This window comes from Babylonia areolata, chromosome 35, assembly GCF_041734735.1.
Source record: "Babylonia areolata isolate BAREFJ2019XMU chromosome 35, ASM4173473v1, whole genome shotgun sequence".
NCBI classification, from domain to species: domain Eukaryota; kingdom Metazoa; phylum Mollusca; class Gastropoda; order Neogastropoda; family Buccinidae; genus Babylonia; species Babylonia areolata.
In genome coordinates, this window is record NC_134910.1 from 11,765,550 (window position 1) to 11,837,638 (window position 72,089).

At 43.6% G+C, this 72,089-nt stretch overlaps 2 protein-coding genes across 2 annotated transcripts in view; both read right to left on the reverse strand.

The window, feature by feature from the left end:
* Positions 1–1,532: 1,532 nt before the first annotated feature.
* Positions 1,533–30,466, reverse strand: LOC143277882 (uncharacterized). The gene is made up of 11 exons (XM_076582832.1): positions 30,409–30,466; positions 28,814–28,950; positions 27,924–27,974; positions 27,071–27,177; positions 20,551–20,958; positions 18,625–18,714; positions 16,064–16,660; positions 13,416–13,642; positions 11,227–12,052; positions 8,394–9,281; positions 1,533–7,216 (listed from the first exon to the last, which is right to left on the reverse strand). The coding sequence occupies exons 1-11, from the start codon at positions 30,441–30,443 to the stop codon at positions 6,677–6,679; spliced, it is 3,906 nt and encodes a 1,301-aa protein (XP_076438947.1). The 5' UTR covers positions 30,444–30,466; the 3' UTR covers positions 1,533–6,676.
* Positions 30,467–68,606: 38,140 nt separating this feature from the next.
* The window catches only part of LOC143277801 (protogenin-like), a 105,994-nt gene continuing 102,511 nt past the window's right edge, over positions 68,607–72,089 (reverse strand). The window contains exons 16-18 of the mRNA XM_076582703.1: positions 71,204–71,371; positions 69,736–69,891; positions 68,607–68,787 (exon numbers count right to left, since the gene is read on the reverse strand). Coding sequence (XP_076438818.1) covers positions 68,669–68,787; positions 69,736–69,891; positions 71,204–71,371 — 443 coding nt within the window. The 3' untranslated portion in view covers positions 68,607–68,668. The remainder of the gene's footprint in view (positions 68,788–69,735; positions 69,892–71,203; positions 71,372–72,089) is intronic.

The following is a 72,089-nucleotide window of genomic DNA, read 5'->3' on the forward strand; positions in this document are numbered from 1 at the left end:
TAGGCTAATTTCCAGGCATTTTATAATTCATTATCAATGTACAAATGATGATTAGTTTAGAGTATTCGGATGACTATTTCAGAGTATTGGTATACATAGGCCAATTCCCAGGCATTTTATAATGCACAAAAACTCTGCATTCACTGTGTAACTTTTAATGTATTTTTAAAATGCCTTGTTTGAAAAAAAAAAAAGAAGGGAATAATCTAGACTTTGGAGATGTGTAGAGAGAGATAGAAGTGGAGGAAAAGGAAGTAAAGAGACTCAAAATGTGAATGACTGAACACATTTTCATCTACTGAACACACACACTCCCCCTCCCCCCCCCCCCCCCCCCCTCACACTGGTGAAAAAAATCTCTGCTGTGCACAGAAACCCAGTTGCATTCACTCACAATAATTGCACCTGTCTTTGGTACACTCCGCACTGTGTTCAAATCAAAATACATGTATATTCCATGCAAACACACATGAGACAAATTTATACAGTGGCAGACACATTCAAGTGATTGTACAGTATTTGTACTTGCATTTGTATTTCTTTTTATCACAACAGATTTCTCTGTGTGAAATTCGGGCTGCTCTCCCCAGGGAGAGCGCGTCGCTACACTACAGTGCCACCCTTTTTTTTTTTTTGTATTTTTTCCTGCATGCAGTTTTATTTGTTTTTCCTATCGCAGTGGGTTTTTCTCCAGAATTTTGCCAGGAACAACCCTTTTGTTGCCGTGGGTTCTTTTACGTGCGCTAAGTGCATGCTGCACACGGGACCTCGGTTTATCGTCTCATCCGAATGACTAGCGTCCAGACCACCACTCAAGGTCTAGTGGAAGGGGAGAAAATATTGGCGGCTGAGCCGTGATTCGAACCAGCACGCTCTGATTCTCTCGCTTCCTAGGCGGACGCGTTACCTCCAGGCCATCACTCCACAGTATGTACTTATGGATAATGAAGAAGATTTTTTTTCATTGATGCAATAAATATTTTGTGTGTTTAGGACGTAACAAACTGGACATTTATCTTCTCTCTCATAATTATGCAGTCCATGTATTTATGGCATATGAATCTGAAATGAATTATCTCAGTGAAAGCATTCAAGCAAGCATGTCAAGCATTTGTGTCTACTCGTGAAAATGAATGTGTTTTTATTTTTGTGGGTGATGTGAAATTCCCATGGCTATTCACAGGGTGAAAGCACGTCACCACAGTACAAAAGCACCTCCCTTTTTTCCTACATGCAGTAAAGAAAGCACTAGCAGTGCATCTGTACTTAATGTGCCAGTCTGCTGGTGCACCTGTACCTAATGTACCAGTCCTCATTGGAAGAGAGAGAGAAAAAAAAAAAAAAAAAAAGACCCACATGGGCGGCCGACAGGAGAGACGGAAAAGAAAGGAAGAGAAAGAAAAACAGACAATGGGAACACTTCAGGCAAAGGATTACCAGGTGCAAATACTGCTGATAAAACGGACTGTGCCAAGCACTAGGAACTTTGAACACAAAGGTACAGAGAACACGGATACAATGCAATACAATTTGCGAGTCTGTGTCCATGTCAGAGAGAAAAACTATGAACATTAATTACTCCTGACAGTCATTTTATTTTTCCTGAATTTATTACAAAAAAGCATTCGCATTCTTGTCACACTATCTTTTAACACCATCTATTTTTACACAAACTCACGTAAAACAATCAAATTCACCATTTCCAGAACTGCAATAACAAAAACAGGATGATGATCAACAAAAAAAACCCCTTATGAAACCAAAGATTAAACGAGGACATGACAATGACCTGGAATGTTCTACACGTCAGGCAGTCGACAACAATGAACGACGACGACGACGACAAAATACAGCAGCTGTAATGAAAGACACCCTCTGAAACCATTCCTCAGAGCCAAAGAAAGGCAGACATAAAATGAGAAATGCTGTGATGGCAAGCTAACTCCTGTTCCATTCGTTGTGTGACCCAAATGGCATGTGCCCTTTGATCTATGTTTCGTGAATCTCTCCCTCTTCTTTGTGGGTCCGTCATCAGCACTCGGGCAATGACAACCATTCAGTTTTGATTGTTCAACACACACTTTCAACATGTCAGCTATGGCACACAACTTAGGGTGGCCTTGAGTTTTGATGAGTGCAAACAATACTTTGTGTGGATCACATTATTAATTTTAAAAGACTACTATAAATTAACTCAATAAAAGTAAAGGTGCAATCGATACAAAGACAACTTTAAAAAAACAGAAATGATCATAATAATCAAATATTCATTTGTTTATGAGGTAACTCTGAATCACAATTCCTATTTTGTAACTAGAAACAGTAAAAAATTAAAATTAAAAAAGCACTTCAACAGATTACAATTAATGAAACATGACAAGTGCAAATTTTCAACAAGACTGTTTTGTCCAGGTACAAAGATTTAAAAAAAAAAAGATTTTGATATGCTGATGGTCCTGTCCAACCCAAGAAAAATAAAATGATCACATTAGTTTGCTTATAAATCTTTGTACTATCATATTGCAACTCTTTGTATACAAGTTTTTAAAAAAGACAAAAATTGCAGGAAAGGTGTGCCCAATTTCCTGCTGTCAAACTTTGTGAGAAATTTGCAAATCCTACCTTTTATTCTGTTTTGCAAGAAATATACATACACACACACAAGAGCACATTTCTGTTGTCTGTCAATCAGCAGTTTCGAGAAAAAAATGGTCTGAGATGCAGTTCTATTTTTCTTTGTTAGGTAAATCAGATCAAAGCTGGAAACAGAATGATGTCACACACTGACATACACACTTCAATAAACACAAACCCAAAAACTGGAGGAGACCAAAAAAATATACATATAAAATAAAAATAAAAAAATCGCCCACATCACTATTAGTGAAAATGCTGCCTAAGAAGGTGGAAGCGTTACTAAGCTGTGCTAAACAATGGCTCCTGTCCACACTGTATACAGATTTAAAAGGTCCATACCAGAAGGAAAAAAAATGTCTTCAGAAGGTAACCTGAATCACACCTATTGCTTTGTAACGACCCACTCCTGACGACAAGTAGAAAATGCATCAAATGACTCGTGCAGCCCACCCTCCCAACAACAACAAAAACCCTAAACCTAACAACCAAATCTTTCTCATCACAACCAAATCCAGAACCCCCCCCAAAAAAATAATGTCGGGTTAAGTCCAGTGATAAGAAACTCCAGGGAGACCTGGACAGTACAAGGTCTTCAGAGATTTTAAAATGATCTTTTCTTTTTATGTCTTATTAAAAATTTTATTTTTTTTAAAACCATAAAAATCTCTGAAATGATCAGTTAATACTTCAGTTCAGCAATTATTTCATTTCACTTTGTTGACCTGTTAATCTGCTTACACACGCACACACACACACACACACAAAGCCAAAAAATTCATGGACAATGAAAAATCAAATTAATATATGGAGATACTATAAGCGCAGTGTAAAACTTTTTGCGTGATAAAAATATTCAAATATATGCATGTTGATTTATTGCATGGGAGGACCTCCCTGGAATATTAATTTTTTTTTTATTATTCACAAGCAAACATTCCCCACCTCCTTCCCCCTTCACACAAACACTTCTAACATTTTTACCAATACCCTGTTGGTCTCACTTGTGTACAAGCATACAGCACACATAACATTTAACAAGAAACAAAACAAGACAAATCTTCAGCAGCCTCTGTAAACCAACAGTGAAAGAAAATGAAAAATCAACAAAACAATCTTAATAATCAAAACATATCTCTCACTCATCCTGAACCAAATGCATCTTCAACTGCTGACCTAAAACTGAAAGATTTGAAAGAAAATGACATTCAACAAAATAATCTCAATGATAAAAAAATATCTATCACTCTTCCTAAATCAGATGTATTCTTCAACAGCCGACCTCAAAATGAGAGATACTCAAAAGTCGTGGCAATTCTGAAGACAGTGTGTTAAATGCTGGAACATTCTCATTGTGCTGTCATGAACACCATTTACTCCATAAAATGTCAAAAGTAACGAAGCCACTGTATTCCATGCAAGCGTTTAACTCTCTCCATACGAACGGCGAAAGAGACGATGTTAACAGCGTTTCACCCCAATTACCACCATCAAAATATTGCAAGCGGAAGGCTCTTGTACTGAAGAGATGAATGTTGACAAAGAATACCACAATTCTGACGACGGAAACTAAAGGTTGGGTCATTCAGACACCCACTGGACATCCGAGGGGTCTGTGTAGAGGAGAAGAGAGGACTGGCCGTACTGTGAGTTAACCAAAACAGAAAATGACACCATTCTGGAGCCACAGTCAATAATCAGAAAGACCTTGTAAACTGCAGAACATGATAAAGTCTGTAGCTGTAGCCAGAGACCGCAGTGAGGGAGGGGTAAAAGCAGTGACAGATTCCAGGCCTCTGATCTTCATCCCCATTCAATGGGCTGCAAACTCCTATCATTGTTCTACAGGTGGGATTTTAGTTTCACACAAATGACTGCCAAATACCATATTCAGAGTCAGCACATTACATAACCTGCTGTTGGATACTAACAAATGATCACTGAGACGATTTTGCACAAATGACATTTTAACCAAGCTGTTTAAGCAGCCATATACTCCTATCATTGTTCTACAGGTGGGATTTTAGTTTCACACAAATGACTGCCAAATACCATATTCAGAGTCAGAACATTACATAACCTGCTGTTGGATACTAACAAATGATCACTGAGAAGATTTTGCACAAAGGACATTTTAACCAAGCTGTTTAAGCAGCCATACACCATATTCAGAGCTGGCACATCACATAATCTACTGTATACTGACAGCTGGTAACTAGATCTTTAATGGAGTGGAGTGACCTTTTGGACACGTAGACACACAATGTGGAATGACATAGGACATGTATATCCAATCCCTTGTCAGGTTTGGATTCAGCATTCTGTCATGAGAGGGAAGGTCTGGCTTGGATATCCTACTAACGCCTGGTTTTGCTGGTTTTTGACTGAATCATTTATTGCTGTTTCCCTTGCATAAGATAAAGCTGTGTGTGTGAAACGTGTATATATATATATATACATTCTTTCTGTGGGTGTATCAAAAACTGTAAAGTTTGATTATACAGGGTAAACTGCTTATAAAACATGGGGGGAAAAAACATACATGACATATATCGAGTTACAACTTACATGACACAGCTGCAATTATTATTATCAAAACAAACCAAGCAAAATGATCCAAACAGAATAATACTAATACAAATAGTTACAGGAAACCAAACTTCAAAATAATCAAAACTCGGGTATGGGATTACCCTGAACATGACGAAGATGAAACTGAAATAACACAAACGAGCTATCACCAAACAAACAAAACCCCCAAAAAACTGAAAAAGTTACATTTTTAACACAAACAAAGGAATCATTTGACTCTGCATCGCTAAAAAGACCGTCAGATTTTCTTTCCACTGTTGTTATCACTGCTCTTTTGTTCCTTCATCTCTTCTCCTTGGTGCAAAAAGCGGTGGTGCAAGAATTATCATGACAGCAGTTGGTACTGTAATTATTGCCAAAATCAAGAGAGCAAAAGAAATTGATGATGCACCAGTTCAAACACACACACTCTCTCTCTCTCTCTTTCACTGCTCCTTTTAATCTTCATACATATATATAAAAAACCCACAAAATGTAAAAAATACCAAAAAAAAGTACAAGCAACAACAAGAATCTGTCGCTCCATACCTTCAACATGTTTTCTGTACGCTTTAAACCTGGGCATCTTGTCCAGCAGTTTGTCCAGTGTAGCAATGTTTCCATTCAACCACAAACAGCACTCCATTGACACTTTGTCTCAAGCAGGACACACAGCCAGCCCCCCCGCATGGCCCCCCCTCCCCCCACACCACCAATCACACCCACCTACTAAACATTTTGGGTTTTTTTTCCCCTTAGAATATAAATTTTTATATATGTTCATGTAGAATTTGAACTATTTTACTGCCACATAGTCTGTCTAACCAAACAGGCATAACGTATCTACTGTTCATCACAACCTGATTTCTTTTGTATTATATATATATAAAAAAAATTTTTTTTTTTAAATCATCCTGTACAGTAAAGCACATTACCTCCACATACATACTCTTATATAATATATAATAAGTCTTATGTTATCTTATTATGCCCAAGCACTCGCAATGAACTCTAAAAAAAGTGTTTTTCTCTTTCTCAATGCTACACGTAAATACACACACACATGCACACACGAATCCTTTTTTCTTGTTTCATAGCTGTGTCTGTAGTGTCCATTAAATCACTGGGATTTTCTTCTTTAACCTTGAACATAAACTCTGGTTTATCAACTACCTCCTCTTCTGAACTTCCTCCTCTTTCTCATCCACACTATAACAACTGAGAAAGCTTTGGAGACTTTGCGTCCACTCCTCCACACTTATCTTGTGCACTCACACTCTCACACAGACACGCGCACAGTGGAAGTATGTGAATCGTTATTCCCCTGCATTCACACACACTCACACAGACAAACATACACTGGAAGTATGTGAATCATTATTCCACTGCACACACACACACACACACACACACACAGAGGCAGATGCAGAGACTGAACTTATAAAGTTGGGGAGGGAAACAGCATGCATCGCTACTTCTGCTGCTGCACCTGCTGCTGATGTCTGTGAAGTTGCTGCAACTGCCGCTGCTCAAACTGCTCCTGCAGCTTTTGCTGGGCCAACAGAATCCTCTCTGCTGACTGCTTGCTGTACTGGAACAGCTCGTAGTCTGTGAACGTCGGCACGTTTGGCATCACACCCACCGACTCTGGCGCTGCCACGGCAGGAGCGGTGGAGGAAGAGGAGGTAGTGGTGGGGGTGGAGGAGGAGGGCGTGGAGGGATTGTTTTTGACGAGGAGAAGCTCGTCGGTGGTGTGGCAGGCCATGTGACGCACCAGACGGTTGTGCACGCGGAAGCCCTTCCCGCACTCCTCGCAGATGAAGCGCTTCTCGCCCGTGTGCGTGGTGCGGTGGAGCTTGAGGCTGGATGCCGTCAGGAAGCCCGTGCCGCATTCGTCGCACAGGAAGGACTTGACGCCCGTGTGAATGCGCTCATGGCGCTTCAGCTGGCTGCTCTTCTTGAAGGGTCTCTGGCACTCCTTGCAGACAAAGGGCCGCTCCCCTGAATGGATCTGTGACAAGGACCAAGGGTCTGATCATCTATTTTGTGCTTGTAACTGTTTGACGGTCAGTTGCGTCCCACTAAGACCATCAGAACAGCAGGGAGGAGGCAACTGCTGTCCCCCCTATCTTGGCTAGGATCTGATTCTTGTGGATAGCGTCTTGCCTAAGTACCCCACTCTCTCAGTCAGGAGGGCTTTATAACACTAACAGTCCACAATGGGATGGTCCCCAAAGAACACTGGCTGCAGCACGCAGCACTAAGAACCAGTGCAATCTTGCTTCCTAGTTCGTGTCCCAGTCCTCCACAAGACTAAGCTGTAAATGAACTGCAGTGGGAAAACCATTGATCACATGGCTCTCACTTTGCTGTTTGGCCCATGTGTAAGCTTTAGTCAATCTGTGATGAACACTGAGAGTAAGTATATATATATATATATATATATATATATATATATATATATATATATATATATATATATATATATATATATATATATTTACACCAGTATATCCATGGATAACCCTTCCATGCATAAATGAGGTATCAACGAACTGACAAATAGGTAAACATGCACACACAGACAAGGAAACACACACACACACACACACACACACACACACAAAGAGGATTCCTGTCAGTCCCTTAACTCACTCTGGATGAACAGTTTTCCCCCTTGCTTACCCTTACAGATGACCCATGTGTTTGGGTTTGGAAAAAAAAAAAAAATCACAAAAAATACAAAAGTAACTGAATGAAACTCCCTGTACTTGACCCACTGACCCCTCTCCTCACGTCGTGTGTATGCCCACCCCTGTCCTTCTCTTCACAGCCCTCAGAAGCTGAGTCACTCTCGGTACCTTCTTGCTGGTAGCTTTCTTCACTGCAGATACTTTATTGAACGTCTTCATCATTCAACAAAGCAACTAAAATCAACAGCTGTAGGATATAATCATACTTGTACAAATATCAGGACTGGACTTTGTGTAAAATTTTCTTCTTGACCTGTTTATCTGTAACTGTCATGTGTAGTGACATGCTCCAAATAAAATACCGTTCACACAAAGACCATCAACCGCCTTACCTGTAAGTGCAGGCTGAACTTTTGGAAACTGGGAATGGTAATGGAATTCAAAAATTTGGGGGCAAAAGAACAATGGGAACTAAACCTCAACAGCCTGCCTCACCTGTAAGTGCAGGTTGAACTTCTTCTGCTGAATGAAGGTCTGGTCACAGTGGGGGCAGCGGTACTTGTCCGAGTCGTTGTGGAGAACCATGTGCTTCTTGAGATCGGCGTTCCACTTGAAGTCGGCCCCGCACTCCTTGCACACGTAGGGCCGCTCCCCGGTGTGGATCCTCATGTGCACGCGCAGGCGGTTGGCCCGGGGGAAGGTGGCCCCGCAGTCCTTGCACACGTGGGGCTTGTAGCCCGTGTGGGTGCGCTTGTGGATGAGGAGGGTGGAGTGCTGGGTGTAGGAGGCCCCGCAGGTGTCGCACACGTAGGGCCGCTCGTCCCCGTGCGTGCGGCTGTGGTCGCGGAGGTCACGGGCCTTGCGGAAGGCCGCTCCGCAGTCAGGGCAGTGGTGCCGGCGCTCGGGGTCGTGGACCAGCGTGTGCAGCCGCAGCTTGGAGAGCTGGGCGAAGGCTGCGCCGCAGTCCTTGCACACGTGGCGCTTCACGTCCCCCATCCCGTTCCTCCGGTACTGGGGCTCCCCCCCAGCCCCTCCCCCCGCCACATTCCCCTCCTCCCCCTCTTTGAGGGGCGGGGGGCGGTGCCCGACACAGCCTGTCAGGTGCTCCTTCAGCTGTTCCGCGTCGGCAAAGTCGTCCCCGCAGCGAATGCAGATGCAGCTGCGGAAAGCGACGTGCTTGGCCTTGTGCATCTTGAGGGCGAAGAAGGAGTTGAAGACAGCGTTGCACACTTTGCAGGCGAACAGCACCAGGCACCGGTCCTCGTCTGCCTCTTTCGTCGGGGTCGACTGGGTCAAGGTCGTTTCTGCGGTGAAGTCCGTGGCAGAGTGCGACGCGTCATCCACCCCCACGCTGCCCGTGGGGCCGCCACTGGTGAAGGGCATCTGAAACCGGTCACTGTGTTGCTCAAGTACTACACCATGTACTGATGTAGGTATGATCCCTGCCTGTACTGCCCATTTACTACACCATATACAGGTATGAAAACTGTATCCCTGTGTTGCTCAATTACTACACCATGTAGGTATGATCCCTGCCTGTACCGCTCATTTACTACACCATATACAGGTATGATAACTGTATCCCTGTGTTGCTCAATTACTACACCATGTAGGTATGATCCCTGCCTGTACTGCCCATTTACTACACCATATACAGGTTTGATCCCTGTGTCGCTCAATTACTACACCATGTAGGTATGATCCCTGTATTGCTTGATTACTATACTATGCAGTAATGATTTTGCTCAATTACTACACCATATAGTTATGGTCCCTGTGTTGCTCAATACTACACCATGTCAAAATGATCTTGCTCTCAATTACTGCACCATGTACAAATGATCCCTGTTTGTATTGCATGATCCCTGTTTGTATTGCTCAATTACTACACCAAATAGATATGATCCATGTCTGTACTGCTCGGTTACTACATCATGTAGATATGAACTGGTCAACTGAAAATTTAAAAAAAAGTCAAGGATGTAAATTTAGTGAATAACAAAGGCCTCCAACACTTACTTTACCCAAGCTTCACTGCCCTCAACTTAAGATGAGAATCAAACTAAACTAAACTGAAAGCTGTTCATTCAATGTTGAACATTGCTCAATGCAACAGTAAGAGTTGCAGTCCATGAACACACAAGTCAACAAGACAGCTGCAGTCCAGGAACACACAAGTCAACAAGAGAGCTGCAGTCTATGAACACACAAGTCAACAAGAGAGTTGCAGTCCAGGAACACACAAGTCAACAAGACAGCTGCAGTCCATGAACACTCAAGTCAACAAGACAGCTGCAGTCCATGAACACACAAGTCAACAAGACAGCTGCAGTCCATGAACACACAAGTCAACAAGACAGCTGCAGTCCATGAACACACAAGTCAACAACAGAGTTGTAGTCCATGAACACAGAAGTCAACAAGACAGCTGCAGTCCAGGAACACACAAGTCAACAAGACAGCTGCAGTCCATGAACACACAAGTCAACAAGAGAGTTGTAGTCCATGAACACAGAAGTCAACAAGACAGCTGCAGTCCAGGAACACACAAGTCAACAAGACAGCTGCAGTCCATGAACACACAAGTCAACAAGACAGCTGCAGTCCATGAACACACAAGTCAACAAGACAGCTGCAGTCCATGAACACACAAGTCAACAAGACAGCTGCAGTCCATGAACACACAAGTCAACAAGACAGTTGCAGTCCATGAACACTGAAGTCAACAAGAGAGTTGCAGTCCATGAACACACAAGTCAACAAGACAGCTGCAGTCCATGAACACACAAGTCAACAAGACAGCTGCAGTCCATGAACACACAAGTCAACAAGACAGCTGCAGTCCATGAACACACAAGTCAACAAGACAGCTGCAGTCCATGAACACACAAGTCAACAAGAGAGTTGTAGTCCATGAACACAGAAGTCAACAAGACAGCTGCAGTCCATGAACACACAAGTCAACCAGAGAGTTGCAGTCCATGAACACACAAGTCAACCAGAGAGTTGCAGTCCATGAACACACAAGTCAACAAGACAGTTGCAGTCCATGAACACACAAGTCAACAAGACAGCTGCAGTCCAGGAACACACAAGTCAACAAGACAGCTGCAGTCCAGGAACACACAAGTCAACAAGACAATTGCAGTCCAGGAACACACTTCTTCTTCTGCGTTCGTGGGCTGCAACTCCCACGTTCACTCGTATGCACATGAGTGGGCTTTTACGTGTATGACCGTTTTTACCCCGCCATGTAGGCAGCCATACTCCGTTTACGGGGGTGACAACACACAAGACAACGAAGAAGAATAAGCAGCAGCACACTCACCAGGCTGCTGGCAGCAGACGAAGAATGCACACTGACAGGCAAGCTCATCACTTCAGCGCCACTGCCCCTGGTATCATCCGCCCCGGTTCTGGTGTTTGACTCCTTCTCAGGTTCCGTGCCAGTCTGTTCCACCCTGGGGCCTTGTGGCAAAGCTGGCCCTGGTCCATCCTCCTCCTCCTCCTCCACCACTTCCGTCTTTATTTCCCGTTTCAGGTCCAGAACGGACGTGGGCCCAGGGTCAGAGACAGGGTAAGGGGACGCTATCTCCATGAAGATTTCTGGCTCCCTCGACTTCTCTTTTGGTGGGTGGGGTTCTCCGTCTTCATCCGTTAATTCAATCTCTGTGTCTCCTTCATAGTCTTCTTCCTCTTCATAGTCTTCTTCATCGTCATCAAAGTCCAGCACATCCTTTTCTTCTTCTAAGCCATCATCATCAATCTCTTCTTCTTGATCTACCCTCACTTTACCTTCTGTCTCGTTCTGTTCTTCTTCACCTGCTTCTTCTTTTTCTTCCTTTAGTCTAGCTTTTCTCATCCTCTTCTTCATCTTTCCCTTGTAAGGTTTCTGCTTCGGGCTCTCACTGTCATCATCACGCACTTCTCCTTTCCGTTTCTTCAGACTAGCCCGCACGCTGATGATGTCCGGCTTCTTCTCGCTGGCCTCCTCCTCCCGGTGGACCTTGCGGTGGTTGGTCAGGTGGCGGGGGATGCTGAAGCGTGCCCCGCACTCCTCGCACACCACGGCCCGGTCAGACTCATCGTTGTGGACGCGCATGTGGCGCCGGAGTTTGTCCGCTTCCAAGAAGGAGGCGCCGCACTCTGTGCACCTGGGAAACGTCAACAACAGCTGTTGGGAGATCGCGGGGGAATGTCTACAACAGCTGTTAGGAGATCATGAGGAATGTCAACAACAGCTGTTGGGAGATTGTAGGGAACATCAACAACAGCTGTTGGGAGATTGTGGGGAATGTCAACAACAACTGTTGGGAGATTGTGAGGAATGTCAACAACAGCTGTTGGGAGATTGTGGGGAACATGAACAACAGCTGTTGGAATCTTGGGAACATCAACAGCAGCTGTTGGAAGATTCTGGGAAACATGAAAGATTCTTGGGAACATCAACAACAGCTGTTGGAAGATTCTGGGAAACATGAAAGATTCTTGGGAACATCAACAACAGCTGTTGGAAGATTCTGGGAAACATGGAAGATTCTTGGGAACATCAACAACAGCTGGTGGAAGATTCTGGGAAACATGAAAGATTCTTGGGAACATCAACAACAGCTGTTGGAAGATTCTGGGAAACATGGAAGATTCTTGGGAACATCAACAACAGCTGGTGGAAGATTCTGGGAAACATGAAAGATTCTTGGGAACATCAACAACAGCTGTTGGAAGATTCTGGGGAACGTCAACATCACCTGTTGGGTGATTGTCAACTCAGCCTTCTTTAACTCCTTCACTGACATAGGACACTTTGGTCAACTACACAGTTCACACTGATGGGCACAATAGCACAATGGTTCAAGCATTGGACTTTAATCTGAGGTTCCCTGGTTCGAATCTCGGTAACGATGCCTGGTGGGTAAAAGGTGGGGATTTTTAAAATCTCCCAGGTCAACATATGTGCACACCTGCAAGTGCGTGTATGCCCTTCGTGTGTATACACACCCACAAGATCAAAATACGCACGTTAAAAATCCTGTAATCCATGTCAGCATTCAGTGGGTTATGAAAACAAGAAAATACCCAGAATGTACACCCCTGCCGACAGAGTATGGTTGCCTCCATGGCGAAGAATAAACAAAATGGTCAAAAACATAGAATGTTACATGTCTGAATGTGCATACATGCGGGGCTTAAAACTGACTGAATGACACAGAAAACAAATGATGAGCGCCCAACGGCAGCCGTCAGCTGGCTCTACCCAGGTAGGCAGCCTGTTGTGAAAATGACCCAGTGTTTGTAAAGCGCCTAGAGCTTGGTCTTCGACCAAGGATAGGCGCTACACAAGTGTCCATTTCATCTGTTCATCATTCATTCACTCTGGTGGTGTTCAATGGAATACTCTGTACACCAAAATCAAACAAACAAACAAAAAAGCACAAAAAAAAATAGAAACCCTCAAAAACGAGTAAAAACCAATACAAGATTTCACAAACCAGATACCCCCAGCTCTCTCTTTCTTACCTGTGCGGTTTTTCACCTGCGTGGCGCTGCATGTGGGCCCGCAGGTGGTAGATCTGGGTGAAGGTGGCCGAGCAGAAGGTGCAGGGGAAGGGTCGCTCCCCGGAGTGCAACAGAATGTGACGCTTCAGCTTGCAGGGGCGGTTAAAGCTCGCCCCGCACTCGTCACACTTGTTGCGCTTCTCGTCATCCACCGCCTCCTCCCCGTTCGCCTCCGCTATGTGTTTCGCCTGACACGAAAATAACGGAAGAATAATTCCCACCCACCCGTCCAACGAAAATAACGGAAGAATAATCCCCCACCCCACCCCTGAAAATAATGAAAGAATAATTCCACACCCACCACCCCACCCCCAACGAAAATAATGTAAGTATAATTCTGCACCCCCACCCCCTTCCACTTAAATTTAATTTTTATCTTACATAATTAGCGTGACCCACGATGACTATGGTGAAATGAGAAGTACTTGCGAAGTTGAGGACTATATTCTGCCTAAAGATCTAAGGTAGAACCTGGCCTGATAATCAAAGTGGGGTTAAGGTTTGACTTCAGTATGACAAATTTTGTCTTGCCTGATTGAGTGCTAAAGAACATTCCAAACAACTCCTAAGATTATGTACTTTCGTTTTTTGTCTGATCAAAATGAACTGTATCATACCTTGAGAATCCTTGATCAAATTCTAGTCCAGTGAGTTATCAACTGAACAAAAAGCATTTAACCGCAGTTTAAGATTAAAGGCATATTGCACAAAAGACTTCAAAATCTACAACATACAAGCTTCATCAGTCATTAATCTCATTCATGTTCTCGTGTTTTAAAACTTTATACTGTTCTAACGTTGTTCACAAATACTTCACAGTCCAAACACAGTCTTCACATTCTTCAAGCCAAGCATTTCAATGCATGATAATCTGCACTGCACACTTCACTGTTAAAAGTGTTATTTTACACATTTCACCAGTGTTCTATCGCATTCCATGTGTCATCAAAATGTAATCCTTCTTTCACATTACCTACCCAACTTACTGAAAATTTTCATATAATATATATATATATATATATATATATATATACACATATATATATTCCCTTTCACTAAAGGTTACTTGTACACACTTGGAACATTATGAACAAAAAAGAAATCAAATGTATTTCATTTACAATAAGCAGCCATGGAAAGAACCAGCATTAGGAAACCGTTAAATTTCAAAAAACGTTCAAACAACTGAACCCTGAAATTTTGGACACAATCTTCCTTGTTCACAGACATTTCAATACACGATATGAATGCTTTCAACAGCTAGTTTCAGTTTCAGTTTCAATTTCTCAAGGAGGCGTCACTGCGTTCGGACAAATCCATACACGCTACACCACATCTGTTGAGAAGATGCCTGACCAGCAGCATAACCCAACGCGCTTAGTCAGGCCTTGAGTGCATGCTTACATATTTGTGTACCTATGAAAGTGGAGTTCATTTTACGTAATTTCGCCAGAGGACAACACTCTCGTTGCCATGGGTTCTTTTTCAGTGCGCCAAGTGCGTGCTGCACACGGGACCTTGGTTTATCGTCTCATCCGAAAGACTAGACGCTCAGTTCGATTTTCCAGTCAAACTTGGGAGAAAGGGCGAGAGCGGGATTCGAACCCACACCCTCACGGACTCTCTGTATTGGCAGCTGAGCGTCTTAACCATTCTGCCACCTTCCTCCCACCTTCAACAGCTAAAAGATGAAATGTACAATAATCAGTCGTGTGCGATTTTGACCACCGGAGCAGCAGGGGAGGCAAACAGCTGTCCTGACCAACTATCTGTTGGGTGGAATGGTGTGTGTGTGTGTGTGTGTGTGTGTGTGTGTGTGTGTGTTGTTTTTTGTTTTGTTTCTTTCTTTCTTTCTTTTTGGGGTTGTTTTTGTTTTTGGTGGTGGTGTTTTTTTTTGGATAATATATTGAAATGATCTATTTACTTGAATTGAAGTACCTATTCTCACAATATAATAGTATGTACATCGTCATGTGTTTCTTCACCTTTTTATGTTCCATCTATTATGTGCTCTTTCTTATCCTATTTATATATTTAAGTACTTATGCTAAATATATATGTGTAATCAAAACTGACATTCTTTTTAAGTTAAAAAAACAACAAAACAACCTATCTGTGGGGTTAAGAAACTCATTACAGTGGAGCGTGCCTTTCCCACGTGTGGAAAACTACATGTGGATGATGAACAAACTAAATTCTTCTTCTTTGTTCGTGGGCTGCAACTCCCACATTCACTTGCATGTACACGAAAGGGCTTTTACGTGCGTGACATTTTTAACCTTGCCATGTATGCAGCCTTACTCCATTTTCAGGGATGTGCATGCTGGGTATGTTCATGTTTCCATAACCCACCGAATGCGGACATGGACTACAGGATCTTTAACATATGTGTTTGATCTTCTACTTGCATATACACCCCGAAGGGGGTCAGGCACAAGCAGGTTTGCACATATGTCGACCTGGGAGATCGGAAAAGTCTCCACCCTTTACCCACCTGGCGCCATTACCGAGATTCGAACCCTGGACCCTCAGATTGAAAGTCCAACGGTTTAACCACTCGGCTATTGCACCTGTTGAAACAAACAGCTCCAGCAGCGGGCGGCACTCACCCTGTGTCGCTTGTAGGCGCTCCACCAGCCAAACACCTTGCTGCAGTCCTTGCACCTGTACGGCCGGCCCCCCGTGTGGCCTTTCATGTGCTTGCGCAGGTGGTGCGCGTTGTTGAAGGTGGCCTCGCACTCGTCGCACTTGAACACGTTCTCGCCCCGGTGCGTCATGGTGTGGTCGCGCAGGTACGTCTGCCGGCTGAAGGCCGCCCCGCACTCGTCACAGATGAAGAGCCGCTTGCCACTGTGCGTGCGCATGTGGCGCTTGAGGTTGCAGGCCTCCAGGAAGGTGGCGCCGCACTCCGTGCACAGGTGCGGCCGGTCCTGCTTGTGCGTCACCATGTGGCGCCGCAGGTTCCGCGGCTCCACGAAGGAGGCGTCGCACTGGTCGCATGTGAAGGGCTTGTCCCCCTTGTGCCTCTGCAGGTGGAGCTTCAGGTTGTGCTCGCGGAGGAAGGTGGCGCCGCACTCCGAGCAGACGTAGGGTTCCCGGTCCTGCTTTGGCTTCTTCTCCGGCTTCTCCTTGCGGGGGCGGTCCTTCCTGGGGGTGCTCTCCTTTCTGGTGCTGGTCTTCTGCTTTTTTGACGTCTCCCCCAGTGCCTGAAAAGTCCCCAGGTAAAAAAAACCCTGAGGGGGTCTTCCTCCTTCCTTTCACTCTGCTTTCCTTTTCATGTGTTATACCATACACCCATCATTTTCAGGTGTTATACCATACACCCATCATTTTCAGGTGTTATACCATACATCCGTCATTTTCAGGTGTCATACCATACATCCACAGGTGTTATACCATACACCCATCATTTTCAGGTGTCATACCATTCACCCATCATTTTCAGGTGTCATACCATGCACCATTTTCAGGTGTTATACCATACATCCATCATTTTCAGGTGTTATACCATACATCCATCATTTTCAGGTGTTATACCATACATCCATCATTTTCAGGTGTTGTACCATACACCCATCATTTTCAGGTGTTGTACCATACACCCATCATTTTCAGGTGTCATACCATTCACCCATCATTTTCAGGTGTCATACCATGCACCATTTTCAGGTGTTATACCATACATCCATCATTTTCAGGTGTTATACCATTCATCCATCATTTTCAGGTGTTCCACCATACATCCATCATTTTCAGGTGTCATACCACACATCCATCATTTTCAGGTGTTGTACCATGCACCATTTTCAGGTGTTCCACCATACATCCATCATTTTCAGGTGTCATACCACACATCCATCATTTTCAGGTGTTGTACCATACACCCATCATTTTCAGGTGTCATACCATACATCCATCATTTTCAGGTGTTGTACCATACTTCCATCATTTTCAGGTGTCATACCATACATCCATCATTTTCAGGTGTTATACCATACATCCATCATTTTCAGGTGTTTTACCATACTTCCATCATTTTCAGGTGTTATACTATTCATCCATCATTTTCAGGTGTTTTCAGGTGTTATACCATACATCCATCATTTTCAGATGTAACATACATCCATCATTTTCATGAGTAATAACACTCATCCATCATTTTCATGTGTTGTAACAAACACTCATCATTTTCAGTTGTTATACATCCATCATTTTCATGAGTTATAACACACCCATCATTTTCAGGCGTTATACCATACATCCATAATTTTATTCAGGTATTGTACCACATATCCATCATTTCCAGGCGTTATTATGCACACACGTCATTTTCATGTGTAATAACATGCATCCATCATTTTCAGGTGTTATACATCCATCATTTCTAGGTGTTATACCATACATCCATCTTTTTTTTCAGGTGTTATAACATACATCCATCATTGGTGTTATAACATGCATCCATCATTTTCAGGTGTTGTACCATACACCCATTATTTTCATGAATTACAACACACATCTATCATTTTCAGGTGTTACACATCAATCAAAGACAGAAACTCGTTCCCACATTTTCTCTGTCTCCCCCCCCCCCCTTCCCTTCAGAATCGTAACCCTCCAAACTTTGAAACAACCTTAGGCTGGAATTACAAACAACATATTTCTCTAACCATTTTTATCATATATATATATATATATATATATATATATATATATATATATATATATATATATATATATCCTCCATGCTAGACTTGACAGGCAAAGGATGACTCCAGCAACCTACGATACCCTTGGGTCATTCCAGGGACTGAATCGTAGCAGCATCTGGTATTTGGATTTGATCAGGGGTACCGGGTACTTGTGCATTCGAAAAGGCAACCGCCATGCATTTCTTTCTTCTGTTAAGTTATGCCAGAGCACCCAACGATGTTGCCGCCCTGCAAAGGTTTTCTTCTTTTTAACTTGCAAAAATTCAAAAATGAAACATTTCATTTCATATCTCATGTAAAACAACAACAAAAAAGAACCTGCCCCAGACAGAAAAAAAAAACCAACAAAAAAGCAAATACTTTACCCACTCAATAAACCAAGCGAATAAAAAATATCAATCAACAAAATCCAATAAAAACCAATAAAATCAAACAGAAGATGTACTCCCGTGGCTTACCTTTTCTTTACTTGCCTCGTCGGGAAACTGCTTTACGGGGTTGTCCTGGAACTGCTCCCCTTGATACTGCTTGAGTGGCTCCATCTGGAACTGTTTCAAAAATTGTTGAGAACTGCTAGCACATAGAAAAATATGTATCACTTCTGTACGTCATTCAATCCTAATACTGAAGTCTTACTCTTAGTATTCTATTTCTGAACATCAGTCCTTGCATAGTCATCTTAGTATTCTACTTTTGAACATCATTCAGTCCTTGTAGTCTTGGTATTCAACTTCTGTACACCATTCAGTCCTTGTAGTCTTGGTATTCTACTTATGTATGCCATTCAGTCCTTGTATTGTAGTCGTAGTCTTGGTATTCAACTTCTGTACACCATTCAGTCCTTGTAGTCTTGGTATTCTACTTATGTATGCCATTCAGTCCTTGTATTGTAGTCGTAGTATTCTACTTCTGTATGCCATTCAGTCCTTGTATCATAGGTTTAAATGTTTACTTCTATACGTCATTCAGTCCTAGTACTGCAGTCTTAAAATTCTACTTCTGTACATCATTCAGTCCTTGTATCATAGTCTTAGTATTCTACTTCTGTAGGTCATTCAGTCCTAGTACTGCAGTCTTAGATTTCTACTTCTGCATACCATTCAGTCCTAGTATTGCAGTCTCAGTATTCTCCTTGTGCACATCATTCAGTCCTAGTATTGTCTTAAAATTCTACTTCTGAACATCACTCAGTCCTAGTATTGTCTTTACATTCTACTTCCGTACGTCATTCAGTACTAGTATTTTAGTCTTAAAATTCTACTTGTGTGCATCATTCAGGCTTAGTATCAAGGTTATCACTATTATATTTCTGTATATCATTCAGTCCCAGTATCATCATCTTAAATCTCTACTTGTGGATGTCATGCAGTCATGGTATTGTAGTCTTAAGTTTCTACTTGTGTGCATCATTCGGTCTTAGTATTGTGGTCTCAGTATTCTACTCCTGCACATAATTCAGTCCCAGTATTTAGTCGTAAATTTCTTCTTGTGTATGTCATGCAGTCACAGTATCGCAGTCTTAAGTTTCTATTTGTGTTCATCATTTGGTCTTAGCACTGCTGTCCTAGTGTCTGGAAGGCGCACAACCTGGACAACGGATTTCTGCGGTTCAAATGTGGGTGGTTGTCCTGAAAAAGAGCCTGTCACCCCAGTGCAACCTCAGTACCTATATTTCTCCCAGTTTGTGTGTGTGTGTGTGTGTGTGTGTGTGTGTTTGTGTCTTGTGTGTGTGTGTCTGTGTGTGTGTCTGTGTTTGTGTGTGTGTTTGTGTCTTGTGTGTGTGTGTGTGTGTGTGTGTGTGTGTGTGTGTGTGTGTGTGTGTGTGTGTGTGTGTGTATGTGTGTAGTGTGTGTGTTGGTGTATGTCTGTGTGTGTATACATACTGAGGCCGTGAGGGGTTCACGTGTGTGCCAGAGACAAAGAAAGAGTGAGCATGTGTGTGCACATAAGTGTGAATAAGCGTGCGTGTTTGTGCATGAACATGTGCATGTGTACACACAAGCATACTTGTGCATGATTGCACCAAACACATCCAGGCGCATGCATGAAATCAGAAATGGTGCAGACGAATCTGCTCAACAACAATCCTCACTTCCCCAAATACTCTAGTTTCAAATTATACATACCTTTATTAACTGCTAGACCAAGGAAAATGTTTAACTAACATCTCATACATCCCCACCCCACCCACCACAAAGACACATCACACATACACACACGTACCCTACAAAACATCACACCCCACACATACATACACTTTCCCCACAACACACACACACACCACCACACACACACACACACACACACCACACCCCTCCCACACCACCCCTTCCCCACACACCCCTCCCCACAAGCACACACCCATTCCCCACCCCCCCACCCACCTTCAAGTGCTGGCTGCCAGTGTGTGGGTCCTTCACCGCCTCCACCACAGGCACCTTCCCCAGGGTCTGATTCACGTAATCAAACATCACCCAGCGCTGTGGGGGTGGGGGCGGCAGCGCAGTCGCGGCCTTGGACGTGGAAGCAGCCGCCACAGAGACGGACGGCTGGGGGTGGCCACCGGAAAACATCTCCGGTGGGAAGCACTGCTGCTGCTGCTGGTGTTGTTGTTGCTGTTGCTGCTGTTGTTGTTGTTGCTGTTGCTGTTGCTGGGTGCTGGGTCGGTGGGGGAGCATCATGTGGGTGTGGGGGTGTGGGTGTGGGTGTGGGTGCGGGTCCTCGTGCATATGCACGCTGGAGACAGTGGCGGAGGATGAACGGGGCTGGTGATGTTGGTCCGACATCTGGGCCTGTGGGCACACACACACACCATGTGTACAGTGACATATATATGATACACATATATACATAATGATATACATCAAAAGAGGAAGGTGGTAAAATGGTTATGGTGGAGTGATGGCCTAGAGGTAACGCGTCCGCCTAGGAAGCGAGAGAATCTGAGCGGGCTGGTTCGAATCACGGTTCAGCCGCCGATATTTTCTCCCCCTCCACTAGACCTTGAGTTGTGGTCTGGACGCTAGTCATTCGGATGAGACGATAAACCGAGGTCCCGTGTGCAGCATGCAATTAGCGCACGTAAAAGAACCCACGGCAACAGAAAGGTTGTTCCTGGCAAAATTCTGTAGAAAAATCCACATCGATAGGAAAAACAAATAAAACTGCATGCAGGAAAAATTTTTTAAAAATGGGTGGCGCTGTAGAGTAGCGATGCGCTCTCCCTGGGGAGAGCAGCCCGAATTTCACACAGAGAAAACTGTTGTGATAAAAAGGAATACAAATACAAATACAAGACGCTCATCTGCCAATACAGAGAGTCCATGACGGTCTGGCTTTGAACATAATATACGTGATATACATGACAGGAGGAAGGTGGCAGAGTGGTTAAGACATCTGCTCGTCTGCCGATAACAGAGACTCAGTGAGGGTCTGGCTTCGAACCCCCACTCTCGCCCTTCCCTCCCAAGCTTAAAGCCTGAACCAGACTATAAATGGCGGGCGATTTGAATCAAGCCAGTTTCTCACCAGAGTCTGACACTGTGACGTCGGTGAAGGTTTATTCAAAATAAAAGCCTAATAAAGCTACGGTTTGGCTTCATTTATGGCAGAGAGCGAGACTTGCCTAGCAGCTTCCAATCTAGACCTGAATTGACTTTGGAAAGTACAAAATGTGTCAGCTACACGTAATACAAAATTTGAATGCAGAGAAAAGGGGCGGAGCTAGAGCCGTTTGTGTTTGCGCTAGACGTGTCTGTCAGATAAAAATAGCACCAGCACGTGGTACTGTCCGGTGAGAATTGGAAAGCATGCAGACAGCCCCTCAACGTTGGCAACCGTAAACGACCACATTGTGTGGCAGGAGTACACAGGTATCTTTCTCCGCTAACAGTGAGTCGGTCTTTGTTTTGCTTTCACCTCCCACATGTTTACATTTCTACCGGACACGTGCTCGCGCTTTTTATAGATAAACTCCGCCCCTTTCCCTTTTATGGATAGGCTCTAGTGCGCATGCGCAACCGAAACCTTGCTCTCGGGAGTTAAGACTTTAACTGGAAAATCACACTGAGCATCTTGTCACTGGGAGAGGATAAACCGAGGTCCCATGTGCAGCACGCACTTGGCACAATGAAAAAGGAGTTTGTATTATACTCCATGTTTGGTGATACATATACTTACCATGTCAAACTGATGCAAACTAGGCCTATCGGTCTGCTCTGCTTGGCACAATTTTGCGCGGCTAACAGTGAAAAGACGCCCCTTCTTAGCCAATCAAACACCTCTAAAAGCTATAAGCGCTGAATCATTCCTTTGGCCAAGGCTCTCCACGCCATCTTGTCAGGTTTTCGCTCTGTCTCGTCTTATGCTTTTTTTGGCTATTAAGTGTGTTCATTTGGCCTTATTTTGCTGCATGCGGCTTGTCTGTATAACCCATGGCAACAAGTGTTGTCCTCTGGCAAAATTCTGTAGAAGAAATCCATATATAGTAGTAGTAGTCTTCATTTTAACGTCTTCCACTTTAAGTGATATTAGACGAGAAAAAAAAAAAAAAAGGAGGGGGGGGAGGTGCGGGGGGTGGAGGGCAGGGCGTGGTGGAGGGAACGGTATTGGGCAGAGGGTGAAAAATGGTGTGTGTGTATGTGTGTGTGCGCATGTGTGTGTGTGTGTGGTGGGGAAAGATACAGAGCACTGGAAAAAAAATTAAGCATTAAAATGGGAGACATAGGCACAATATTGAAGGAAACGCTAACATCAAACAACTGTAACAACTATAGCAAATGTCCAATTGGACTATGCAGCAACCTTCTGCAATAGCAGATAGCATCCTGAAATTGTCAAAAATACATTCAAAAGAATTTTCCGAGAAGTTTGGTAAAAACGATCTCAGACTCTGACATTCAAAGAGTATGTGTTTTCTAGAAACAGATTCTCCACATATGCATTTAACATCTCTGCTGAACTTTGTTATAAATCAATATATATATATATATATATATACGCATATATGCATGCACTCTAGGCTTGACAAAGCACGTTGGGTTATGCTGCTGATAGATATCTGCCTACCAGATGTGGTGTAGCGTATAAGGCTTTGCCCAAATGCTGTAAACACCTTGAGAAACTGAATCTGAAACTGAAACTGAGTGTCTGCTGTGTCTGACTTTGACCACCAGAACAGCAAAGGAGGCAAATGCTGTCCCGATTACCTGGGCTGGAATTTTATTACAGTGAAGAGTGTCTTTCCCCAAGTTACATCCTCTACACACTCTTGGCCAAGAGGGTTTCAGGACAGTCGGCGTTGGGATGGTTACCCCAATGCCATCTACTCCCCAAGGCTGCAGCACTAAGAGTCAGTGCAGTCTTGCCTCCTTGTTTAAGAGTCATAGTTCTTCACAAAAGACTAAAGCTGTACATGATTTCGCATTGCAATCGAGGAACCAAGGATCATACAAGTCTCATTTTGCTGTTGACCGACGGGCGCAATAGCCGAGTGGTTAAAGCGTTGGACTTTCAATCTGAGGGTCCCTGGTTCAAATCTCGGTAACGGCGCCTGGTGGGTAAAGGGTGGAGATTTTTCCGATCTCCCAGGTCAACAATGTGCAGACCTGCTAGTGCCTCAACGCCCTTCGTGTGTATCCACAAGCAGAAGATCAAATACGCACGTTAAAGATCCTGTAATCCATGTGAACGTGGGAGTTGAAGCCCACGAACGCAGAAGAAGAAGAAGAGAAGAAGCTGTTGACCCATTTGTAAGCTTATGCATATATCTCTGAAACAGTACTTGGCACTTACCTTACATGTATCAAATAATAATAATCAATACAAGACCTGAAAAGGTATAGACATAAACCTGGAGCAGTGGCCTAGTGGTGCGTATGTATTATCATTATCACCACTCGTGTAGTAATAATACAACAGATATCTAAACAAAACAGAAAAGCTGGCCTAGCAGTGTCATGTCCTCCTAGGAAGCAAGAGAATGTGAGGACACAGGATCGAACCCCACACTCACCAGTATTTTGTCCTCCTCCACTAGACCCTGAGTGGTGGTCAGGATGCAAGTCATTTGGATGAGACGGTAAACCAGTGTCCCTTGTGTAGCATGCACTTTGCCCACATAAAAGAACCCATGGCAACAAAAGAAGAAGAAAAAAATCCACTCTGATGCAATGACAGGAAACTAAATACATCTGCAGGCAGGAAAAGAGAAAAAAAAGAAGGAAAAATGGGGGTGGGGGTGGGGTGGCATCTTAGTTGCTTATAATGTTACAACCATGTGTTTTTACCATCATTATTATTATCATCACCATTATTATCATCTTAGTTGCTTATATTAACGTTATAACCCTGTGTTATTATCATAATAACACATATCATCATTATCATTACCATTATTATCATCTTGGTTGCTTATATTAACGTTATAACCCTGTGTTATTATCATAATAACACATATCATCATTATCATTACCATTATTATCATCTTGGTTGCTTATATTAACGTTATAACCCTGTGTTATTATCATATCATCATTATCATTACCATTATTATCATCTTGGTTGCTTATAACACACGATCATATCAGAACTGAAAACAACATCAGTATAAAAACCCATATTACCCGACACGCATGTGTACAAAGTTCTACACCTGTGTATTCATATATGTGAGACCGAGACACATGCAACACATGTTGTTAAACCAATGACCAACCAACTGAATGTGCGAACGAACATACATACATACATGCACACATCGATGCGCACGCATATCCGTGTACACACACACACACACACATACACACACACTAGTATCACTCAAAGTGAAAAGATGTTAAATCAAAGAAAAGAACACACACGCCCACTACTGAAGTATAAACATGCCTGTTGCTCACAACACTTCTCTCCTTTGTCATTCTTTTCTTTATTTTTGACTCACTTGTGTAAACAGAGTGAGTCTATGTTTTAACCCTGTGTTCGGTTGTCTGTGTGTGTGTGTGTGTGTGTGTGTCTGCGTGTCCGTGGCGGAAACTTGGGTTTTTTTACTCACTTGTGTAAACAGAGTGAGTCTATGTTTTAACCCGGTGTTCGGTTGTCTGTGTGTGTGTGTGTGTGTGTGTGTCTGCGTGTCCGTGGCGGAAACTTGGGTTTTTTTACTCACTTGTGTAAACAGAGTGAGTCTATGTTTTAACCCGGTGTTCGGTTGTCTGTGTGTGTGTGTGTGTGTGTGTGTCTGCGTGTCCGTGGCGGAAACTTGGGTTTTTTTACTCACTTGTGTAAACAGAGTGAGTCTATGTTTTAACCCGGTGTTCGGTTGTCTGTGTGTGTGTGTGTGTGTGTGTGTCTGCGTGTCCGTGGCGGAAACTTGGGTTTTTTTACTCACTTGTGTAAACAAAGTGAGTCTATGTTTTAACCCGGTGTTCGGTTGTCTGTGTGTGTGTGTGTGTGTGTGTGTCTGCGTGTCCGTGGCGGAAACTTGGGTTTTTTTACTCACTTGTGTAAACAAAGTGAGTCTATGTTTTAACCCGGTGTTCGGTTGTCTGTGTGTGTGTGTGTGTGTCTGCGTGTCCGTGGTAAACTTTAACATTGACATCTTCTCTGCAAATACTTTGTCAGTTGACACCAAATTAGGCATAAAAAATAGGAAAAATTCAGTTCTTTCCAGTCATCTTGTTTAAAATAATATTGCACCTCTGGGATGGGCACAAAAAAGTTTAAAAAAAAAAGAAGCCTAATTATATGCAAACTGCATTTACTGTTATATTTATATTTTTTGTATTCTCTAAACTTGGCACTTTGACCTCTTATTCTGACACAACAACAAGAGGAGTCATTATTATCATTTTTTGTTCAAACAGGAACTTCTTTTGCTAAGCATGGAATTTTTATTTATTTTGCAAACGTTTTGGTGCAGATAGTAAAAAAGGGAAGTTACTCTGTAATTAATGCTAGGGGACTTAATTTATCACAAGTGAGTCTTGAAGGCCTTGCCTGTCTTGTTATTGTTGCTGTTGACCTGCATCATACGTGTATGATGGTCAGCCGTGTTTGACTATGACCATCAAAACAGCCGAGGAGGTAACTGCCGTCCCCACGATCCCGGCTAGAATTTGATTTCAGTTGAGAGCGTCTTTCCAAAGTTACATCCCCACTCTCTTGGCCAAGAGGGTTTTAGAACAGTCAGTGTTGGAAGAGTTCCCAAAGGCCAACTAGCCCCCCCAAGGCTGCAGCACTGAAAGCCAGGGCAATTTTGCCTCCTAGTTTGAGAGTCATAGTCCTTCACAAAAAGACTAAACTGTAAATGATTTCCCATGGCAGTGGAGAAACCACAGCTCTCACTTTGCTGTTGGCCCAACTGTAACAGGTCAGTCTGTGATAGAAGCTGAGTGTTGGGCATTTGCTGCACAAATTGTAACTGTCAGGTAAACTGAAAACGCACAAACACTGAAATTGAAAATACAAATGGAAAAAAACATTAAACTTTATGCCAAACACTCAACATGCACAAACTGAAAAAAAAACAAAAAAAAAACAAAACCGAATGAAAAAAAAGCATCTAGAGAAAAAAAGACCAGTGGCACAGATAAAGTGAAACTAACCAGACAATGCTAAGTAAAACGTATGACCAGAAACATAGACCAGAGAGAGACAGACTGACCAAAAGAGAAAGAGAGGAAGGGAGGAGGGGAAAGAAAAAGGGAGACATCAGCAGTTCATTCCAACTCCAACAGTTACTACCTTAACTTCCTTTTACTACAGACACTTCAATTAGCAGACATACAAGCACCACATATTTTACTGTGCAAACACACAAACACCTTGTACTCAGCATGGATGTTGCCAGATCTGTTCATTTTCTATCTCCAACAAACATGAGGAAAGCACAAAAAGCCATACACCTACCGCAGAGGTCTGAGGCTGGGCATACTGATACTGGTCAAGGTGCATGAGGTCAGAAGGTCGTTCTGATACCGGTACCGGCATGTGAGCAGCTTGGTGATGTGCCACACCTGGCGGGAAGAGAAACATTGATCTCCGCATGAGACAGCTGTGCCTTCCTTACTTCCTACATCATCTTTATGACATCCGCGACAGGATGCAAAACCTCAACCTTTATCACTTTTTATGCAAACTTATGCTTTCTTTCTTTCTTTTGTTTCTTCTTCCACCTCTCTCTCTCTCTCTCACTCAGTCACTGTCTCTGACATGCATTCCTCCTATTTTTGTGTATGTCCTCCCAAGCATACACATTTGACATGCAGGCTATGACATGTACAGCAAATTCACCCCCACGTGGCACCCTCCCCAAAACCATGAAAGCAGCCACAATGTTCTTTCATGAGTGGTATTTGCATGGAACTTTCAATGTCCCATTTGATGGTTTTGTCCCAACCTATTATCTCTGGGCGAGTCAGGACACATACATGTCCTATTGTTGTCTCAGTGGATGTGACCACATCACAAGAAATTCCTGCTGTTTTATTACTTGGCAATGCACTGTGTATATAATCTGCATTTTATGCTTGTGGATATATATATACGACAGAGGTGAGTCTATGGATTTGCAAAGTAGATCAGAAAAAAATCTCCACTTTAGTTAAACCCACCAGGTTCAAGTACAACCTGGACTCGAACCATGGATGGTAAGAATGGCAGGCTGACACTCTACATACACAGGCACACACTCTGACACACAATACACACACACTCATCACACACACACTCAAACACAGAGTGACATGCACGCTATACATACCTGGGGTGTGATATCCTCTGTTGCCAAGAACTTGCACCACATAGTTATTGTCTGCAAAGTTAACAGAAATCATGAGAAAGGTTATGCACACACACACACACACACACATACAGTGATACACACTCTCTCTCTCTCTCTTTCTCACCGTAATATACACGGAGAATCTCCACCACCCCTCACCTTTTCTTTCTCTCTTCCAACACCTCCCAACCACAACCCACCTTGGCTGAACTGTACATGTATATGATGCACATATAGTTGTTCACACACACACACACACACACACACACACTTTTTGTGTGTGATACATGTATACATGTAACTTTGCATGCCTGTCTAATAAACCTTGTTAAGGTTTAACTGACATCAAAACTGATTCTGATTTTGATTCACACACACACACACACACACACACACATACGCACAGTCACACACATACTCCCCCCCCCTCCCCCCACAGACCCCCACCCCCAACACACACACCCTTCTTACCTTGGTTGATCTGGTAGATGTTCATGCAGTCCCCGTTGTGCTTCACACACACACACACACACACACACACACACACTTCCCTCCCTCCTCCCCACAAACCCACCACCACCCGTCTCACCTTGGTTGATCTGGTAGATGTTCATGCGGTACCCGTTGTGCTGCACACATACACACACACACACACAAACACACACACACAGAGACACACACACACACACAAACACACACTCCCCACCCCACCACCACCCCACACATCCCTTCTCTCACCTTTGTTTATCTGGTAGATGTCCATGCAGTCCCCATTATGCTGCACACACACACACACGCACACATACTCCCTTCAGCCCCCTCCCCCACAGACACCCACCCGCACCACCCCACACACACATCCTTCTCACCTTGGTTGATCTGGTAGATGTTCATGCGGTCCCCATTGTGCTGGGTGTGGGGCATAGGGATGGTCATCTGACGGCCGTCCACCAGTACGTTGATGGGCATGAACGGCGGCATATGGCTGTCCGTGTACGGAGGCATCCTGTGCAGCACACACAAGACATGACACACACACACACACACAGAGACATGGCATACACACAGATATATGATACACACATACAAACATATGACACACACATGAAAACAGACATGATACACATAGACAGACATACACCACACACACACAATACACACAGACATGATACACACACACACACACACACACACACACACACACACACACACACACACACATGATACACACACAACAGACATATGATACACACACACACATGATACACACACAACAGAAACATGACACACACACACACATTACACACACACACACACATGATACACACTCACATAGACATAAGATAAGCACACCACACACACACACACACACACACACACACACACACATCACTCTAATATCACTTCAAGTGGAAAGACGTTAAACTGAAGACACACACACAAACACACACACACACACACACACATCACTCTTCCTTTTACCTCTTTTTTTATTTTGGTTTTTTATCATTTTCTATTGCTTACCTTTTTCAACAGGGGAAAGCTATTCCCTATCAACCTAGAGCAGTCAATTTAAAAATCAATTGCACTTGATAATGCCAAAACAAGAAAATAAACAAGTGGAAATCTGCAGCAGTAATGCCCCTTTCTCCATCCCAATCACCAATATCTTTTCAAGAAGCTCAACAAATGAAAATGAATAGAATGTGAAACCAAGTTAAGACTTGAGGGGCAACACAAGGTTCAAACCATGCTGAAACATTTGTTTGTTTTGTTTGTTATGTCCTGTCCACTGGTGCTACACTGATTGCAAATAAAAGCATCAAAATATCCATATCAATCAATCAAAAAGCAAAGCATCCTATGCACTCATAGAATGCCTGTGGACTTCTGAGGAAAAAAAAACGCTGTTGTATCACAGTATTAGAGATCCAGGATAATTATTTAACTAATAACGCACACACACACACACACACACACACACATGCACCAATTTTCTGCTTTGCCCAAACCACACGAAGTTCAACAGTTTCAAACCGGTCATGAAACAGTTCCTGTTTGGATCGTAAAATGTTGCGTTCTGTTTACGATTCTTTGTGTCCGAGGCCCAAGTTCGAAATTCTTGCAAATACAGATCCCATCCAAAGTTGAACGATGTTCACATTTTATCTTTGAATGAACTTCGAATGCACCATATATTTTGTCGATTCTTTTATTCATCTGAGACTCGTTTTACGCATAAAAAATTGAAGAAAGTGCTGTTCACATAAATTTTGCAAATGGGTCCACACCACTGAAGACGAACATGCGGTGGAGGAGTGGTCGAGATCTTCCCCAGGCGTATAATTCAAGTAAATCAAATAACAAATTTCCCTGATTGGAAAAAGTCTTAAACAACTATTTGCGCAATCTTAATCGCTTTTCATGCAACTAAAACAAAAGAAAAAGAGAATCAAAAGCTTACATCTGTGTCGCCATGATCGACTCGTTGGACGCCATTTTGGGGCTTCAATGGACGATCAATGTTCTGGTGTAGGTCCATGCCAGTTTGGGAACCCATGCCAGTTTGGGAATCGCTGTTTACAGTTTGACGTCATTGCCGTGATGATGAAGGCAACAGTCGCAATGCGAATAACGTGTGTGAAGAAGGCAAGGGGCTGCAGAAATATCTCTTAAATATTTGTTGTTAATATATCAAGTATTACTCTATACATAAAACGGTAAGTAAGTGTCGAAATTTAGATGCCATCGCGAAGTTATTTAGAAGTCATTACTTTTTCACAAATGGAATTTGGAGGAGAAAGCAAAAAACTAGTCTAATTGCGAATGAACACAGGAAGAGTAAATTATACTCTGGTGAAAAGACAGCTGAGAATGCTTAGAACACACACACACACACACCCACACACACACACACACAAAGTTTATTTCAAAGACGCATCAAAGTGTGAGGACAGATTCGAATTCAGTTAACTCCTACTGCGATACCACATCAACTTAAAAAAAATAAATAAATAATGATAATTTCAACTCGTCTCTTACAAATTACACTGCAGTGACAAATACAGTCAAATAAGTCAGGTTAGGCTGGGTTGGATTGTCTCAGACACTGCCACGGGAAAATACAGCACCCCTCCCAGTACAAATGGCGAAAATGAATCAACATGTAGAATGTGGCGACTCATCTTGAAGAAGAAGACAATTATTTCTTAATTTATTCATTCTTTATTCAACGGAGTCTAAAATCACCATTCTATGTGATCATGATTTCAATACGTTCACCTGTTAAGCAGTCCTGTTACACACGTCAAATTTTCAGCATTTCTATGGTGAACATTAAGATAAAAAGTTTTGTTGTTTTTGTTTTTTTAAGAAAAATTAAATCTGCTTCCGAGTCACTGTACAAGGGAGGCAATAAATGAGTTCCCTTTTCTTGAACAAAGCCTCTGTTCGTCTCATGAACAGTTTCGTCCCTTTGATCAAGTCAAGATTTTGATGACATTTAATGAAAGAAAGAAATGGAAAAAAATAAAGAAACAAAAGAAAGTTTTATTTTTGCCTTTGTCAAAATACAATATTGTTTAACAGTCCAAGGGAAAGCAATTATTATGTTTGTTCCCTTTCTTTGAACAAAGCCGCAGTTTCGTCCCTTTGATCACGTCTGACAGAAAGACAACACCAAACAAGACTGTCTTTATGCTTTTGCATGAATACTACGTGAGGATTTTAACTGTGACTAACTGGATAGAAAATGGAAAAGTACCACATAGTCAAGAGTAATCAAATTTCATCTACTAAATCAATGTTTTAAAGCGAATACGTTAAATCCTTTTATTTGATTTTTTTTTTTTTTAATGTTTATAGCTCTTGTTCAATCAGATCATGTTCTGTGTCATTTGTGTGTGTGTGTGTGTGTGTAATGGCGCATTGCCTAGTTTTCTTTTGCCGCACCTGATGCAGGGATTTTCTTCATGAGCTAAGAAAACAATTCTGGTCTTATTTGTTGAAATAACTACATAGCCAAGTGTCGTTTACTTTATGGAGGTGTCGAATAATTTGTGTAGAAGAACGGACTGACTGAATAAATAAATGAATGAATAGATAAATTAATAAATAAACAAGCAAACACACACACACACACACACACACACACACACACACACACACACTGGCACACAACAAAAACAAAAACACGATATTCCGAAGTGGATTCGTGTTGTTTTCATCACCTTTTTGTCAATTGCAGCGCATCAGTTCCATCCGAAAATATCTGTCCATTGATGCAACATCTAGACATGTTTCTCTCATTCTCTCTCACCCTTACTACTGTAACTCTCTATTGTCTGGTTTGCCTGAGTCCATTCAGTCCCTTCAGCGCATACAAAACTCCGCTGCCCGTCGTCCTCAGAAAGAAAAGATCTGAGCACATCACTCCTCTTTTGCAACATCTCCACTAGCTCCCTGTCTCACACAGAATAAAGTACAAGATCAGCACTCTATGTTATAAATGTCTTCACAAATCTGCCCATTCCTATCTCTGCAACTGCCTTCACCTGTACACTCCATCTCGCCGGCTCACTACGATTGGCTTCGGATCCACTCTGTTTACGCATACCCAGATTCAAACACTCGACTGTTGGCCACCGTTCTTTCTCTGTCTCTGGACCTTGCAAATGGAATGAACTCTTTCGCTTCGTCAGGTCTCCACACTCAGCTCTTTCAAGTCTGGCCTTAAAACCCACCTCCTCCCTTCCCTACCCCTTCCTTGTCTTCAGTTTCTTCAGTTTTAGAGTTATGCATGCGTGTGAATGACTGGTGCGAAAGAAAGCGCTTTGATTTGTGTCTGCACAAGATTCAGCGCTAAATAAATGCTATTACTTTGTTTTATTTTTATTTTATTTTATTTTTCTTTCTCATATATCAGCTGCTTTACAACCTGATATGCAATGCAGATGAGGATCGAGGACTCTGACATTCCTGTGACATTTTCGGGTTTTTTTTGTTGTTTTTTGTGTGTGTGTATGTGTTGTTGTTTTTGTTTTTTGTTGTTTTTTTGTTTTGCAAAAAGAAAAAGAAAAGAAGCAAATACAAGAATAAATAAAGAGAGAGAATAGAGAATACGAATGATTTATTCAGCAAAGGCCTTTCTTTACCCCCCGTGAAGAAGGGGTGTGCACAGACTTCTTTTTTCTTCCCAAAACATATCATGTCAGTACGGTTTCTCTTTCTTGAAACCCTTCATACAAATAAAGGCACAGACTGGATTTTGGACAGTATCAGCATTTGTGTAAAGAGAGAGAGAGAGAGAGAGATACAGGTGAACAGTTCAGTTCAGTTTAGTTACTCAAGGAGGCGTCACAGTGTTCGGACAAACCCATATATGCTACACCACATCTGGTAAGTCAGGCCAACGCGCTTATTCAGACCTTGGAAAGGGTGTGTTGTGGGGGGGGGGGGGGGGGGGGGGGGCGTGGGGGGGGGGGGAGGGGGGTTGAAGAGGACAAGTGGGAAGGGAGGTTTTGAGTCCGGGCATTAGGCAAAACAACTCCCCGCCTTTATGCTGGAAACGTTTTGTTGAAGAGGGTGAGTTGCAGCATCAGGCCAATCTTTTTTTTTTTTCTTTTTCCAGTTTTCACCTGTACCCTTTTATTGACTCACTTGTGTAAACAAAGTGAGTCTATGTTTTAACCCGGTGTTCGGTTGTCTGTGTGTGTGTGTGTGTGTGTCCGTGGTAAATTTTAACATTGACATTTTCTCTGCAAATACTTGGTCAGTTGACACCAAATTAGGCATAAAAATAGGAAAAATGCAGTTCTTTCCAGTCATCTTGTTTAAAACAATATTGTACCTCTGGGATGGGCACAAAAAAAAAAAAAAAAAAAAAAGAAGCCTAATTATATGCAAACTGCATTTACTGTTATATTTATATTTTTTGTATTCTCTAAACTTGGCACTTTGACCTCTTATTCTGACACAACAAGAGGAGTCATTATTATCATTTTTTGTTCAAACAGGAACTTCTTTTGCTAAGCATGGAATTTTTATTTATTTTGCAAACGTTTTGGTGCAGATAGTAAAAAAGGGAAATTACTCTGTAATTAATGCTGGGGGACTTAATTTATCACAAGTGAGTCTTGAAGGCCTTGCCTCTCTTGTTATTCTTATTATTGATGTTTTATTATTGCCTTTCTCTCTCTGTGAGTATTAGACAGACAGAGGTGAGTGCATTAGCTCTGTGGTGGTCTTGATATTGTGTTTTATAATTTTTATGTAGAAGGTATTTGTGTGCGTGTATATTAGTGTGTGTGTGCGTGTGTGTGCGTGAGGGTGGGGAGCGAGAGAGTATGCGTGAGCTGCCATTGTTGTTGTTTGTTTTTTTTATTTGTAGATGTAGAATGATGATTGGATGTCATTTTAATATCCATTGCACATACAAAATTCTGCTATTTGAAGCTAATGCAGTCTCCAAGTCATGAAGTCTTAAGCTGTGTGTCTTGGGTTGAGATAAGGTGTGAAGTGGTGTCTGGCATATATTATGACCAACCTCACACCACGTCAGTGGTACTGACATTCATGAAAAAATATTGAGAGGGACGGGGGCCAGTTTAGGCAAAAAACCCAAATCACTCCAAGACCCATGTTATAATAGCCATGTAATATCATATATAATATAAGCCATGTAATATTATATATATATTTATATATATATATATATATATATATAAGATAGATATATAATTATGATTATTCATAGGATTATAATTATTTATGAAACGATATGAAGAATCAGAACTGACAGTAAAACCATAAAAAAACCCAAACCTCTCTCTGTGAAGGCGCTTTCTGGATTCAGAAACAGAACTGAGTAAAACTGTATACAATTTTTTTTGTTAATACATTTTTTTTCTGTTAGGAAACAGTGCAACTGTTGTGAATAGTATTTTATATTTGTCACCCGATACAAATGCCTGGATGTGTGTGTGTTCTCTCTGGTGCAGGCAGGCTACAAATGGTCTCTCAGCACGAAACAAAACTAGACTTGGCTCAGGCAAAATGTCTTGACGGGCGCAATAGCCGAGTGGTTAAAGCGTTGGACTTTCAATCTGAGGGTCCCGGGTTCGAATCACGGTGACGGCGCCTGGTGGGTAAAGGGTGGAGATTATTACGATCTCCCAGGTCAACATATGTGCAGACCTGCTAGTGCCTGAACCCCCTTCGTGTGTATATGCAAGCAGAAGATCAAATACACACGTTAAAGATCCTGTAATCCATGTCAGCGTTCGGTGGGTTATGGAAACAAGAACATACCCAGCATGCACACCCCCGAAAACGGAGTATGGCTGCCTACATGGCGGGGTAAAAACGGTCATACACGTAAAAGCCCACTCGTGTGCATACGAGTGAACGCAGAAGAAGAAGAAGAAGGCAAAATGTCTGCAGTTGACAGGAGAGGAGTCGTTTATTCCTCTGTAATAAAGACAGTTTATTCTACACAGGGATCGAGGCACTGTGACAGAACCAGTTTAGGTGCTGGACTTCTGATCCAATGTTCACCAGTGAACAGAGTTCAAGCCCCCCCCCCTCCCCCCCATCCCCCCCCCTCTCCCTTCCCTCCCATGTGGAAAGAAATGATTGAGCTCCATACTGCAATACCGAACCCTGGACAGAGTGAATGTGAATTTACTGTCCGTAATGGCTGTTAGTGGCGATACAACCTTTCTAACTTGAACCAAGACAACCAGCATTCGCACCCACTGGCAATCGATGCTGATTTAACTCACGTGAATAATAATGCACGTTACTTTGTTGGACACTGGCGTTGTTCCGCTCAGAGTTCAGCCATGGTCTCAGAGTGGCTTTTTCTTTCAGAATTTTACTTGGGGACAGCTCTCTCGCTGCCATGAGATTCGTAATTGATTGTTCCAAGGGCGGGTGGAGACCGTGCTTCTCTGGGTCCTCCCCAGCACCTACGGGTGTTTCTCTTTCTTCCTCTTTCAGAATTTTACTTGGGGACAACTCTCTCGCTGCCATGAGATTCGTAATGTGAGCTCAGAGTGTGAATCTTGGGTGTCTGCCGAGTTTTCACATTTTCGTTTTGTTTTTACAATCTGCTAAAATGTTGCACTGGAAGCGTAAAGCACCATGATATGCAATTTCCATACTGTTTAATCTATCAAACCAATTCATCATATGTGTGTCGGGAGACACTCACACACACACACACACACACACACACAGAGAGAGAGAGAGAGAGAGAGAGAGAGAGAGCAAAAACATAAAAGAAAAAGCAAGGCAAAGCAAGACACGAGAGAGAGAGAGAGAGGCCAAGACAAACTGGACATCAAAACCACTTCTTTTTTTTATTATTTTTTTTTACATTTTTATTTATAATAGGAACAGACAAGAAGACACAGCACGCTCCTCTATGCCTGAGTTATCTTCCCTTTATAGGTAAGGGCAGTGAATTCCACCATCGTGGGATACATGACGCAGATCCCCACCCCCTCCCCAACCAATCCCAACCCCCCACCCCAACCCCCTTTCACACTAAAAAAAAAAAAAAAGAAAAAAAAAAGAAACCATCAACAACAATGAAGTGATTCTTTTTTGAACCTGCAAGAGAAAAACATGACTTGAAATCAAAAGAATAAGACGACGAAAAAAAAGAAAAAGAAAAAAAAAAGACTGGTATGCTCAACTTGGTCACAAAAATAAAAATTGATCGCAAATTTTGTCTCTCTTTCAGAAAAAAATCTGATGATTAGTCAAGGGTTGAGTGGAGGTGGGTGGGGGGTAGGGGTTCCAACTGAAATGAGTGCATGGGGGGGGGGGGGGGGGGGGGAGAATGGAGAGGGGATGGGTGGGGGTGGAGGGGGAGGGGAATGGACATAGGTCACAGGCCTTATCTGCTGACCTTTATGGGTTGTGCAAAGGTCAAATCACCCCACCCCCACACCCCCAACATCCCCCTGTTCCTTTAAATTATGCTTACAGTAGGGGAGGGTAGGGGAGGTACAGGGAGGGTGCTGGGGAGGGGTGGGGGGTGGGGGGGGACAGGGGCCAAGAAAGAGGGCAACCCTTGTACACATTTGACAGAACAAGTTAACTCCCCTTTTCCCCAGTTTCTCCATTCTATCAATATGAAACTTCAACTGCAATTCTGGTCACAAACCAACTACTCTAAAATAGAAAACTTTTTTTTTTCTTTCTCTCTACAAAGAAAAAATATCTTTAAAAAAAAAAGTCCCTTGGAAAACTTTGCTGAAGACTTAATGTTGTTGAAATGTCCTCTTTTCATGGGTTGGAACTTTCAGAAGCTCTTGAACTCTTATTCATTCATTTATTTTCTATTCGTTAATTCATGTTCATTAGAAACTTAAACAAAACAACTGAGCTGTCTGACCTATTACAAACAAATAAAGCAGTTTGAATACTGTGGGCAAATTTTCTCCCCACCCCTTTACTCAAAGAATAATTTTTTTAAAATAAATAAATGAATAATATATATATATATATATATATATATATATATATATATATAAATACAGACATAAAAACCTAAACCAAGGATTGACATCCCTTCCTTTATTTCCAACGGTCTCTCCCCACCCCCACCCCCACCCTTTCACTACCACTTCTTCTCAGCTCTCCCCCCCCCCCCCACTCCCCCCCAAACTCCACATCATCCCACTTTTTTTGTTTTTTGAAACAACAACATGAACCAACTTTTTCTACACACACGACCAAGTCTAGTCAGACAGTGTTTACAAACAAGGGGGGGGTAACCAGATGGGGTTTGGAGGAGGGGTGGCTGTGGGGAGTAGTAGATGGGGGTGGTGGTGGTGGTGGTGGTGGTGGTGGTGGTGGTGGACATGGTCATAAATTAGTCACATGGGGTAGAAAGGAGACAGGAAGGAAATAAGAGGGAGAAGGGGGGGGGGGGGGTGTGGGTATGGGGGCAAAAAGGTCATTCACAGTGATTCATACAACCAACCAAGATGAGTTTCTCTCCACAAACATCAATTTCCACAGATTTGGGAGAGCGGGGAGGTAACAGGGAGCAACAGGGGGGGTGGGAGTGGGGGATTGTAAGGGAAAAAGTGTGTGTGGGGAAGGGAGGAAGAGGTGGGTGGGTAGGGGGAGAGGGGTGGGGGTGGGGCCTTCCATCTGCTAAAACCATTGTCACACATACTCTCCTCAACTTTCTTGCCAAAAATTAAAAGATGCATTTGTTTTTCTTTCCTTGGGAAAAAAAAAAAAAAGAAGAAAAAAGAAGTATCCATTCACATGTATCAAGTGTTTGTTACCATTGCCGCTTCAGATACATGCAAATAATAAAGAATAGGGAGAATCAAAATAATAATAATAATGCCAATACTAATATATATATATATATATATTTAAAAGGGTTGGGGGAGGAAAGCAAGAAAAATCTAAAACTGGGGAAATGAAAAATTCCCTTGTGTAATTACACATCACAAGTATACTTTCTTGAGAGAGAGAGAGAGAGAGGGAGGAAGGGGGGAAAGGGGGGGGGGGATGGAGGAGAGAGAAAAGAGAGACACGGGCTGGAAACGAAGTGTTTTCCAAACCTGTCATTAATCTCTCTTTCCCACAAGCCCACCTACCCACCCACCCACTCACCAAACTGTGCCGAAAGATTATTCTCCTCCAACAGAATGTGGAAAACAGCTGTTTTTTTTGATCTGCCATCACTCCAAAAAAGCAACAAAAAAAAAAAAAAAGAAAAAAAAAAAAAAAAAGTTATATAAAAAACAACAACACCAAAACAAAAACACCTGATTAAACTAGATTGTGCTGAAAGATGATTTCCTCTCAAACAGAATCTGGTCTCCAATGCATAGATCTAATAATATCTGAAATCAAATAGCTCAGCTTCAAAAATCTTTTCTATTTTTTTTTTTAATATAATTTTATTTCCATTAGGGTAAGATACACTGTGTGGAGTGTTGGTGGTTGGGGAGGTGGGGGGGTAGGGGTGGTAGTGGAGTACTGGGGGGAGGGGGAGGGGGGGGAGTAAAAGACTTGTCATTCTGTACCATACACTATTTCACTATCATAAAGATCTATCAGAAAAAAACTACCCCCACTTTCCCCCCCTGACCGCTCCCCCCCAAAAACACCACTCATGTCAAAAAAAAAAAAAGAAAAAAAAAAAGAGAACCTGAGAAACCAACCAACCATGAAAAAAAACAACCCAAAAAACAAACAAAAAAAACCCAAACCGACCAAAAACAAAACTAAAGGGGGGTAGGTAAAAAACAGAAACCTTGCTTGATGACTAAACGAGAGGTATTTTTGTTGATTTTTGAGAGTTGTACTTGTCCTGAGGTTTGAGGTATTTCACACCAAACACACCACAACCAACTGCGCGCACACACACACACACACTACCACACACACACATTACCACTAAAAAACAAAGAGAAAAAAAAAGGAGATGAACTTCATGACCATCTATACAGTTAATATAAAAGAAACACAGTGAATTTTTTTTCTTCAGAAGATAACTTAACAAATGATGACAAAAGCAGTCCCAAACATAAAAAAAAACAAAAACAACAACAAAAAAAACAACAACAACAACACACACATCAATTTTTAACAAAAACACCTCAACCCTTCAATAAGCATTATAAGACAAAATACAGTTCAAGTGATTAACAACTAAATAGTAACCTAAACAAAATATTTCAAAACCAATTAAAAAATACAAGAACAAAAAAATCCCAAAAAACTAACAACAAAAAACAGCAAAAAAAAAAACAAACAAAAAAAGAAAAACCCAAACAAACAAAAAACCCAAAACAAGAAAGAAAAAAAAAAGCAACAACAAAAAACCCCAACAACAACAAAACAATCCACTCTACACCTGTGGTGAGAAAGTCGAATTCTGATGCACCAGGAAAAAAAAAAAAAAAAAAAAAGAAAAGAAAAAGAAATGGAGCCATCCCCTCAACCAGAATGCACATGTAGAACCTCACAGATTCCATCACACAATAACACACATGTTCGAATTTAATGGAGACAGAAATAAGAGAGAGTGAAAAAAGATGAAAGAAAAAAAAAACTGATTAAAAAAAAAAAAAAAAAAAAATTTTAAAGGAAAAAAAACAAATTAAAAACAACAGTCATCCATAATAATAATAAAGGTTGATTGGTGGGAGTGGTGAACTGGGAGAAAGCTTCACCACCAAAACAACAATTCCTGACCCATCATCGCCCCCCACCCCCCCCTCCAAAATCTGGTTTTCCCCCACCTTCCTCAATCCTGGCCCCCCCACCCCCAATCCCTTGCTTCCACCCTTCCCTCTCTCACCCTCTCCCTAACCATAAAAAACAAAAACAAAACAAAAAGAGAAGAAAAAAACACCCAAAAAACAAGAACAAGTCTTGGGCTGCATGCTCGAGCAGCCTAGAGGGGTGGGTGGGTGGGTGGGTGTGCAGGACCACATAACCAACCAACTCCCCTGCCCCGCCCTCCTGCACACACACACACACACCCCCCACCCTACCTCTACAGCGGCTGCACTAGCATCCCTGAGATATCGTGTCACCGGGTTCGCTACTGTTTTCTGTCCCAATATCTCAGGTCCTTTACCCACCAGCCGTGCCCTCGTCTTCCTCCTTGTCTTCCTCCGTCTCTTTCTCTCTCTCTCTCTCCCTCCCCACCCCCCTTTTCTTTCTCCCATTTCCCCTTACACCCCCCCCCCCCCGCCCCCTCCATACAACCTTCCAACCACTTGACACACACACAGATGTTCATACACACATGCACATACATGTAGGGTGACATGGCCAACAAAGAAACTTGTTTCATATCCTCAACAAAAAAACAAAACGAAAAAAAAAAAAAATTGACCATAACTGGAAGAGGAGAGGAAAAAAGTGGGGTGGTGGGGTGGGGGGTGGGGGGTAGGTACGTGTGTCTTGTGTGACAATGATGGAGGTACAGAAACTGAAAAAAAGAGGTAGCAAATGCAGACACTACAGGTACATTGTGTCTTTGACATCCCTTTCCATACCTCTCCTCACCATCGTCGTCGTCATCATCCTCAGATCTAGAGACTCAGGCATGCAAAAATATTATATATATAATATATATATATATATAGATATAGAGTACATGTACAACGAATCAGCATATCTCCAGTACTAACAATTAAAAGAAAAAAACAACAACAAACAAACAAACAACACACACAATCATTAGCACGCACAAGACCTGAATCGATACAGCCTGGATACATGTGAAAAAAGTTAACTACACAACAGCAATTCCCACCCCCAACCCCTACCCCACCCTCCTCACACACACAACCCCAACTCCCCCCCCCCCCTCCCCCCCGATCAATCATTCTGCTGCTGTGAACATAAAAACAAAACAAATCGAGATACATGGTGCCATCATCAACCCCCCAGTGACCATTCTCCATACCTCTCCCCTAACCCTTGCTCCACAGTCTGCATGTGGCCTGGGGTGAAGCCTTGAAGACAGTTTGGGGTGAAGGTGTAGGAGAGGGTGGGGAGGGGGGGGGGGGCAGGGGTGGTGCTGGTTCAGATCTCTTTAAAAGGAGAAAGGATGTTGTTGTTGTTGCTGCAACTTTAAGACCGAAGAGAACCAGACTTCCTTCAGAACAACCAGCCAATCAACCATCAGAACAAAGATTCGTGTGGACCACCTGCAAAACTCTTCCCAGCAAAACCCATAGCACCCGAGTTCGGGTTGCTGCTTCGTCTCGACAAGCTTCTCTTCTTCAACCAGTCCTGTGCCCGGCTGGCTGGTCCCCTGACCCTCAGTACGGATGGACCTCATCCCATGTGCCAGCCACAAGGACCACGTTCCTATCCACGAACACCAACCACACCAGTCCTGACACAACTGACCGGGATTCCCTTTCGGCCCCTCACACCACACCACACCCCACCACACCCCACCATCACCAACTCCCTTCCGTCTCTTCCTCCACATCACATCCCCCATTCTCTCTCTCTCTCCTGCAAGTGCTTCAAACTCTTCCCCCCAAAACCCTCCCAACCACCTACCCTCAGAGAAGAATGGTCGGATCTCTTCCCACAGACCTGCCCACAACCACAGACCAGCCAGCACCCTCCACCCCATCACCACCGTCAGGAGGAAGATCAGAAGGGTAATGACCCAGTAATCAATGCAAAAAAACAAATCATGCACTGTTCTGTGATAACAGCTGTGCCACAGGAAAGAAAAAAAAAAAAGAAGAAGAAGAAGAAAAAAAAAAAGAGATTTAGCTGTCTTTAAGTTGATTCATCAACAACATCATCATCATCATCGTCATCATCAACACGTGGAACATTACGTCAGTGACGAAGATGCACAACACAAACTGACAGGAAAAAACCATGTGGAAGAATACAGTCCAGGGGGGAGAACAAGAAGAAGACAAAAAAAAAAAGAAAAAGAAAAGAAAAACAAACATTACCATGGTGATTAATTAATTATATGCACATACAGGTGGCACCACGTTTGCGCCTGAGGTAGTTTGACATGTAGTGGGGTCAAGGTCCTGCCTTCACCTTCATGGAGTCCAAGGTCACAAGCAGTCACCCTTGACCTCACACCCGTGGCAAAAAAAAAAAGAAAAAGAAAAAAAAAAGGAGTGTGGAGAGAAATGAAGACGCAGAAGAAAAAGAAGAAGAAAGCAGGAAAAAGAAGAGAGGACCCATTATTTATTACAAACATACATGTACAATTAACATGCATATTTCAACACTTCTACAGAACCAGACAGACACACCATGAAACAAACAAACAACAACACAACAACAAAAAAAACAACCACCATGAAACCGTCTATCTAGATGCGGTCAGATAGTACCCACGATGCCCAACACATCCACAGGTAAAACAACAGCCTCCTCGCAGTTCATTATCTGGGGGGGGGAACCAACAACGCCTGTTGCTCTGGACAGACCGATCGACCCCGACAATATTTCGAACCCCACCTCCCGAACCAGCCCCTCCAAAAACACAAGCGCCAATTCATTTTCTTTATAAACCACAAAAACAAAAAAAAGAGAGCAATAAACAACCAACTCTCCAACCCTTGTTCGTTTCCCATAAGGATACGAAGAAAGAAGAAGAAAAAAAGAGGAAGGACACAAGGCGAAAGAGCTGCGGAAGAACAGATTACTGTGTAAAGAAAAAAGGAAGGAAAAGAAAAGAGAAAAAAAACAACAACAAAAAAACCCCATGAAAGTTGTGATATATACTCACACACACACACGCACACAATGCTCCTGTGTAGAGTTAAGTACTTTAACACTCTTTTTTAAAATTTTTTTTTTTAAGGTCTATTTTTTGGGGGGTGGGGGAGGGGAAGGGGGTGCTGCATGCTGCTGCTGCTGCTGCCTAATACCCTCCTTATGCTTAGAGGAGAAGTCATTTCTGTTCAACGTCTGTACAGGGTAGGGTGAGAGGGAGGATATATATAATATATATATATCATGCATGTGTGTGCATGAATGTGTGTGCGTGTGCGAGTTGAGTGAGATGTGGGTGGGGGAGTACTGGAAACTAAGCAAGAAACAAAGACCTGCTTTGATTTGTAAATTGCAGAGGATAGGGTGGGTACCAGGAGTGAAGGGGGTGCGGGGGGGGGGGGGGGGGGGAGGGGGAAGGGGGGGGGGGGGGTCTTAAAGACAGCTTGGGGACCATCGGGTGAGGGTGAGTCGATGCTAGAGGGAAAGGAATACGAAGAGCTGGTGGGTTTGGGGGTGCACTGCAATGATACAGAACTTTCCTTTTCTCCCCGACCCACAAACAGTTAACTCTATCCCCCCCCACCCCCCCCCACCCCCTTCCCAAAACCTTAACACACTCAGTACGGCCTGTCCTCTCTTCTCCTCTACACGGACCCCTCGGATGTCCAGTGGGTGTCTGAATGACCAAACCTTTAGCTTCCGTCATCAGAATTGTGGTATTCTTTGTCAACATTCACGTCTTCAGTAGAAGAGCCTTCCGCTTGCAATATTTTGATGATGGTAATTGGGGTGAAACGCTGTTAACGTCGTCTCTTTCGCCGTTTGTATGGAAAGAGTTAAAGAACAGCAGCTCGTGTTCATTCAGCCCACCACCCGCGAGTGTTTCCCTCCCAAGCCGCTGTTCACACCCTGCTTTCTTGAAGGTCTACTACAACACAACCTCTGACATTTGACACCAGTCAAAAGCCAGGCCCTGCAACGTCAGTCACACATGCCTCACTGGACACCACCAATGGGAAGGAACTCCTTTCTTGACGGATTCAGCGATAAAATTTCTTTTAACACCAGCCATGCAACTGCTGGCGGACTCAGACCATGTCTGTGAAACCCAAGTTTTGACGATTCTTGCTGCTTTTTGAAATAATTGTGATCAAAAACAAAATTATTTATCTATTTGTTTATTTATTTATCTATTCTTAATAAACAATATGTATGGAGGACTGAGAGAAAAGGGGAAAAGGTGTGGCATGGGGGGGCAAAATGGGACGGGGGCGGGATGGACTAATAACAAAAATCACTTTCTTGAGGATGCCCGATACATACTGGATATAATTACATACAAAGTTTTATGCTTAACTGTTCAGCCTTTTCTTTGTTCAGCAACAGTAGCAATTGTATCAGGATACTATGTACTTTGTTTCTGGTTTGTTTTATTTTTTTCTCTTCTCACTCTCAAGATATGTTACAACATCCTGTTTTCCTCCCCCAAACCCCACCCCCAAAACACTACCCCGCTCTGTAAATCTGCAAACAATATTTTCATACTAACGACAATTTAATGACATGACATGAGTACCACTACTACTGCTACCCTCACTATCAAACAGTAACAATAACACCAACAGTAACAGAAAAGTCAACTTATTTCACCATAATACAATGATGTAACAAGAATAGTGATAATGAAAAGCCACATCAAAAGCATTAAAAAAAAAACCCCAACAACCAAAAAACCTATCATCCACACAGACAGGAACTGAAAAAAAAAAGAAGAATCTTTAATCACTACCAACAGACAAATCTGAATGTAGTAAGCTTGGAATACATATGAATATATATCTCCGGAGGGAAGATGATGAAGAAAAACCAACGATGACAAAAAACAAATCTATAACAACAATAATGTAAGAGTGCATACATATGTAATGCCAATGTATAACATGTTTTGGTGTAACAGAACATAGACCTGTTCTGAAAAAAAACACAAAAAAACCCAAACGACATGAAAAGTGCAAGAGGAAATAAACTATCAGGAAATCAGGGGAAAGGAGATGGAAGTTTGGGGAGAACAAGTTCCGCAGGCACACGACCTTGACACAGTTTAATGACCTAGACAGTTTTAAAAATTGTTTCCACCAAGAAGATCTACCAAAAGAAGGGAGGTCACAACTTCTCTTCATTCCCTTTTCCCCTGCCCTGCCTGCCTCCCCACGCCCCCCCCCCCCCCCCCCCCCCCCCCCTTTCAGCCCCCACATACGTTTTCCTCCTTCTCCTAGCCCCCTCCCATCTTTTCCTTTGGTCTGTTTATGACTGAGGCGTTGTACAGTCATCATTGTAGATCTATTTAGGTATATATATATACACAAGTATATATCATGGCTTTTTCACTGAACATACTAAGACAACAGTACCATCATCCGCACCCCACCACTCCTTCCCTTCACACACACACACACACACATACTTATCAGCAGCTGATTCCTGAAAAAAAAAAAAAAACAACCCAAAAAACCATACCTTGTGCTTTTGTCAGCTTGTATAGTTAAGTCTTTCACAACTCCCTCTCCACCCCCAACCCTCCAACCACCACCACCACCACCCCCTCCCTCCCTCTACCCCTCCTCATAATTCTTTCTTCTCTATGGACATTCTCTGGGCTTGTGCTTCCTGGCCTGTAACAACGGCTTCTCACACCTTGCACGTCCAACAGGGAAACTCGGAAGACCAGCAAAAAAAGGAGAATGGATGTTTTTGTGAACGTATATATTCGTTTCTGTACACCTTTCGTTCCAACTGCATAGGAGACATACCATGCATAATTATAAAGGAAAGAATGGGGGGTGTGGAGGGAGAGAGGGAGGGAGGAGGCAGGGGTGATGCTGCAGAAAGCAGAGCTACAGAAAGGTGCCAGAGAATGATAGACCGACAGGGGGCACTGAGTGGGGGCAGTGACAAAAAAACCCAAAAAACAAGACAAACAAAAAACAAACAAACAAACAAAAAAAAGACAACCCGTCAGGGCAGATACAGAGACAGGACATAAACTCTTGTGTGCAAGATTCATGTATGTGCATGTGCACGTATGTGGTCTCCGTGTGCACTGCAAATGCACATTCACATGCGAGGTCAATGGATCCGTACTGTGCATTGACAAGGACTGAAAGCAGGATACATGTCAACACACACACACACACACACATCATTACCATCCACACACAAAAAGACTTGCTGTTACACTTGTGGTTTAATTATCATACCCATCAGCACCGCAGTAAAACAGCAAGTCTGATACCTTGAGAGAGTAGTTCCAAAACATTTATTTGAATCAACATGGTACCGCTGCTGGCCTACTGAGGTCTGAACAGAAGCATGTTAATCCATTTATCTACCTGAATCATGTTTATTTTCTTTTTGTGCATCACATGCCTTCTTCACAGACTACCCCCCCCCCCCAACCCCTCCCAAAAAAAGAACTCACCATTTTCTTCTTTACATTATTTATTCATCTTACTTTTTTTTCCATTTACATATCCATGTACAAAATTTGTATATGATCATAAATTAAAAAAAAAATATAAAAAAAGAGAAAAAAAAGGGGGGGATAGTGACGAGAGTTTCTGAGGCAAAAGAACCGTCAGGTATCACCCCTTCAAACTGTCAGATGCCGACAAATGGTCACAATCTGAGCGTGGACCCCATCAAAACATACCATAACTTCTGAACTATATGCCTTAGGGGAAGGACAAAGGGAAACCCTTCTCCCATCCATCCACAATGCTCTCCCTCTCGCATTACACTGGCAAACATCACACCACCAAAGGTTATTAATTCGCTAATGCTATTTTAATCTGCAGACCGAATTCAGTCAACAAACTTGTTTTCATCATCAACAACCGAGGACTGTGGTTTCTCCACCTCTGACATGTCAAAATGCCCTTTCCTTACGTCCCCCCCCCCCCCAACCCCCCCTCTCACACACACGACGTTGTAAAAATGAGCAAGAACACAAACTCAAGACTGAGAGTCCCAGCTTCCTTTCACACGTGCAAGCGCGCGCGCGCACGCACACACACACAAGAATAGAGGCAGTGGCTATGACTGAGTCACTCATCAACAAAAAGTGGAAGAGACTGTTGGAAACCAAACAAAAAGGAGACCAAAAAAAGGAAAGAAAAAGGATGGAAAAAACAACAACACTTTCAAAAAAGAAAGAAAAGAAAAAAAAAAGGAGAATGGAAAGACCCCAGTCCCAACGTATGACCTGACTCCCTGAGAAAGGTCCAGGGTCTCGCCTATATATATATATATATATATATATATATATATATATATATATATATATATATACATACATACATACATATATATATATATACACATATATATACATACATATATATATATATATATATATATATATATATGAGGTAGATACACACACAGTGCACAGGTACCGGGTTTAGTGCAGGTGCACCCCACAGCAGGACACATGCACCCGGGGACTGGGTACAGGTGCACCACTGTGAGCTGCACCCATGACAGGGACACTGAACAGAAGTCGGCGCACCATGGGCAGACAAGGTCCAACCGCACTGGCTACACTAAGAAGTTAGCAACAGATACAGTCCACAACACTTTAAAAAAAAAAAAAATTTTTTTTTTAAATAAACAAAAACAAAAAAGGAGAGTAGAAACCATCAATAAAACCAGGTAAAAGAAATGCAACTATTAAAAAAACAACAAAAAAACCAAAAAAACCCCAAACAAACCAACAACAGAAGGCGAGAGCAGCTGACCGAAGAAACCCGTTAGTGACAACAACAGAACCACCAGGGCTAAATCAAATCCATACACCAAAATGGAACATGCAACACACACACACACACACACACACACACAAAATATAACTGACCTATACTAGTCAGTACCCTTTTAATTAAATAAACCTCAAATTAACAATCACACACTTTATGTCAGTTCCTTCATGTCGTAAGATCATTTGAATTCTTAAAAAAAAAAAACAACCACCCCAAAACAACAAAAACGCAAAACAAAACCATGTGGAAAAGAAAGGAACAAAGTGGCCAACAGACTGAAGAAAGAAAAGGAAGGAAGGAAGGAAGGGAGGAAGGAGAAAGCTGGAGTACACGGAAGAGGGGGGGACAAACAGACTCTCCCATCCAGCACACAATCTACGATCATAATCCTCGGCAGTGGGATGGACCTTCAGAAAGCAACTTATTTCTTCATCCCCCTTAAATCATACAATACATTATCATACGTCTGCTGAACAGTACATGCATTGAGCGCTCTCCGCGGGTTTTGACGCCAGAAGCTAACATGTGGCACTGGTCAACAGACAGTACAAACACGAAAGCAACACGTTCACAAAGAATGATGGGGACAGGGAGGAGATGATGAGTGGAAGGGGGGGTGTGGGGGTGGGGGGTGGGTGTGTGTGCAAAGACTGAAAAAGAGAAAGCAAAATAACGCCGATAGGGTGGAGGATGGGTGGTTGCAGAAGGAGAGGCAGGGGGTCTCAATACAAAGATTGAACAAAAATATAATGGTCCTTTACTGTTTCCTGGGTACGGAGGGGGGGGGGGGGGGGGGGGGAGAAAGAAAAAGAGCCTCTACCACAACCAATAATGTTACCGATCTGGTTGCTAAATTCATTGGTCAAAAACTGCCTTATCATATATAGGAAATTTTCTTCCTAAAATTACGTTTAATTACACATACTTAACCATGACTCACTAGTGCAGACTCCTGCAGGGGTCCGACATTCTTGTCCTGTGCAAACTACTATCCGCCTATGCGGAGAAAACAAAGGTAGCTGCGCCCGATAACCTCCCGGAAGTAGGTAACCTCCCCTTTGCCAACTGACCACTCACAATCTCCAGGACTGACCGCCAACAACAATGACCACTCACAATCTCCAGGACTGACCACCAACAACAATGACCACTCACAATCTCCAGGACTGACCACCAACAACAATGACCACTCACAATCTCCAGGACTGACCACCAACAACAATGACCACTCACAACCTCCAGGACTGACCGCCAACAACAATGACCACTCACATTCTCCAGGAATAACCATCTACCACTCACAATCTCCAGGACTGACCACCAACAACACCGACCATCCACTGTCTCCTACAGGTCATGGGCAATGGCAACAAACATCATCATGGAAGGTCTGCTGAAGCCTTCTGAACACAGCACAGACATGGACAGACCCCTCAAACAAGGGTCCTTCAAGTGGAAGCAAGTAGTAAAGGGAGATAATAATAAAAAAATACGACAAAAAAACGTAATCGAGGGGCATGGGGGGTGGGGGGAGCTTTCTGAACACAGCACAGACATGGACAGACCCTCAACAAGGGTCCTTCAAGTGGAAGCAAGTAGTAAGGGGAGATAATAATAATATTTTTATTTTTTTTTAAAGTAATCGATGGGGGCGGGAGCTTTCTGAATACAACACAGACATGGACAGACCTCGAAACAAGGGTCTTACAAGCAGAAGCAAGTAGTACGGGGAGATAAAAAAATAAGTAATGGAGGAGATGTGGAGGGAAAGGGGGGGGGGGGGGTGGGGATTGGGAAGGGGGGGGGGGGTGGAGTTTAAGAGACAAGGTGCTGCATTTAAATCCAATTTGTTATCATCATTATCGCTAAAGCATGAAAGCTTCAAGAGAGAGAGAGAGAGAGAGAGAGAGAGGATGTCCCGGGAGTTGGGAGTGGCCTGAGAGAGAGATAGAGGGAGAGAGAGAGAGAGAGAGAGAGAGAGAGAGAGAGAGAGAGAGGGAGGCAGAGGGAGGGAGGAGGAGGGGCGGGGGGAGAGACTGGAAGACAAATCTTTTCTCTCTTTTTTTTTTTTTTTTTTTTTTAACACTTCTAAAATTGCAGAAAGGGTATAAGTAGGAAGAATGTGGGTTGCTAATCCGTCACTGGCTTTGTCAACAAGAAGCACACCGACACTTGTGAGGTAAAAAAAACAAAACAAAAAAAAAACAACAGCAACCAAAAACAAGTGTACCTATCTGAACAACTATGTAACTGGCTTTTTTTTTTTTGCTTTTTTTTTTTTTTTTTTTTTGTACAGCACTATACTCACCACACTAACATGTGCACACAACATCCCACAAAACCCCACCAGAAGAGAGCCCCTAGACTTGTTACAATGACAAAGAACAAAGAAACAGCAGAGAAAACAACAACGATAACAACATATCATTACAGCAGAATTTCCTCACATTTCCTCCCTTATTAAAAAAAAAAAGAGTAACAATAACAACAACCACAAAAAAAGTCTCAAGCTCGCCATTCTCAACTCACAGCATGAGTTTTAGCAATGGCAAACCCGATCATATAGCATGCCCGCCTGTGACACAGAACTGACACCTGAAAGTTTATGAACTCATCTTTATCCAAGCCTCCAGGTTTTTGTTACTTCCCTCTTTGCTCTTGAGTCTGCCTACGGTAGGTACCCACTAAAAAAAACTAAAAGATTAAAATATTAACGACAGAAGACAAGACTAAAATAATTACAGCAGACAGAAATGGAGGACTTCCTACCACAAAACTGCCATGGTGAAGATATGAGAGAGAGAGAGAGCGAGGGAGAGAGAGAGAGAGAGAGAGAGAGCGAGGGAGAGAGAGAGAGAGAGAGAGAGAGAGAGAGCGAGGGAGAGAGAGAGAGCGAGCAAGGCTAGAAACCACAGAAGAGAATAACCTGTAACACCTCTTTTCAAGACCACCAGGAAAATCAACCCTTTTTTTTTTATTTATTTTATTATTTCTCAGCTCACTTCAGCTGGCTCCAAAACGCTGTCCACTTAAAGCCTGAACCGGACTATAAATGGCGGGCGATTTGAATCAAGCCAGTTTCTCACCAGAGTCTGACACTGTGACGTCGGTGAAGGTTTATTCAAAATAAAAGCCTAATAAAGCTACGGTTTGGCTTCATTTATGGCAGAGAGCGAGATTTGCCTAGCAGCTTCCAATCTAGACCTGAATTGACTTTGGAAAGTACAAAATGTGTCAGCTACACGTAATACAAAATTTGAATGCAGAGAAAAGGGGCGGAGCTAGAACCGAAACCTTGCTCTCGGGAGTTAAGACTTTAACTAAGACCTGTGGCCATGGACTTCAAACTACAAAGCAGACTTTTTTTTCCTCCCAACTCAAAGACATCCCACAGTGTTATTGTTCCAGGACAGTGGCCCATGCCCACAACACAAAAACTCTTTCCAACACTCCTACAAACGGGTTTCCTTTCTTCTCAACTATGATCTCTTCCCACTTTACTGGACTAAAATCAAACCCTTGTCAATTATTACCACTGGGGAACTTTAAGAAAAGACCGAAAATGGATAAGACGTGATTTTGGCAAAGGTTGTTGAAAAACAACAACAGCAACAAAATCCTAAACTGAATGCTACCATGACATACAAATACATGATTTTGTCCTTTTATAATTTTTTCGAAGAAATTCACGTTGCTGCACAGGACTTGGGGGGGAGGTGGGGGGGGGGTGGGGGTGAAGGGTGGGGTGGAACCAAGAAAAGGTGCAGATTCATCTGGCTGCTAATACCAGACAGCTGTTCTGGTCCCAAAGACCCCCACCCCCCTACCTTCCCCCTCCCCCCTCTTCCAGTGTTCTTCCTGCTCTACAGACAGGCAGACATGTTTTCCGCTTATCGGTATGACAGACAGAAAGGCAGACAGGCAGGCAGCATTGGAAGAACTGTTTGTGCTAACAAGACTCGTCTCTCTCTCTCTCTCAGCAGGAATCAAAAGGACAATGATGTCAGTTTGAGACAAACACAACGCTATTAAAAAAAAAACAACAAAAAAACAAAACAAAATAAAACACACACACAAGAAAACATCAACATGATAATGATGCTATTTCCATCACAACAAATGTTATTTCTACAACCTGGTTGATGCCAAGAACCCCTCTGGAAGGCTGCAGACACACACACACACAACACACACACACACACACAAAGACAAACTACAAACTGACACACCACACCCAGATGACCCTAACCCTAACACAGTAACTGAAACACACACACTAACGTTTCTTCACACATGACATCTTCAACATCATTCCCCACGCACCATGAAGCCACACACACACCAAGAGCACACAGCACTCTTCCACCCTCATCCATGTCTCTCACGAAGTCGAGAGAAAAAGAAACAGAAGGAAGAAGAAGGAAGTAGAAGGAGAAAAAGCAGTCTATAAATTAGCATAAACGTACATCCCTGACAGTGTGATGCAAGTTCCTGACCTGACATGACATGACACGACACGACAAAAGACAACTCATCTATGACAGCAAGTCATGACATATTTATCATATATTAATACACACATATATAGCAATGTTCAGCCCAGAGTTTTTACCACCTTATAAATGCTCTGACAAGTTGTCTGGCATGAAGAAATGTTACAACAAGGTCATGACCCAAGAAAACAAGAAGAGAATGAAAAAAAAAAAATTATAAAATAAATAAATAAAATAAAAAGGAAGAAAGACATAAAAAGAAAAAGCCAAGACTTAAATCTTGAAAACTGGACATTCCTCATTCTTGGGGGGGAAAAAGCTCTGACACCAATTTGTGACAAGCTCATGATAAATATCAATGTCATAAATATCCAGCAATAACAAAGAAAGTCAAAAACATGCCCTTTCATGACATGCTTTTTTTTTTTAGGGCTGAGGGGTTGGGGGCGGGGGGTGTGGGGTGGGTGGGCACGAGAGAGAGGGGAGAGAGGGAGCAGTAAGACATTTGCTACCGAAAACGTTTGACAGCACACCAACATCTCCCCCCGACATTCATTTATTATTCATTAAATGAACAAAGACAGCTCATCCTACATGCTCCAAAAATTCCCACAGCAAAACGAACAGCAAAAACAACAACAGCATGTCATTCAATGAAATGACAACCCCACCCCCACCCACCCCCCATCGTCATTTCCCAAGACAACAGCATCAACATGACCATACAACTAGTTGAGTTTGGCCTGTAACCTGTGTTGACAGCGAAAAGCTACATGTGACAGCTGCCCTGGAGAAAGAGAGAACACGGAAGTCCTACACCCACACCACATCCACAAAAGAAAAGAAGAAGAAAAAAAACAACAACAAAAAAGCATACATGGGCAACACACAAACGCCGTCCATGAAGGAAAGTGACAAGGTGGACATACATACACACCAGAGGCACACCGAGAAGAAGAGAAAGAAAAGGAGTTCTTCTGTGCATATGATTGATTCCAACATGAATTTTTATTTCAACTCTTTTTTATTTTCTTCTTTTTTTAAATACTCAGGGTTTTGTTCTAGACTTCAACAAATTGCAGAAAGAGAGACAGAGAGAGAGAGAGAGGGGCAGAGAAAGAGAGAGACAGCGAATGACAAAGTGAAGCAAGACACACACACACAACAACAACAACAACAAAAAACAACCCTACTAACACTGCTCTCTTCATTGGTTTCCACAACAGTGCTCCTTGACACAGACGACTGCACGCACCCAAAGAAAAGGACTCGTGACTCGACAAGATGTTGTGCACTTGTAGGGATTCCCCCTCCCTACCCCCTTCCCCCCCCCTCTCCCCCACATAAAATCATATTCCATCAACCATACTTACTAAGTTACGATGACCCTACTTGAGAGCAGACTTCAGCAGGGGTCCCATTCCTGTCCTGTGCAAAGTACTACTCCCAGGCAGAGAGAAACCAAAAGTAGCTAGTGGCTAGTAACCTCCCTTAGTATATTACCTCCCTTCTGCGTGCCCATGCAGCGCCTTCTTTTTTTTCCCCCGACAGCCACATTTTTCGCTTTCCCTCTCAATCCATCGATCAGTTCTCTATTAGAGCTACTCGCACAGAAACAGTTTACTTTCTGAACTCGTGAACACACATTCTGAAACTCAAATCGTTGCTGATATCAATTCTTCACTTGTACTATATTGGGAGAGACCACTTGCGGATTCTTTTTCACTGTTCAGATTCCTTGCTCTTCCAGAAAATAAACCAAAATGCAGCACTCTCTCCAAGATTTTTTTTTTTTTTTTTTTTTTTTTTTTAAATGAGATATTTTCATTTCGCTTGAAAATGCGGCTATGCCATACTGAAAAAAAAAAAAAAAAAAAAAAAAAAAAGCACCCCAGCATAATACAAATATCCTGAACTGGCAGACGTGTGAAGTCCTCTGCTGCAGATAAAGTCATATGGACCCATCTGAAAAGAAAAGAAAAGAAAAAAAACTAACCACTGTTGCCCGATAAATCTTCATTCTCTCCATGTTCTTCACCTCCCCAGTACAGCAGCCTGGTGTGTTTGATGTGTGGGTGGTTGAGAGGAAGAATAAAAAGTTTATGCTGACAGCTACTACAACCAACAACAATACCACCCACCCTCCACAGTCCACGCCACAGAACGTTTTCTCATACATCATCTTATAATAAAAACATGGAGAATTAAATAACAGAACAAAACAGCAAGACTGCAAACCTAAGGCCAAGAGAAAGAATCAACTGCTGCTGTGGAAGGAGAGAAGACCACCCGCTTTTTGTTTAATAATTTTTTTTCTCTTTTTTTTTTTTTTTTTGCTGCTCGAAGATGCTCCTCACTTCACCCCACCCCACCCCACCCCCACACCAAACCCCCTTGCCTCCCAAATTACAAGCAGAAAGAAAAAGCAAGGCAAAGTGTGTGTGTGTGTGTGTGTGTGTGTGTGACAGGTGCCTTGCACCATGAGAACAAAGGAGGAGAATCAAAGGTGTGCATAGACAACCCCCACTCCACCCCAATGGTGGCGCCACCAGCAATACTCAACCCCCCCCCCCCCACCCAACCCCCTCCCCTCCCACCCAAAGGCAAAAGACATCAGGCTGCCGCAGAGAAAGGCCTAGAAATCAAAACAGGTGGGCGCCGCTACCGTCAGTCCCCCCCCTACCCCCCCTCGCTTAAAGAGACGAGACCGCAGCAGTGACAACTTCAGCTGCAAATACAAAAAAGTCACTGCTAAACACAGTGCTTATAACATGCCGTGTGGATAAGCTCTGTTATCAGGATCAAAGCCCCCCCCCCCCCCCCCCCAACCCCCTTCAATGACAATACCACGACCAGAGATGGTTAGGGAGGTCAACAGCACTCCCTTGTTGGGTTTTTTTTTTGTGTTTTTTTTTTTTTTTTGTAACCATACCCTCTCCCTTCAACATCCACTGACATGGCATGATGATTTTCCAATAAATTTTCTTTTAATAGGTCTGTTGAATTATGGACCGCATAAGCCTGAAAATGTCAAAATAGGAATGGGTTGTGCGTGCGTGCGTATGTGTGTGTGTGTGTCTGTGTGCGTGTGAGCATTTACTGTAATTTTACACGAGGGGATGCCAAGTAATATACATCTACAAACAAAGAAGCAACAAAGAAGCATTGTTGTATGTGCCTTTCAATGAAAGCATGACCCAGTTCACACCTTTTCTCTGCTTTCTAGTTCTGGCTGATGTTTCAACTCAAAACCAGCTTCTTGAACTAATCATACACGTTTTGGGGGGTTATGATGGGTTGTTTTTTGTTGTTGTTTTTTTTAAACCACATCATACAATTCCTCATTCACTAGCTGTGCTTAATCTCTAAATCCCTTCTGAAGATGTAATGTTCATGAAAAAGAGAAAGAAAGAAACTTCTCAGAAAGGAAGCTATGTGAATCAGTGTCGGTCAGAGTACTTCTCTCATCATTTTGATCTAGGAAATACTTTGTACACAATGTCCACAGTCCGAGTACCTCACAAAAAAAATGCACCACCTTTCCCCTGTCAAAGAGTTTGTGGGGTCAGGGGGTGGGGTTTGGAAGGAAAAAGCAAGGAAAGCCACACAGAGAGAGAGAGAGAGAGAGAGAGAGAGACTCCCCAGGTGAGAGAGGACAAGAAAAGACGAAAAGACAACCTCAAAGGTCAAATCAGGGAATAACCCCCCTTTACCTACCCCCCCAACCCCCCACGCCTCCCACCCCCAGCCAATACATCTGTCCACTACCCCTCCCCTCCCCTACCCCCTTTTCCCTCCCTGCCCGCTTTGCTCCTAAACAACGCAACAAGTCAGTAATAACCCTGACATCAAACAGCTGCCTGCAAGTACGCAGCAACACTAAAATAATAAAACTGCCAACGGTCAAGCCACCAACAAAAAGACTAACAACAAGAACAAGAAACATTCTCAAAGAGTCAGACACAGCGAGAAGAAGAAGAGAGAGGAACAACCAGAGAGAGAGAGAGAGAGAGAGAGAGAGAGAGAGAAAGGAGGTGGTAGTTGAAAAAGAAAAAAAAGAAACAAAAGACAGACACATCAATGTTCACTAGCTGTGTATGCTGCTGGCCTTTAGTCAAGGAAAAAAAATATTGTTTCAACATGGTACAACAGCTGCCACACGTTCACAGCAGTCATGGGTCCAGTTGACACGTACACAGAGAGAGAAAAAAAAAAAAAAAAAAAAAAAAAAAAAAAAAAAGCAGTCAGCATCGAGTCCCACTGGTGATAATGATCGGTACACAGTCAGGCCGCTTCGTCCCCCCACAGAGGCCGATTATTACCCCCAAAACAACAACAACAACAAAACCCAAAACACCTCCAATTACGATGGTACCCGGAAGAAGAACAAGACATTCTCTGACAACAGACAGAAAGAGAGAGAAAAAGACACACACACACACACACACACACACACAGAAATGATTCAGCTCAAAGTGCAACCAGACTTGCCATGTTAACAATGAAGAGGAAAAAAAAAAAATCCCAACATAGCAATTCAAAGTATTTTACCATTTCAATAACAAACAAACAAAAAAACCCAAAAAACAAACAAAAACAAAACAAAACAACTAACCATCTGACAACCTGCCAGACATAATGCTAAAAAATACTTAAGACCCAGAGAGTAATTTTACATCCACACACACACACACACACAGAGCCCACGGAAGTTTGCAAACATAGGTTAGCTCCTCCCTTCTCTCTGCCATGTCAGGTGTAGGTTCCTAAAGAAAAACCACCACCAAAAACATAACAAACAAGAACCCCCCCCTCCCCCTCCAAGCCCCCACAACGACCCTAACTCTGGAATAATAACAAATGGCCTTGAGCCTATTACTCCCACTCAAAAAAGGACAGCATTCCAGACCGCCCAACGCTGTGATCGTTTCATTCTGGTGCTCAATCCATCTGCCTCCATCCCAAGGTTTTCCGAAGTCGTTCTCCACCTCCTTCATGGATGGGAGGCTGAGGGTGGAGGGGGGTGCTGTGGGGGGTTGGGTGTGGGGGGTGGGGTGGAGGGTGGAGGTGGGGGTGGGGGGGGGGTAGCATGACCCACACCCCTCAACATCTACCTGATGATTGATGTATCTACACAATAATAATAATAATAATGATTATAATAAATAGCTGGAAGATGCCTACAATAACAATAAAGAGGTCATCCTCACTCAAGGTCCTGGTTTGTTCACCCGTGACTTGTCCAGCTGCAGTTCTCCATGAGAACAGCGGGGGATTCTGGGTTTACTGGCCTGACAGCGCGATGATGGCTATGGAAAAAAACAAAAAAAACAAAAAACAAACGAAAAAAAACAAACCTGCTTGACCCCGATCATGCCAAGGGCATCACCATGACAACACCAATTCTGGCCACCCACCGCGACCACACACACACGGCCATCACCATAGCAACACCCACCACCAGGACAATGCGTGGCTTGTCACCATGTTGACGACAACCACAATGTGTGTGTGTGTGGCCCATCACTGGTCACTGTGATGACGACGGTGAGCCCGTCGCCATGACCTCGTCACCATGACGACACAAGACTTCATGGAGGACAAGTGAGGTAGTCTCTCTGCTCCTACAAGTGGATGAAGTAGGTCACAGCATGCGTGCCTCACTGACACGTGGTTAACATCACGTCTGTGATCAGATCTGACTAAATATAATGTGCAGCCCTGAGAGAGAAAGGTGACGGTCTGCCTGACCGCCGCGCACACTGGGGTACAGTGCCAACATTTCTGGCATATATATATATATCACTATATCGATGGTGGAGGTTCCCTTCCAATACCTCTTGCTGCATGCTGCAGTCTTGTGTGTGTGCCTGAATGTGTGTTATTGTTAACACAGAGATCAATGCACACAGTGAGAGAGAGAGAGAGAGAAGAGAGAGAGAGAGAGGGAGAGAGATGATGAGAGAGCGCCAAAGGCAGTGAGACTGTATGTGTTATATGCTTCTACAATCAAAACAGCTGATTTCCTCAACGAACAAATACTTAATATTTACCGTAACCTTTGTGTGTGTGTGTGTGTGTGTGTGTGTGTGTGTGTGTGTGTGTGCACTGAAGCGCATACATGTTCTTTGTGCTGTCGTCAAATACGATATTTTGTTTTCATGTATAATTACACTTAGCTGAATTCAATACACACGTGTGTGTGTGTGTGTGTGTGTGTGTGTGTGTGTGTATAAAATCATTTCTTCCTTCGTCAGAGAGAGGGCAAAATTGTGCTCCTTCTCTTCTTTTGACAAAACTCTGTATTCAATCCAACCATCCCCCCCCCCCCCCCCAAACCCAAAACCCCAACTGCTGTGCACCCCCTCCCACCTAAAACTTTACTCATTTGTAAAAGAGTGACACGCTAAATGCTACAGGACAAATGGCTCAACAAAAATGCATTTATAAAACTCCTTTCCAAGAAGATACATATAAATATGCAATTTCGAAATACAGACTTCCAGTTTTCAAAGACGGCACCGTTTAAAAAAAACACAACAAAACAACAATAATAATAAAATCCCAGTTTCCTATTAAAAGGATTAAGTGCCATGTTTTCCCTTTGCAACAAAATGTAATACGCTTTAAAAATCAGAAAGAAAGAAAGAAAAACGTGTAACACTGTAACACTGACTCTCCAACCCTCCTCCAAAGAATATAAGTTAACAGTCTAACAAACCCTCCTCCAAAGAACGTTAAGTAAATAATCTAATGCTCCCTCCTCCCAAGATCACTCACTGTTCCTTTTCACAGAAACCCTGACAGAGCTGTTAACCAACATAGGAAACCTACAAAATGAGGATATCAATATCATTTATACACAACCTCCTGTAAATGGTTATATGAATACCTGAGCAGTCGCATCACTTTTTTTTTTTGTTTTTTTGCCACTCATTATACAGTAAACAGAAGTGCAAAGTAATGACTTTTTTTCCCCCTCTCTATTTGTCACTGGCACAGCAAATAAGCAATTTTACTTTCAACTGAAATGCTAATCACTGTGATTAAGTAAATAAGAGTGTGTGTGTGTGTGTGTGTGTGTGTGTGTGTGTGTGTGTGTGTGTGTGTGAGATAGAGAGAGAGAGAGAGAGCGAGAGAGAGCACACAATACACAAAAGCATATTCACTAAGACTGTCCTGTAAATAGGAAACATCATGAGTTGATGGTGCCTGAGAAAACAATGCATAAGTTTCAGCATAAGAAAACACCTTGGAACCCCTTTCTTACTGCTTCTTCTTCTTGCTGTTTTAGTCATTCACCTTTCTTTCAGATAGGATATATATATATATATAAATATATATATACGCAATGCAATCAAACACTTCAAAAGACATACCCTAAAAATCCAAGGAAATAACTTCTTTCTAGATTACAACTGTCCACTGCCCTAATTTTTTTTATTTTGTGTTCAAATTCAATACATTTATAAAACCGGGAACGAAACATGACAAAAAATCCTGTTGCCAAAAAAGGCAACAATGGAACTAATCCGACAGCAAGTTTTGTTTCGCATCAGTCAATCAATCAATCAACATAAATCCAATTTCTAAATTCTAATTTCAATTGGTGAGCACTCCAAAGTCCACAGTGGTTTATTAAGGCCCATGCATACATCAGTCTCCCTTGTTATTCATTATTATTCTCATCATCACCACTTCCAAAGGGCACCCCCCCCCCCCCCCCCCCCCCCCCCGGTACTGGTTCTCACAAAGGAGTCAAAACAAATCCTCTTTGCACAAAGGCTTCCACACAGGTCTTGCAAGGAGACCCCCCCCCCCCCCACCAACTCCTCCTTGCAAGTGTTCCAGTGAGAACCAGACCCTTTGGCCACCTGATAATAAATGCACTGGTACACCCTTGTGGTCGTGGATGAAACATACTTCCCACCTACCAAACTCACCCCTGTTCAATAACCACCCCGCCCCACCCCCTTCCTCATCCCCAAACCACCGCCCCAGTTAACTCTATGACCAGTTTTATGAGTTGAAAAAAACAAAAAAACAAAATCCAACTCTAAAGTTGGGGAGTTCAACAACTAAAGGTGGGGCACGGAAACAAACACACACAGCGAAAAGATGAAACTTGGAAGGTCCCCCCCACCCCTTCTGCCCCCCCCCAGTGGTAGGTAAACTGGTTCCAAATGTCAAAGAAGACAGTCCGCATCCATGCTTAAAACACACAAAAGTCTGACAACATGCAAGAGCCAGCCTCCTTCTCTACCCTTCCCCCTCCCCTCGCCAACCCTAAACCTCTCTTTTTCTTTTCTATTCTATTTTTAAAAAAACGGAACAAGAGTGTCAACCACGCCTCTCCCGACATCCCAACAGCAGGGAAAAAAAACAACACAGTAACCCCCCACCCCACACACACACACCACCCCTACACACACACAAAAAAAAAAATGTACCCACTCACACACCTCATTGTCCAAGAGAAGCCACTGAACAAGACAGACAGACAGACAGACAGACAGAAGGATGCAGGCAGAAGAAAATAAAGAAGAAACAAAAAAAAAAAAAAAAGATGACAAATTGCCTGAAAAACGTAAGGATAGCAGCTGGGCTGACCCATTGCCCGTGCCACCCTGGTTGACGTTCGCGATGTTCTTCTTCTTCTTCTCCACTCTCCCTGATGGTTGCTGTGTAAGCAAAGATTCAGCTGACGATGGAAAACAAAGAGAAGAAAACTACCTTAAAAAAAAAAAAAAAAAAAAAAAAAAAAAAAAAAAGGAAAAAGAAAAAAGGAAAAAATGTCATCAGCCCTGAAGAAAGAAAGAAAGAAAAAAAAAAAGTTCTGCACATCAGTGTCTTCAAATGGAAAACAAACTAAGTTTCAATGGAAAAAAAAAAAAAAAAAAAAAAAGAGAAAAAAAAAAAAAGAGAAAAAGGTCACATGGGGCTGCCATCACAATTAAAACAGCACCCCACCCCCCACCCCCTCCCCAACCTGCCCCTCCCCCCCTCCCCCCCCCACATCCCTCTAACCCTCCCACCCCCCACAACCCCCTCCCATGTGTTCAGTGGGGGCTTGCACTGCTGAGGTATTCAACACAGGTCGCTAAGACCTAGTCAGATGAGTGTCATTCAGAGTTAGCACAGACACCAAGACAACAACACATATACATCATTAAAAAAAAAAAAAAAAAAAAGATAAAAAAAAAACCCCAAAAAAACCCACACACATGTGTACACACACACACAAGGAAACAACTAAAACAAAAAACCAGAAACAGAATGCATCCAATATTATTATATATATATATATATATATGAAACATGTTTGACAGGAAGAAAAAAAAAACCATGACAAGAGAAGGAAACAAAAAAGAAAAGAAAGAAAAAAAAAGTTCTAGATTTGTGTGTATAGCTTTTTTTTTGTTTGTTTGTCATATTACCCGCATAAAATCATCAAATATCCAGTGAGTCTGACAAGACAGATACAGGGAAGGAAGAGAGAGAAAAAAAAAAAAAAAAAGAAAAAAAAAGTGGAGTGGTGGGGAAGGAGGGAAAGGGGGGGGCAGGGAAAAGTGGGCGGGCAAAGTCCCATATATGCATTCCACACATTTTATGTCAAAAAAAAAAACCCCCAACAACAACAAAAAAAACAACAACAGAAAGTCCACGATGTTTGTCATAACCTGATGTTTTATGCCCGGCTCCCACTTGGAAAAAAAAAAAAAAAAAAAAAAAAAAAAAAGAGAAGAAAAGAGAGAGAACAAGAAAAGAACAGTAGTGGCTGATTCTGTGCCTTTTGTCTTATTTGCACAACGAAAAAAAACAAAGAAGAACTGAGGTCGCTGACACCGAAGGTCCCTGGGCCTGAACAGAGATGACTACTAAAGACATAGTAGTCACTCGTCACAAAAAACAAAAAAAAAGAAAAAAAAAGTGTTTCACCTTTTACGTCTTCTCTCTCTCCGAAAACACACCGTGTATGCTTTTTAAAAAAAAAATTTATATCCAACCTCCCTGACTTTCTGGTGTGAAGGTGTTTTCGCAGGTCTGTCTTGTCTTGTCTTGTCTGTCAAAGCCATGGGGCTCCCCCCACTGCCCACCGCAACCACGACTACTAGTAACCACACAACCCACAGCAAGACACCAGCCCCGTCTGCCGTACCAAGGTTGCCACAAATGACTCGGGGGTGGGGGGTGGGGGGTGGGGGTAAGGGGGTGGGTGGGGGTAAGGGGGGGGGGGGGGGGGGGGACACCGATGTTCCATGATGAGAAGTCGTCACCAGCACTCTCGCAGCCCAAGAAGAAGAAGAAGAAGAAGAAAAACAAAAACAAAAGAAACCCCAAAAGGATTCCATCCTTTCTTTTCCCTGGTGGCTGATTCTTTTAGTCCGCCATTGTTTTCTCAAAGTTTCCACAACAGGCAGCGAGCGACACACGAACAAACGCTCGCCCCCCTCCCCCTCCACCCTTCTCAATACTCTCCCCTGCCACTGTATCCAGAGCACAACCACCAGCCTTCGCCAGCAATGCGTTTGTGATCCGCAGTTCGCTTCCACATCTTTTTCTTTCTCACCACTTCAGTCGACTTTTTGTTTTCCCCTCATCTCTCCATTTGTACGGCCATTTTTGTTGTTGTTGTTGCTGTTTTTATCCCCTGTTGTCTTGTCAGCCATAGTATCCTTTCTCAAGACAGGAGGGGAAGGGGGGGTGGGGGTGGGGGGGCTTGGGGTAAGACAACAGAGGACTTCCATCCATCTATCCCTCCCCTTCACCTCTGCAGCAGGTGAAGCATGACTGCATGTGTTTCTTGTGTCCACAAGTCCCCTTGTTGCACACGTCACCCCCCTCCACCACCCCCACCCCCTCCCTAAACCCCAACCCATCCCTCTCCCCGGATTGGTGCTGACGTTACCTGGACTGAAAAATCTTCCTCTCACTCTGCACTTCATGGGTTATCCTTCCGTGTCGTTCTGGACCCGCAGGCTCCTGCTGTGGTACTGTTATTTTTTTGCACCGCTTCCTCCTCTCTTGTTTGTTGGTTGGGTTTGTTGGGTTTTTTTTTTGTAACTTATTTTCATCCCTGGGTTGCTGTTGTTTTTCTTCTCTTTTTCCTGCTCTTCTGTCTGGGTGGTCTGCAGCAGCCTGTGTTTCTTATCTGTGAGTGTGTGTGTGTGCGCGTGTGCATGCGAGTACATGTGTGCTCATCAGTGTTAGCGTGTAATGCCTGTCCATGCTCACATATTGTGGCTTTCTCACAAACAAGAGGAAGAAGACAGCCTGGCAGGGTTGGGGGGGGTTGGGGGGGGACATGTGGATCCCCCTTCAGCTTGCTGACACACAACCCCCCCCCCCCCCCCAGCGGGGGGCCAGGCCCCCTCAACAACAAACAAACACCCCCACACACAGACCTTCCTCCACTGCCAGGCACCCGACCATCACAGGCCCGGATCCCCTCACTCAGCACACAGGGTGGTGGGTGGAGCGGTGTGAAGGGGGGAGGCTAGCAGAGGAGGAGGTGGGGGTATCCAGGGCCCCCCCTCCTCCCTCCCTCGGCTCCCCACCCCCTGCCGATGGTGGAGGCGGCTTTGCTGCTGCTGCTGCTGTTGCTGCTGCGGATACGGTCATCGAGGACGCTGCTGCTGCTGCTGCTGCCTGGTGCGATGACGACGACGACGACGATGACAACGACGACGATGACTGAGGTAACGACGGCCGAGGTGCAAAAGACACACTCTCTTCCCTGCAATGCTCTTCACCTCCAACTCCTCCCGGCACCACCAACCCCCCACCGCTCCCTGCTACTAGACACTCTCCTTCTCCTCCTCCCTCCACCTCCACACCCCCCACAACGCCTGCTGTGCTCCTGTCCTGATGGGGGGCCAGGGGGGGGGACGGCGGAGGGGAGGGCAGGGGCGGGGGAGGCGGGGGTGGGGGAAGGGGAGAGGTAGCGAGGTAGCGATGCCCGGGAGGACTCCGGAGCGGCGAGGTAGCTGGTTGCCGTGGTGAGGAGGAGGAGGAGGAGGAGGTGGCGGCAGTCTTCCTGAGATGCTGCGAGAAGGAGGAGGGGATGGAGGGGGAGGTGGTGGTGGTGGTGGTGGTGGTGGTGGAGGAAGGGGGTGACCCAGCATTGGTGGGACTGCTCCCCCGCTGGTGCTGGGGGGGACTGTGGTGGTGGTGGTGGTGGTGGGTGGGCTGGTGGTGGTGGTGGGGGGCATCCAGGCACGACTCTGCGCCCCGACCACAACTGCCACCACCACCACTACCGTTGTTGTTGTCTCTTCCACCACCACAGCCACTGCCACTGCCACCCTCCCCGCCGCTGCTATTATGCCTGCTGCTGCTGCTGCAGGGGGATGCGGGCCCCCTCTGGCCCTGCCGTAGCAGTGCCCCCCTGTCCTCTCCTCCCTCCCCTCCACCCCCTTGGTCGTCACCTGCCTTCTCCTTCAAGGGGGGTGGGAAGCCACCACCACCACCGCCCCAACCTCCCTCCTTCCCTGGAGACGGGGCTGGGGCATAGTGGTTGTGGAGGCGGTGATCAACCAGGTGGGCAGAGCCTGCAGTGGGGGACCCCACGTTGCCGGCCAGCATGACAGGGGGCGCTGCCGACAGGTCGGCCAGCGCGGAGGGCACAGACGAGGGGTGGTGGTCGCGGTGGCGGTCACGGCTGTGGTCACCCTCCTCTCCACCCTCTCCCTCCTCCTCCTCTCCGTCCTCGGTCTCCACGCTGTCCCAGCAGCGGTCCAGGCCAGACAGCGAGTCGCCCTCAGGGTCGTCCGTGGTGGGCGGGTTGCTGGTGGTGGTGGTAGTGGTGTTGTTGGTACCCGTGCTACCCGTAGTCAGGTGGTGGTGCTGGGGGTGGGGGTGGGGGTGGGGGTGGTGGTGGTTGGGGTTGCCGATGGTGGCCGCTAGCATGGCTTCGATCAGGCCACGACGCTCCTGCCAGACATACACACACACACACAGAACGGTCAGTGAAGGGAACATACAACCAACCATGCTCTTTTAAGTTCTGCTCAAATACGAATATGAATTTTAAATAAAAAGTACAGCCTGCTACAGGGTAGGAACAAGAAAAATTAAAAACACCTAAGAAGGGGGTTTGTGTGTATTGCTCACATGGTTTGGAATGACAAAAAATGGTTTTCTATTACTCAGTGTATGTGCGTGCACAAATGGGATCAACTAAGTAATCAGGGTAGGGAAAGAAACATTCTTACTGACCTCCGATGTTGCGCTGAGGTCCAGGGTGGCTGGAGGCATGTGGCCATTGGGGAGATGGCCGTTGATCTTCACCAGTCCGTTCATCCGCACCCCGTTGGGCGTTACTATCATGTCCCCTCCTCCCTGCATCGTCACACATTATATATGTACATGTACACACCCACACATTTACACACACACACACATGCTCACACACATATATATATATATATACACACATGTACTCTCACACACAGACACACACACACATTCACAAAGACACAAACATGCACACACACTCACAAACATACACAGGTACACACACATACAGTTGCACACACACACACACATTCACAAAGGCACACACACATACAGTCATATACACAAGTTTACACAGACAAACACATATTATCACACACACGCACACACACACACACACAATGTACATGCACACACAGACACACTCATACAAACACACACAGACATTCACATACATTAACACACACACACTTGCACACACACACACATCCACACGCACACACATAAATTCTGCTGATAATGCTTTTTCTCTTCATTGTTCTCATATATTATCTCTTTTAGTAAAAAGAGGTTTAACTCACTCCAGACGAAAGGCCCCAATCGGAACCTACTGTTCAGAACTGTTTCAGATCAACAGCCCTGATAGGGGCCTTAGAAGTCAGATAGTTTTGAATTTTTGATAGTGGCACCTAATTTCCATTAGAACGTTATGAACTAAGAATATCTTAATGAACTTTCCACTCAACACTGCAACCGATAAATGCAATGCGCGTTTCAATGCTCGTGAGCAGGAGAGTTATTTTCGCCGAGACTGGTTCACGTGAACAGTGCGTGTCAACAATGGCGCCTGAACCATTTTTGTCTCAGTCACAAGGCAGACAACAGAGTTAGACAAAAGGGTGCAATCGTGGCTATATAACCTTCTGAATTCAGTGTGTTTCAAACTCACTTTTTCCTGGATTCGTTTACAAATCATCAAAGTGTGTGAATTTTGAACAAAAAAATTTTGATACTTTCACCATCTCACTGTATGATAGCACAAGAAGGGAGTAAGTTATATATTCTGTCCCCAACTAACTCATTATGTTACTGCTCAGTTAGGAAGTTTTCCGTTCATAAATTCTAACATTTGTTTTTTGGTGATTTCATTTCTTACCATTACAGGTCATTTGTGGGGAAAGTCAGGGGAGCAAAGTGGCAGTACTAAGTGAGTTAACTAAACAACACACCACACGCACTCTTGAAAATAGATACATTCTGCTTTTTGCACCAAAATGCAGGACAAACAAAGAGTTAAAAAAAAATAACAAAAAGTCTTCTCACTGGTTTTTGTTGTTGTTGGTGGTTTTTTTTTAAAATAACATTTTGTCACTGTCGGTGTAAACAAACTCCTTCCCCAATTCATCTCTAACCCCTCCCCCCCACCCCCACTCCTCCCTCCCCACATCCACACCCCCCTACATCCCCCCTCACCTTGGCATCTGAGAGCTCATTCTCAGGCAGTCGCATCAGCATGGGCATCGTCTCCAGCGCCGTCATCTCCACAGAGCCCTGGTTCAGTTCCTGGCCCGTGGGCCCGTGGGCGTGCCCGTTACCATGCCGGCTGGGCACGTGCCCGTTGCCATGGTACACGGACACATTGTTGTTGCCGTGGTGGTGGTGGTGGCTGTGGGGGTGGAGGACGGTGGTGTGGGCAGCAGCGGTGGTGGTCGGGCCGTTGGCGCTGCTCACCTGGAAACACCTGTGGTGGAGGGGGGAGAGTTTCTGTTTCAGTTTCTCAAGGAGGCATATCAGTGCCTTAAAAAAAATCCACTATATGTGCTAAACCACATCTGATAGACAGATCCCTGACCCAAAAGCCACAACACAACACGACACATGCAGTGCATGCATGATGATCTGTGTGCCTGTCAAGAGAGGATTTCTTTGCTGACTGACAAAATGCTTTATGTTGCCATAGGTTCTTTTACAGAGTGCAAAGTGAGTGCTGCACGTGGAACAATACTCATGGAAACCGAAACAAACTATACCTTCAGGACTACCAAATGCCAGAAAGTTGGTGGTGGGGGGGGGGGGGGGGGTATGGGGGGGGGGGACTGACTGGTTAACCAACTGTTTCTTCACGACAATCAGCACCAAACTGAACGATACTGAACCAGCTGTCAGCAACGACGCTGACAAGGAAAACCTTGTGTCATCCATGACCCAGACAAGAACAACATGAAAGGGACAGGCAGATAAAAAGAAATAAGAATAAAATGAAACAAAGCATTCATGAGCAAATTGTTTTATCTGTGTGTCTTTGTTTTTTGTTGCTTTTTGTTCGTTTGTTTGTTTGTTTGTTTTTACTGATGAACAAATTCTGCACTCTTTAACCAATTCAACCCTGGGGAGTCTATAGCTTCTGTAGGTTTCCATGTCACAATGATTAAAATTTTTATATAAAAAAAACAACAAAAAAAAACACCTGCAGAAAAAATATACTGCAGAAAAAAAAACAAAAAAAACCGGACATTAAAACCATTTCATAAAACAATTCCATTGTATATTTAATCCTTTGTTTACAAACAAAACAACATTTTTGGTTAAGAATACTGGAATGAAAAGTGTGGGAAATTTTTTCACCCATGAGGTACAGCGAAGGTTAATTAATTAATTAATAAGACAAGTATTGACACCACTGCAAAGCCCGGGCGCAGGGCTGAGAATGAGTTGATCTGCAAAAGGTGTCACACTATCTTTTTCTGGCTCCTGTGTGTGTATTACTCTTTCACTCTCTACCTCTCTCAGACGCTGACTGTGTGTGTGTTATGTTTGACGGTATGGCGTGTGACGCGCGTGCATGTGTATGTATGTGTGTGGATATCCAGCACGCGTTGTGAGTGACGCTGCAAAGTTTTTTTCCCCAAGGACTCACTCACCTGTGTCGGCAGAGGATGACGATGATGCAGATGATGATGCAGGCCACGCCAATGAAGACGCCGATAATGATGCCTACCTGCTTGTCCGTCAGTCCCTCTTGCTCCCCTTGTATGTCTGGTCACACACACGATACAATACAATACAATACAATATAGTATATTACAACTGTACAGCACAGTACACTACACTACAATGCAGTACAACACAATACAGTATGCACAGAGGAAAGTGGAGTGCGCCTACAATCCGAAGCTGCCTTGCAGCGCCATTTCCCCTTGGGATCATCCGAGCACTTGAAAGCTCTGCTTATATCAGAGACTGACATAAGTTTACGTCTAGAACAACAGCAAAGTGTGTGAAATGTATGATCAATGGTTTCTCCACAGCACTGAAAATTCATTGGCAGCCAAGTCTTTTGTACAGCACTATGACTACACGAGGCCAGATCACAATGGCTCTTAGTGCTGCAACCTTTGGGGCTAGTTGGCCTCTGAGGATCATACAAAAATGACAACTGTCCTAAAACCCTCTTGGCCAAGAAAATAGGGATGTTACCTAGCCAAGACACTCTCCACTACATTCCAGTTCTAGCCCTGACAGTTGGGATCTTCTGCGTTCACTTGTATGCACACGAGTGGGCTTTTACGTGTATGACCGTTTTTACCCCGCCATGTAGGCAGCCATACTCCGTTTTCGGGGGGGTGCATGCTGGGTATGTTCTTGTTTCCATAACCCACCGAACGCTGACATGGATTACAGGATCTTTAACGTGCGTATTTGATCTTCTGCTTGCATATACACACGAAGGGGGTTCAGGCACTAGCAGGTCTGCACATATGTTGACCTGGGAGATCGGAAAAATCTCCACCCCTTTACCCACCAGGCGCCGTCACCGTGATTCGAACCCGGGACCTTCAGATTGAAAGTCCAGCGCTTTATTCACTCGGCTATTGCGCCCGTCAGACAGTTGGGATGACAAGCTGTCTCCTCTGCTGCTTCTGATGATGGTCACAGTTGGACAAGACAGATAATCGGACATCATTCAGACATCCCAGCGCTCACCGTTGTGGCCCGAGGCGCACTGGGTGTTGGAAATGCAGTCCGGGTAGACCATGACCACCTTGGAGGGGTGGCCCCGCCCGGCCTTGGTGCAGGCTGACAGCTTGAAGAAATACTGCTGGGTGTCCAGACCATCCACCTGGGCGATCCTCTGCTGGCCTGATAAAACAACACACCTGTACTGTATGATACCTCTGCTGGTCTGATAAAACAACACACCTGTATTGTATGATACCTCTGCTGGTCTGATAAAACACACCTGTATTGTATGATACCTCTGCTGGTCTGATAAAACAACACACCTGTATTGTATGATACCTCTGTATGATACCTCTGCTGGTCTGATAAAACAACACACCTGTATTGTATGATACCTCTGCTGGTCTGATAAAACAACACACCTGTATTGTATGATACCTCTGCTGGTCTGATAAAACAACACACCTGTACTGTATGATACCTCTGCTAGTCTGATAAAACAACACACCTGTACTGCATACCTCTGCTGGTCTGATAAAACAACACACCTGTACTGTATGATACCTCTGCTGGCCTGATAAAACAACACACCTGTATTGTATGATACCTCTGCTGGCCTGATAAAACAACACACCTGTATTGTATGATACCTCTGCTGGTCTGATAAAACAACACACCTGTATTGTATGATACCTCTGCTGGTCAGATAAAACAACACATGTATTGTATGATACCTCTGTATGATACCTCTGCTGGTCTGATAAAACAACACACCTGCACTGTATGATACCTCTGCAGGTCTGATAAAACAACGCACCTGTATTGTATGATACCTCTGCTGGTCTGATAAAACAACACACGTGTATTGTATGATACCTCTGCATGATACCTCTGTATGATACCTCTGCTGGTCTGATAAAACAACACACCTGTATTGTATGATACCTCTGCTGGTCTGATAAAACAACACACCTGTACTGTATGATACCTCTGCTGGTCTGATAAAACAACACACCTGTATTGTATGATACCTCTGCTGGTCTGATAAAACAACACACCTGTATTGTATGATACCTCTGCTGGTCTGATAAAACAACACACCTGTATTGTATGATACTTCTGCTGGTCTGATAAAACAACACACCCAACACACCTGTATTGCATATCAACCTCTGCTAGCCTGATAAAACAACACACCTGTGTTGCTGGACACCTCTACTGGCCTGATAAACACACACCCACACCCAACACACTCTTTATTTTCCATACATCTGATTAATTCAAGACACACACACACACACACACACCCAACAACACACCATCGTTTTCAACCGATCGATACAGGCACTTGCATATCTCTTTAGCATTTTACAAACAAAAAAAGCCATTCGCCCAACACACAAAAACAGGTAGGGGGGTGGCACCCACCCACCCACCGACACACACGGCAGATGAGTGAGCGAGTGAGTGACAGGAGGGAAACTCCACCCACCTGTCTTGGTGAGGTTGGTCCACATGAAGTCCGGCACATCACTGTCCAGGTTGTAGAAGATGACGTAGGAAGTGATGATGCCGTTGGGGTCGGAGGGGGGGCTCCACTGCAGGCGCACAGACCCTCGCTTCAGCACCTCGTATGTCAGGTTCACAGGGGGGCCTGGCTCTGTCGCAGAGAAACATCATCACCACTTGACTTATCTTGACGGGTGCAATAGCCGAATGGTTAAAGCGTTGGACTTTCAATCTGAGGGTCCCAGGTTCAAATCTCGGTCCATCTGGTGGGTAAAGGGTGGAGATTTTTCCCATCTCCCAGGTCAACATATGTGCAGACCTGCTAGTGCCTGAACCTCTTTCGTGTGTATGCGCACGCAGATCAAACACACACATTAAAGATCCTGTAATCCATGTCAGCGTTCGGTGGGTTATGGAAACAAGTACATACCCAGCATGCACACCCCTGAAAGCGAGTATGGCTGCCTACATGGCGGGGTAAAAACAAAAATGGTCATACACGTAAAATGTTACAGGTCGGTCTGAGTGTGTATGTGTGTGCGCCTGAAATCTGATTGAATGACATAGGAAACGAATGATGAGCGCCCAGTGGCAGTTGTCAGTCAGCTCTACCCAGGTAGGCAGCCTGTTGTGCAAATGACCCCGTGATTGTAAAGCGCTTAGAGCTTGGTCTCTGACCGAGGGTAGGCGCTATATAAGTATCCACATCAATCAATCAATCATCTTTGTTCGTGGGCTGCAACTCCCATGTTCACACATACGTACACGAGTGGGCTTTTACGTGTATGACCGTTTTTACCCTGCCATGTAGGCAGCCATACTCCCTTTTCATAGGTGTGCATGCTGGGTATGTTCTTGTTTCCATAGCC

Excerpts from the sequence above, each read along its gene's own strand:
- LOC143277882 (XM_076582832.1), bottom strand. The coding sequence starts at position 30,443 with ATGGCGTCCAACGAGTCGATCATGGCGACACAGAT. Across the intron at positions 20,959-27,070 it reads CCCAGCCTCAGACCTCTGCG|GCCCAGATGTCGGACCAACA; the intron begins GTAGGTGTATGG and ends GTGTGCCCACAG. Across the intron at positions 13,643-16,063 it reads GCGCCTACAAGCGACACAGG|GCGAAACACATAGCGGAGGC; the intron begins GTGAGTGCCGCC and ends TTTTCGTGTCAG.